Source organism: Callospermophilus lateralis, chromosome 7, assembly GCF_048772815.1.
Source record: "Callospermophilus lateralis isolate mCalLat2 chromosome 7, mCalLat2.hap1, whole genome shotgun sequence".
Taxonomy (NCBI): Eukaryota; Metazoa; Chordata; class Mammalia; order Rodentia; family Sciuridae; genus Callospermophilus; species Callospermophilus lateralis.
The window spans coordinates 12,613,738-12,676,901 of record NC_135311.1 but is presented as its reverse complement, the minus strand read 5'-3'; the positions used below and the strand labels follow the sequence as shown (position 1 = coordinate 12,676,901).

Genomic DNA, 63,164 nt, shown 5'->3' with positions numbered 1-63,164 from the left:
AGAGAGACTAAGGCTACTAGTTACCCTTACATGACTTGATTCCTGTACATTTCTCCTGTCTCATTTCTAGTTTGGCTCCTCCCTTTCCCAAATGCTGTAACTTTCCTGTATTTGCAATTCCCCCAGAACTCACCCAGTGCCTTTGTTCACATTTTGCACTTCCTGGAATCCCCTGCTCCTTCCTCATTGACCCAACAAACTCTTACTCACTTGTTAAGACTCAGAACAAACGTTGCTCTCCCAAAGCCCTAGAAACCCTTCTTAGGAGCAGGATACTCTCCTTTCCCCCTACATGTGATAAAAATGATACATAGATGGCCTAGAAACCAGCAGGAGGGAAAGTCCACAAATTTTGCATTTCCCTATATTTTCTTAAATCTTGACAGACCAAGAGAGGGAAGTGGCTTGCCCAAGGCCATTTGACTAGTCACCAGCACAGCTGAGCCTGGAGATCAAAGACAATTCCTTCCTTTGATGTGGTCTACCGGTTACGCCCCTGGGCCTTAGCCCACTGTGGATCTGATGTTTTTGAGAGCTCTCTTGGTGTCTCTCAAACTCCAGATTATTGAATTCTGCAGAAGTTCTAGGATGGCAATATTGGAGGGTTTTTGGCTTTTAGAGTACACTCGAATGAGCATTTTGGTCTCCAGGTATAAACCTATTACTTGGAACTGCATTGGAAACTTCTGGAAGGTTGCTTATCATAAGGGGAAAAGTATAACCTTTGGAGTCAGTCTTAAGTTTGAGTTCCAAACCTACCATTTATCAGTGTTAGATTCAAGGAAAAGTAAACTTTCTAATCTTTAGTTATGTAAAAAAACAATAGATAAAGGCTGGGGTTGTGACTCAAAGGTAAGAGTGCTCGCCTAGCATGCATGAGGCACTGGTTTCGATCCTCAGCACCACATTAAAATAAAGATATTGTGTCCACCTATAACTAAAAAATAAATATTAAAAAAACAGTAGATAATCCTTTTTATGGAGATTAAGCAAGGTAGGCGCCATGGCACATGTGTGTGAACCCAGTGACTTGGGAGGCTGAGGCAAGAGGATCACAAGTTTGAGGCCAGTCTCAGCAACTTAGCAAGACCCTGCCTCAAAATTTAAAAAGGGTTGGAGATAGAACAGCCCTGGGCTCAATCCCTAGTACTGGATTTTAATTTGACTGGCTCAACACAGGATCACTTAAAATTTCCTCCAATTGTAAAATAAGATGCAATTGATTACATGATTTCTGTGTCCCAGATCATACCCTCTTTTAATTTTCTCAGTCATATCTGTAGACTCAACATAAAGCCTGCCCTTGGGTTTGACTTAAATGACAGAAACTTTGCTTTCAGAGGAAGTGGAGAGGGCAGGCAGGTACCTGGGGAAATGCAAATTTGGTGGCTGAACAGGACTTCCCTGAGTCTGATGACTTCCAAGATGCGATGTAATTCCAGTGATGATGTAGAGAGAAAAGACCAGCCCAGGCTCAAAGAGTGGCTGCAATCTGTATATTCATTCCAAAAACACTTTAGAGTTTACTGTACATCAGGCATTGTTAGACTGGGGAAACATGAAGATAAATAGAACATAATGAAACTTAATCAGAAGATAGGTACACTGACTTAAGCCCAAGAGATCCGGTTTCTGGTTTTGGCTTTGCAAAAACTGGTCCTGTGGCAAGTCCCTCAGAGGTGTTAGCCTCTAAGCCCTACATGTTCTCAGGGTGAGATAAGAAAGTTGAAAACGTGTTGGAAAAATAAATCAGTGGACAATAAAAAAGAAAGAAAGTTGAAAAAGTGGAATTTTTTTTGCGGGGGGTGGGGTGGGGTTACTGGTCATGGAATCCTGGGGTGCTTTACCATAGAACTACATCCTCGGCCCTTTTTATTTTTTATTTTGAGACAGGTTCTCACTAAGTTGCTCAGGCTGGCCTTGCATTTGTGATCCTCCTGCGTCAGCTTCCAAAGTCACTGGGATCACAAGTGTGTGTGCCCCTGTGCCCAAATGTGTATCCCTAAATTTCTATCTCAAAGCCAATCAATGCCCGTGTGGAGGGAAGGAATTAAGACTGAGCAAAGGAGAAGTTAAACTTTGGATGTAGCTGCAGCAAAGGCCTCAGCTGACTTCATGAGGTGCTCTGGGACTGGGGTGACCCTTCAGAGCTGTTCCAAACAGAGACAAGGGGACTGGACTTCTCATAGCCTTACTACTTTATAGATAAAATAATTGAATTTCACCAACACTGTTGACTTACTTACCTGAGATCATGACAGTGGTACATGCAATCCCTGTGATACAAATTGATATGTTTTCATACTCGTTTGGCTATATTTACCTCTGCAACTAAAACTCCATTGGTATAAAAATTTCATAAGCATAAGGCCAAACTTGAACCCTCAGATGCTTCGAGAGGCAGTATGAGTTGCTACACACATTAATCATCCAAGAAAGAATTAGAGCCTGGCGCGGTGGCTCACACCTGTAATCCCAGCAGTTTAGGAGGTTGAGACAGGAGGATTATGAATTCAAAGCCAGCCCCAGCAATTTAGCGAGCCCTAGGTGATTCAGTGAAACTCTGTTTCTAAATAAAATACAAAGCAGCCGGGGTGGGGCGGGGAGGCGGCTTTGGGGATGTGGTTCAGTGATTAAGTGTCCCTGGGTTCAATCCCTTGTATTAAAAAAAGAAAAAAGAAAAGAAAAGGAAAGGAAAGGGAAGGAAGGAAGGAAGGAAAGAAGGAAGGAAGGAAGGAAGGAAGGAAGGAGGGAAGGAAGGAAGGAAGGAAGGAAAGAAGGAAGGAAGGAAGGAGAAAAGAATTAGAGCTGTATCTAAGTTCCCAATTACAGATTTATGAAAATAGACAGTGGAAGTATCAGTGACCTCCATGTATAACTCAGGATCAGAAGAGCAGGGGTATACTTAGGGCAAGCCCAGGATGAGTCTTTATAGAAGATTGGCAGCAAAGCAGCAATTACAGACCTGGGTCAGTGTCCAGTAATGACCGAAAGGGATCCAAGTGCTGACAGGGAAGAAAGAGAAGGAGGGAGGGAAAGAGGAAGCCTAAGGTCAAGACCAGGACAGTTCCTAAGAAGACAGGGAAGACCAAAAGAAGGCAGGAGTCAAAAGATGAGCTGGGGAGGTAGCAGGACACTTTCCTAGTGTGTGCAAAGCCCTGGGTTCAATCCCCAGTACCACACACACAGACTCACATACACAGAGTCCAAAAATCCCTAATAGATAAATAGATTAGGATATGAGGCAGAGATTCCAGGAGGGATGTGATAGAATAAATGCACAGAGCTATAGCTTTTCTCTTTCCTGTTCTTTTCTTATCTGGCCTTCCTGCTCCTAGACACTAAAGACTCTGATAAGAGCTTAATAAGTGGTGTGTATCATGGGCCAGAATGGCAGGAAGTGGCAGAGTGTTTAACCAAGTTCTACCTCTGTTATTTATTTTCCATATGACTTTAGGCAAATTATTTAACATTTTAAGCCTCAATTTTCCTCTGTGTAAATTGGGGGAAATAATAATATGGTTATAGCTGATGCAGAGTTCTGAGAAAGATAAGCTGTGTGACTGTAAAGTCATCGTATCCTTCTCCCATGACCTAGCACAGCTGTGTGAGCAGACTATAAACTATGGACCCCCTACTTTTACAGTGGATTCTTATATTTCCAGTTCATTAAACTATGTAGGAAGCATCACAATTGCTTCTCTTTTTCCTAGCCCTTGGTCTCATAGTACAGCTTTATTTTGGGAGTCTCCCTCAGGAACAAAAGTAGATTTTCTTGGATGTGGGAGGAATGACTCTACAGAAATCCCTACTGAAGGTTTTGGCTGGAGGAAAAGTCAAGAGTAATGGGTCTCAAGACACCATTTAAGTACGCATGTATGTAGGTGTGTATGTATGCGTGCACGTGTTTCAGCACTGGGGACGGAACCCAGGGCACTCTGCCACTGAACCACGTCCCCAACACTTTTTATTTTGAAACAAGGTCTCACTAAGTTGCTGAGGCTGGCCTTGAACTAGCAATACTCCTGTCTCAGCCTCCCTGTTTGTTGAGATTACAAGCATGCAGAGCATGCAGCAATTAATACCCCAGAGGTATTCATTATTAATATCCTGGGGCCCAAAGGAGACCAGGGCTTAACATTTTAGTGGCAAAGTCCACTAGGTTCCGGCATCATAACTGGTAGCAGCGAGTCATCCTTCTGAAAGACAATATAACAGAAATAGAGACCCATTTAGTTAGTTTGTTACTGGGGTACAGGGGTGCTTCACCTCTCAGTTAATCTCCAGCTCTTTTTATTTCTTCTCCTTCTCCTCCTCCTCCTCCTCCTCCTCCTCCTCCTCCTCCTCCTCCTCCTCCTCCTTCTCCTTCTTCTTTTTGAGACAGTGTCCCAATTTGCTAAGGCTGGCCTCCAACTTGTGATCCTCCTGCCTCACCCTCCCAAATCCCTGGAATTCCAGATGTGTGCCATCATGCCCCACTTTTTTATACGATGTTAAATTTTTTTTAAAAAAAAGCACAAAAGTGTGTGCATACCATTGATTTTAGTTACAAATGTGTTTCTAGACTGCCATAGCCCATTGAGTAAAAAATACTTCACTTAACCACAGCTTGGTAATGGGTACTGTTTCCACAGTCTTTAACCCCCTCTAACCATCCCCGGCACTAGCATCTTGACTATAATTATTATTGGGAATTAGCTATCAGATGTTTACTTATCATGATACCCAGAGACATTTTTTGATGATGAAATTTCATAATACAGCAAAAATATAAGTTGAAACAGTCACCCCCAACCCCAGAGAATGAGAATCCTGTAGGTGTTTTATACAGTTTAAATAAGCAATCTGTGCAATTGTTACACAGTGGTATTGACTTTAACTCTCTCCACTCGTGGATTTCTGTGAAAATGAATCAGGTGAGCTAAGGGCTCAATTCATATGTTCATTTTGCTTTACATTTTCAGTTATAATTCATAATTTATTTTGCTGTTCTGATTATATACTGATTTTTTTAAAGAAAGTGATAGTCAATGCTAAAGTTTTTTGATTTGTTTATAACAGGAATTTTAAATATTCTTGCATAAAATCCATCTCCCCATCTCCAATTCTTAACAACCCATAAGGTACTTCTGTCTTTAATTTATGTTGCAAAATTACTGTTGTGCCTCTTACAGAGAAGCCCAGGAATGATGTTCATTTGTGGGTGCCTGGAACATTCTATTCCATGTCTCAGAGGGTTGCTCCTGACCTTTCCTTTTTTTAAAAATATTTTTTTAGTTGTGTCTGGGCACAATGCCTTTACTTTATTTTTATGGGGTGCTGAGGATCGAACCCAGTGCCTCACAAGTGCTAGGCAAGTGCTCTACCACTGAGCTACAACTCCAGCCCCTGCTCTTGATCTTGACCTTGGGTAATGTTTCCTGTACATACCCAGCTGCACTTGCATGGGATTAATGAACTATTTAATCACTCATGCCCACTTCCAAGAAACAATGAGAATAATAGACAAGTGTAAAACAGCTACCAAGTACCAGGCACTGCATCAAACACCTTGATTTGATGTTATTTAGTTCTCCAACAGCCCTATGAGATATCTATAGATAGATAGATAGATAGATAGATAGATAGATAGATAGATAGATAGATAGATAGATATAGATATAGACAGATAAGATAGATATATGTATAGATAGATATACATGTCTATGTATCTATATATGGAGAGAGAGAGAGAGAGAGAGAGAGGGAGATTTATTATGAGAAACTGGCTCATGTGATTATGGCAACCAATCTAGGAAAGCCAGTGGTAGGATTCCAGTTTAGATCGGAAGGCCTGAGAACTACACTAGCTGGTGTTGGAAATCTATCTAAGTACAGGAGAAGGTGAGTTGAGATTTCCCAATTCCAACAAGCACCCAGGAAGGAAAGGCAATTTCCTTCCTCCTCTACCTTTTGTTCTTCTATTCAGGCCCTTGACAGATTGGATTACTCCCTACCCATCTTGGGAAAGGCCATCCACTCTTCTGAGTCCACTAATTCAAATGCTAATCTCATCTAGAAACACCGTCACAGCTACATTCAGAAATAATGTTTAATCTGGGCAGCCCCTGGTGCCATCAAGTTGATATAAAATTAAACATCAGTTGGTAATTAGATGTGATATTCCTGTGGAGTATAGCATTTTCCAGAAGAGTGCTCAGTGGACTTGTTAGACCCGTCTGGGGCTGCCAGGAAAAGGAGTGAACCTCGTGTGGAGGGAAGAACAAGATTGACAGTGGCTGTCCAGGTTTTTTCTATGGTACTTTGAAAGTTATTGTTGTATCTCCCACTTTAAGAAGGTGGATGGGGGCGGGGGCGGGGGGCGGATGGAGTGCAGTTTTGGGTTCATAGTAAAGGCCTGGGGCTGATGATTCAAAAGCCACTGTCCCTGGTTCCTAAAATCTGTTCCTTCCTAGAAGGAGTAAAATGATGTGGGAATTTCCCCTCTCTCTAGCAACTTATGCCAGTAAAAACAGGCCAGCGAATTTCATGGCTGAGGGATATGAGAAAGCACACTAATCCTAGCAAGAATACTCCTAAAAATGCCAGGGAGTCTGTGAAGCGGTGACTCTCTTTCAGTCATTTCCCCCTTAAGGGACCTGAAGTGTTCAGAGTTAAGTCCAGGCAGGACCTAGGAGCGGAGAATCCCCACATAGAGCCTCTGGGGTCTGGAAGGAGGGCAGAAGCATCAGTGAAAATGAAAGGAGCCTGGACAGGAAGTGTTCAGATGACCCATGTCCACGGATCCCTCAGTCCCCAGAATTCAATGCTCTGAACTGAATCTGAGCCCTGGAGGAGCTACTGCCGTGAGAAACCTGGTTGGGCCTTGCAGTGTGCAAACTCAGCCCCACAGATGGATAAGGGCTAGGATGTCCAGCCCTCCTCCTCCTTGGCCCTGGGCCATTCAGTACGTCCCTCTGCCCAGGGAAGTGTCTGGTGAGCATGATCACCAGGGTAAGAAAACTGGGTGAGAGCAACCTCCCCGCCTAGTTTCATCCCCCGCTTGCTTTCCCTTCCACTCCCACAGACCCAGCCCCACAACAGGGCTGTCTGGTCCACTGATCAGCTCAGCGCCCATGTCAGACATCTGCCCTCGTGGGCTTCCTCATCTCGCCCAGCAGGACAGACCCCAGGGTGTTTTTCCCAGTGCTTTCCCCAGGCCAGTTTTAGACTCTACAAGTAGATCACCTAGGAGATGTTTAGAGTTTGGGGAAATTTTGTATTTTCATTTTGTTTTTATGGGTTTTTTTTTCTTTACTTATCCAGATAAATGTGCTCATCATGAGACCCATGTGGCCAGGTGGTCCATCCTGCCCCTCAGTGACTACCCTGTAGGTCTGTCTGGCTTTTATCACAGGGATGCTTGGTCAGAGGCGATGACGAAGACAAGGCTTTGGCTGGGAAACCCATATATTTGGGATCAGTTCAGCCCCAAACATCATCAGGAAGGTCACTCTGCCACCCCTAGCCAAAAGTGCCGGGGGAGAGAGAGAGTGGCAGTAAGTCTTAGGGAGACGTTAAGCCCTTGCACTTAAGAGCAGGGTATGACCTCATTGCAAAGCCCAACTGAGGACATTCGGGAAAGGCAGTTTTCCACGGAAATGTGGCTGTCCTCAACCTTGGGTGGGCTCTGCGTCGCCAAAGCGAAGGAGGTGGCGCTGTGCCATGAATGATGGAGGCCAGGGAGGGAGGGCACATGGTACTCATCCAGGAGTCTCCTGCTGCCCGTGCCTTGGTCTGTGCCCAAAGAAATGTTCTAAGGATAATGGCCATTGACCAGTAAGAGTTTTAAGGTTGGCTGAAGTTTTTGCTCATATAATGGAAATGCTATAGTGAATAGATAGGGCACAGACTGGAGTCACACAATCCAGGGTTTGGACCCCTTCCTTCCTCCTCCTCCTCCTCCTCCTCCTCCTCTTCCTCTTCCTCTTCCTCCTTTTTTCTTTTTCTTTCTTTCTTTCTTTCTTTTTCGTCTCTGAGCATTGGACAACTTCTATAGCAGCCTCAATCTGTAAAAAGATGAAAATTATCACTACTCATTACTACTAGGAAGATTAACAAACTAATAGATGTGGAAACTCCAGATAACTAACGGGGGAGCTCAATTAGTGGGAAGTCCTTCCTCCTTACCCTCTTGAGTGTTCATGGTGGGGGGGGTGGATGAGTTCATTTTAATCAAAGAAAAGGAGTCCTTGACCTAGAGTCAGGATTCCCGACTTTGGTACCACACCTTACAACACCAGGAGCTCTGCTTGCTTCCTGAGGCTGCTGTGAGGACCAAGTAGGGCCCACAATGTGAGGGCTTCTGAAAAGTGCCTTTCTCATGATGCGAGGCATCTTCGCCGGTGACTCTTCTGTTGTCGATTTGTCTAGCTGAAGGAAACAAGTATTTGGTATAGTAAGTGCACTAACTGCCCACCTGGGGTCAGTCACCCTACCTTAGTCCCACATTAGCTTCCTGTAGCTGCCATGAAAATGAAATTACCGCAGTCTTGGTAACTTAACAGCAGCAGATCATGCTCTCACGGTTCTGTAGGCCAGAAGTACAAAGCTAGGCACTGGGAGGGCCAGGGTGCCTCCGAAGACTCTAGGGGAGTATCCTTCTCTGCTTCGTCCAGTCTCTGGTGTTGTGGGGTGTTCCTTGGAGGGTAGCTATAGAGCCAGCCTCTGCCTCTGCCTCCACATGTGGTCTTCTTGTGTCTCTGTCCCTTTTCTCTCTCTTCTAAAACCTCTCTCACTGAATTTTGGCCCCACCCTAACCAAGTGACAGGATCTCATCTCCATCCTTACCTTAATTACATCTGAAAGACCCTTATTCCAAATAATCTCCCAGTCAAAGGATTCCAGGTAGACAAGAATTTGAGAGGGGAGATTGTTTAACTCACTACAGGGCCTCAGTCCCTACAGTAGAAACTTCTCTGGCCTCCCTCAGTGTACCAACTTCTTTAGCTTTAGGTCACACTGAACAGTAAATCCCTCAGACCAAGGCCTAGAACTAGCCCGATATGGGTCTGCAAAGAGGATCCTGGGGAATGGGGTGGAGTGGCCACATCCTAAGGCTACAGAAGGGTTAATTCTAGAAATGAGAGGGAAGGGCAAAATAAACATGAGTGCAAGTGCCCGGTTTTGGAAAGAAAGGGGCTTGACCCTTTCTTACACTAGCGCCTGCATTCTAGTGGTTGTGTGATTCAAGGAGACAACATCAATCTTTGAGTTAGACCCTGATCGCTGTTTATACAATGGGAATTAATAATAAGAACTCCACCAAAGTGTTTCAAGGATTAGATGATTTGTGGGTGTGTATGTGTGCGTGTTGAGGGAGGCAAGGTTTCTGGGACTGAATCCAGAGGTGCTTTATCACTGAGCTCCATTCCCAGTCCTTTATATTTTTGATTTTGAGACAGGGTCTCACTAAGTTGCTGAAGCTGACCTCAAACTTGTGATCCTCCTGCCTCAGCCTCCTGAGCAGCTGGGATTACAGGTGTGCACCACCATGCCTAGCTAGATCATATTATCTTGAAAGACTACAGCATGGTCTTGTCTCATTGAATGGTCTTTTAAAAAGCCAAAATATATGTGTCTTTTTTTTGAGAGAGAGAGAGAGAGAGAGAGAGAGAGAGAGAATTTTTTAGTATTTATTTTTTAGTTTTCGGTGGATACAACATCTTTATTTTTGTTATTTTTATGTGGTGCTGAGGATCAAACCCAGCATCCTGTGCATGCCACACAAGCGCACTACCGCTTGGGCCACATCCCCAGCCCAAATATGTGTCTTTTAAAAAGCCAAAATATATGTGTATTAACATCATAGGTCACTCTGTCTCAATTGAGTGGTTGTATGTTTTTTATCAAAGTTTTATGAGATAATATGTAGGAGAATGAGATCCCATATTATTTAGTTGTATTCCAGCTGATATTTTATAAATATACGGAGAGTATGCCACTCATTCCATCACTTGTATTCTCAGTTGTGATAGTAGTGTGCAGGTAAAGAGTTCTCTGAAAAATAATATCTGCACATATATACACACACATTTACGTATATGAAGGATACATAACCCACAATTTACAAAATACAATTTGTTATATTTTATTAAAATGTACAACATCCTCTGTTGTAAATTCTATATAGCCAACTGACCCTCACAGAGCTCCTGTATTTTTATGGGCTTAACTAGTATCCATGACCAACCTGTGGTTACAACTGATGAATGCAGTTTCAACGTGAATGTTGGCCAATGTCCTATAAATTAAAGAAACGTGAAGCAACAAAGACATAGGTGGGGGCATCACTTCCTCATCTGTGATGCTAGTGACTTTTTGCTGCATCAGATGGAAGTTTTTGAACACTGGAAAAAATATTTCCTTCAGTTTTAAAATGCCGTTCACTTCACAATGTAATGGGCCACATTTATAAGGTTAATTGTCATCAATTATGTTTTCCCTTTTACTTTCGTATCTCGAGACAACCAACAAAACACTAAATTAAAGCCCCGATTTACAGTGCTTGTCAATTTCCATGATATTAATTTCCTTCATGGCTGATTATGATGTCATTTAATGCGGAGTTGGCAAGACAGGTGCAATAGCGACCACGATCTAGTGCTTTATTTCCATCATACAGATTTCAAGGGGCGTCAATGACATCAAGAGCATAGAGAACAATGACATAAAGCGATAATTAGAAAGCAATGAATTTTTGAGGTTTGATTCTTTGTTTTAAGTATATTTAAATAAATATAATTTAATTGTACATTTATGAAATATGTGTGTGTGTGTGTGTGTGTGTGTGTGTGTGTGCGCGCGCGTAAGATACTGGGTATCAAAACCTGTGCATGCTAGACAAGCCCTCTTACCACTGAGTCACATCCCTGGCCTGAAGTTTGTTTTCATAAATGTATATAATTTAATAATGACCATGTTTGTCAACCAGCTCACAAGATTCTTGAATATTTAACAACTGTCTCTCATGAGTTGGTTTGTACCAGGTCCAACACATTACAGTTGGGTACTGGGGAAGGAGGAGTGACAGAAATGAAAGAAAAGGAGCCAATTCACCTCCTTCCACAGCTCCGACTACCCTGCCACCCTGGGCAGGCCAATAGAAGTATGCCTGTGGCCTGTTAATATGGACTCTGCTTTCAGAGTCTCTTTGTGAACACCCACAACAGCATTTTTCAGTGTTCCATTCTGATGGCTGGTCTTTCTTCTGCCAATTCCACCCCTTTCTCCTCAAAAGGGAAAAAACCTCCTCAAAGCCCACCAGCATGAGGCTTGCTCAGTTCCACCACGCTGTGCCCACAGGGAAATCTGCTTTCTGCCAGTGATCCACCCTCGCTCTCTGTGACTGAGGTCCCAGGACCCCACTGCAAGTATAGGTATTCCCCCAGATCATGGAGGAAAAACATCACCTCGTCAGTCAAAGGTCAGTCACGTAAGCTCAGGTTTGAACTATCAAATCTGTGGGGTATTCTGGCAAAATTACTCAGGGCTAGGGTACTCTAAGAAGAGTTTACCAGAGAGAGCTGCTCAGAGAGGCTGTGACACTCATTTCCTGGAAACAGCGAAGGGAAAAAAAAAAAAAGAGGGGAGCACATTTCAACCCCAAACCAGGGTTTGGCCAAAGTGACTTCACAATCTCTTTCCCGGCTCCAGTAATCAAAGTGCCTGACTTGTACGTGCTTCTCAAGAAGGGCACAGTGATATAAAGCCTGCAGAGAGATGAGCAATCCTCGAGAAACAGGCAGAAAAAAGTCCCAGTGAGACAGGAAGTTGCCTGGTTCCTGATGCGTAAACTAGAGAGCAGAGCAGCCCTGTCGGACGCGGAGCCTGTTTCTGCCCTGGCATCTTGAGCAACTGCCGGGCTCCCGGCCGGGCCCCCTTCCTTTGTCCCCCCCTAGCTGATGGATACCAAGGGGCTCCTGTCCTCGAGCCTCCTGCTAATTCTGTCCCTGGCTTTTGAGCTGAGCTACGCAACAGGTGAGTGCTGGTCTGTTTGGGGGTTGGGGTCCTGTGTTATCTGCCGGGGACTAGCATAACCTTATGGATGGAGAGAAGGCGCAGGGGCTGAGTGAGGACTGTGGTTTAGCTGCCTTTTCCTTAGGGATTGGCTCTGGGTTTCAACTGCCTCTTTTTAAGAGGAAGGAACATTATGAGTTCCTCGGCTCTTGGGTTCCAAGGCTCAGTTGCCACCAATCCTCGCTGCCACCAATCCTCGTTTCCTCCGAAGCTCTAAGTCAAAGGCACCTGTTGGATTCCTAATCACCCTCTGGGGGTAAGAGGCTCAGGTCGAAGTTCTGGTGGAATGGTTGATTTTGTCTGGGTGTCTTTCTGGAAACAACCCAGGCTAGCAGGATTGAGTTAGACAGATGAAGTTCTGGAAGAAGATCTGTCCTACATCCCCATCCTGCAAAGGGACCCTCAGAGGCATGAGCAGACAAATCAAACTAGGGTCCCATGAAAAATAAGGTGTATAGCGGGAAAAGAGAGTAGAAGTGAAAATCCCAAGCCTTTGGCTGGGAACAGATAGTGACCACAGTGTGGTCATACTGGTGGCTACTTCTTGGAAGAGAAGGCTCCAAGGTGGCAAGAGGGGGAGAAGTCAGGATTTCTAGAGCTCAAAGCTGGTTACGGAATGTGGGAAATACAAACCAGGAACCTCAGGGTTAACGTCAAAGGAGTCTCTGCAGTAGGGTAGGGCTGGGCAGCAGAATTTTTGAAGCTGGGCTCTTCTCCAGCCTTTCTGGTTCTCTTACTGCCGAGGCAAGCTATTGTTTTCTGTTTAGTGGAACCAGGGCTATGCGAAAAGATATTTGAGAAAGAGAAAGGCCAGGAGTGGATGTCGATCTGCGTGAGTGGGGTGAGAGGCTCCCTCTGCCTACGTGCCTTGGGACTTTGGTTAGACTGTGGGAGGCAGCCTGGAGTGGAGTTGGCATTCGGGAAGCGGGGAAATCCTGAGGCCGAGGGTGTTTCAGCTTGGGGTTTTCAAGACCGCAAATCCATTATGGACTTTTCCAGGAAAAGCCCCAAGATATGCCAGGGATGTGGGGGAGCCATGCATGGGATCTATCACTTGTCAGGCTCTCAGATAAAAAAAAAAAAAAAGCCCTTTCTCAGCTGTTTTCCCACCATCCCTAAGAATCAGCAGGCTCACGGCTCTTCTTTCCTGATGATGAGGAAAGTGGTCCGCAAGAGACACAAGCCTTTCTTCTTGCACCCCATTTGGAACCCCACCAATTTTTGGCATACTTTTTGGTGACTGTAGGGAGTAATGGGGCTAAATTGTGGGATGGATTTTTATGTCTTTGTTCTTGATTCCTGATCAGTCTTGCTCAAGTCAGCTGCTCCCCTTAAGGCTTTGGAGGTCACGGGGGAGTCATTCCCCAAGGGGTGGCTGTTCCGTCCTTGCATTCCATTTTCAGAAATCTGCTCAAAAAATTTTGGGGTGTTTTTATTTTTAAATTCACACCCTTTGGTGAAACCCCAATAAAACCCAGAAGGAAATGGTGTGCAAATGGGACAGGTCAGTCATGACAGATTTACTCAACCAAGAAGCTTCATTCTTCTAAAATCAGTACCCACTCCCCTCCCCACTTCTATTCAGCTCCATTTCCAATTCCCAGTCAGAATCATAAAAATTGAAAAAGTCTGCATGTTCCCTTCCCTCAACAAAGTGAATTTTCCATTTCTCCCATAAGATTCTTTTAAAAATAATTTTTAAAAAAGTTGAAGTTCTGGTGAAATGGTTTATTTGGTTTTTTTTAGAGAAGTTTTAGTTCATAGCAAAATTTGAGTGGAAGTTATAGGGTTCTCATGTCCCCCTGCCCCCATATATGCAAAGCCAACATCCCTCACTAGGGGTGGTACATTTGTTATGATTGACGAACCTACCCCAATGAGATTTTTTTTATTTCTCCATGCAGGTCCTCCCTACTCTCTTCACATACATGAGGTGAGAGGTGAGGGACAAGAGCCTGTCTAGAACTTACCCCCACTTGAATGTTCACCGGCCCATTCTATCTCAGGATGTTGATAGAGGCACTTCTAGTTCTCAAAAACTTCAATACTGCATGATTTCCTCCCCCCTTCCCTGTCTCCAGAATTGGGCTAGAAATCAGAACATTGGGGCTATTTGGTTTTATCTGTAGATTGATTTTTGGATGATTCCATTCGGCAACAATCTATTAAGAACACAAGGTATGGTAGGCACAGTTCAAGGTGTAGAGAGGCAAAAGGAACAGCCACAGCCTTTTCTTAGCCCCAGCCACAGCATCTGGTATGTCAGAGCCTATCCGTAGACGTGTGTTGAATGAATCACAGTTTTATTGTATATTTGCTAAGTACTGGGCACGTTCTAAGTGCTTTGTGTATCAGCCATTTATTTCATTCGTACATCAACCTATGAGATTTCTATTATTATTGTCATCATTGCAACTTCATAAATGAGGAAAGAGAGTCACGGGGTAGTTGAACAATTTCTCTGTGTTAACATAGCCTAACTCAGAAAGCTAAACTTTGTATCCAGGTCCCATGATAAAATTAGGCGGCATAGAGAAAGTATTGGATCTGAAATTTGGACAGTGGATAGAAATCTTTTTTTATTGTGCAAATTTTCATTAAACTTTTTGGTGCCCCAATTTTTTGGAAGGGTGTTGCATATGCATCTATAAAATTTCAACAATACAAAAGGGCATAGAGTGGACTGGCCTCCCTTCCATTCCTCTTGCTGGGGACAATCATTGCTACCAGTTTCTTGAGTGTGGTTTTGTTGTTGTTGCTGTTTTTCAAATATCTGGGTCTGGTAGGTTGGATTTTTATGGAACTTGAAAAAGGTAATTCTAGATGGAGGTGCAAATGTGAAATTAAAGGGTTTGGTTGCTTGGGGAAATGGCAAGTCACCTGCTCTACCTGAAACCTAGGATTCACAGCTAAGACACATACCACCTCTTCACCTGGCAAGTGGGGACAAGAGTCTCCATCATTTCCCCTATACAATACCTGTTAAGGGTGTTACAGAGATAAAGCACTCTGATTGTGAAGAGAGGAGAACTTGGAGTCCGTCTTCCCATTTGTTCATTCATTCATTCTATTCCATTTTATTGATTTACCTGGGCAGTAAGGGTTCCCTGGGCTTCTGATGCGTCCCAGCTGGGAGTTAAACAGACACAGCCCCTACTCTTAGAAGCTTATAATTGATTAAGAATGACATCCCAACTCAGGAGCCTGAGGCAGGAGGATTCTAAATTCAAGCTCTACCTGGACAATTTAGTGAGAGCCTGTTTCAAAATAAAAAATCAAAAGGTCTGGGAATATAACTCAGTAGTAAAGTACCCCTGGGATCAATGCCCTGTACCAAAAACAAACAAACAAAAAACCTCTTTCATCAGAATTCTACTGATACTTGTTTAAAGAGCAACCTTAGATAATGTATCTTTTCTTTCTAGGCCTAAAGGTAACATAAGAAAGAACTGGGAGGCCAATGAGTTCTGTCTCTTCTCTGCCCAACCCCCACTACCACCAAATGCTATGGAAAGGTGTTAAAAGAACATGGGAGGTATCAGGGCCAGCCCCCCCCCCCCCCCCCGAGTTCTCATCAGGTAGAATCCCATCTTGTGAAAGGGTTGCTGAATCCTACAGATTCCATTCAGGCCAGTCTTCGTGGGTCCACGTGAACCACCGTACTTCTGCAGTAGAATCACCCGTGAAGGAAAGTGAGTTGGTGTAAACAACTGTAAATGTTTCCTCCCGACCCTTGCAGTAAACAGGGGCTGACTGAATCACAGACCCACTGGAAAACACTCACTCATCAGGCAAGAGGATGTTCCAGGAGCAGGGACGCCACTTGAAGGGCTTTAGGAACCACTTTAAAGCTCCACTCATTTTTCCACTTGTGCTTGGGTGGGGATGATCTCAAGCGCCCCCCACCCCGGACCTGGTGCAGGAGTTATGTCATCGCTCTTTACGTGGGTGGTGAGGTGTTGCGGTCTCTTCCTGGCCAAGTTTTGATTCCATTCCCCATGCATGTGAGCCACCCAGCTTGTCCTGTCATCTGCACCTGCCCTTTTCTCTCTCCCTTCCCTAGTCCAGAGTCCACAGGGTTAGAGGGAGGAAGGGGTGCACTGGAGACATTTGGGGGATGAAGGGTGATGGTTTTAGACTAACAATAACTCTTATTTCTCTTTGCTCCATATTGAAATTGATCTAAAGAGACAATCAGTATGAAATCGACCAAAACATATTATGTATGGACAAATATGTGACAATAAATTCCACCATATATTATACATTATTCCTTTAAACACTAGAATCATACATTATTCTACTATGTGTACTTATAAGGCACTCATAAAAGTTATTAAAAATCAACAGGGATTTTAATTTTTTAAAATCTCAGATGTCTTTGAAACACAGCATATATATAGACGTACTCCTAGAAAAGTGTACGTATATTTATCTATGCAACTTTTTGTATACAAATTCAGGGGGTCCGTGCTTGCATGGATTACTCTCAAGTATCAGAACTCAAGAGAGGACTCTCTCTCCCTGGTACTATTCTACAAGTGAGGTGTGTGACCACCAGAGAGGACACATTTTCTGGACAGTCCGGCATTCCTAAGTACAGCCACAAGCTTCCCAACGTATCCATAAAAACAAGAACCTAACAATAGCCTTCTTCATCTAATCCAGCAAAGGGGTGAGCACTGTTTCAAGGATTAATATATTAGCAATATGTCAAAGAGCAAATGTCTAATTGCCTCTCATTAACAATTTATGCATCTAAACCACGCTGATTCTGGTTTTACCCCAGGTGGCCCGCCATTTCTTTTTTTCACAATTACTGATCTCTAGTGATATTAGGTGGGCCCTTTGCTAGACAGTGTGACAATTTCAGAGCATTTTGGTACCAAGAATATTTTGATCAGTTTGCCCAATTTTCCAACAGCTCATCTTAACCACAGCCGATTGTGGAGGGGTCTCTTCTAGGTAGACACATTACTGGAGCAGACAGTTTAATTTTATCAACTACGGCAATCTATGCTCTCTCTGAGTCACGGGCTTCTTTTATGAACACTAGCCTATAGTTAAATTCAGTTACATACATGTTAGGTGAAGCTAATTAAGAGATGAGTCAGGCAGTGTGGTTTTTAAACATTCATAAATCGAACAGATATTTATTAAAAACCTACTGTGTGCCTGGCACTGCTGTAGATCATAGGGCCAAAATAGTGGCCCTACGTTCTTCCTCTGGAGGGAACTGCATTTAAGTGGGGGAGACAAAATAAACATATGTAACATCAAGTAGTGATAAGAGCAATGGGAGGGCTGTTTTTTGATACATGGTCACAGGAGATAATTTTTTCAGTAAGGACTTAAGAGAGCCAGGTATGGTGGTGTATTCCTATCATCCCATTAATTCAGGAGGCTGAGACAGGAAGATTCCAAGCTTGAGGTCAACCTGAGAAACTTAATGACCCTATCTCAAAAAATAAAACAAATTGGGCTGGGGATATAGCTCAGTGGTGAAATGACCCTGAGTACCGAAACAAATAAACATTCTGAAATAAAGTGAGGAAACGAACCATCCAGGCACACAGGGAAGAGATTTTCAGAGAGAAACGACAAAAGACATATTCTTGGCAAGTTTAAGGAACATATGAGCCATAGTGTCGTGAGAATGAGACAGGGGGCAGGAAATGGAAATAGAGCAGTACCAGGGGACCAGGTATGCAGAGTCTTTGAAGCTGCGTCAATCAAGGACTGTGAACTTCATTCTATGAGTGCTAGAAAAGCTCTGGAAGTTTGAAAGAAGGAGAAAGAGATGTTGTCCATTATGGAGATGAGTTGGAAGATAATAGCAGTACCTAGTCTGTGATGATGGTGGTAGGGATGGAGAAGGTATGAAGTCCTCAGATGTCAGACTTCTTCTAAAGTTAGAGCCAATAGGATTTTCTATTCAACTGAATGTGGAGTGGGAGAGGGAAAAAATAGGAATCAAGGATCATTCCATTGTTTTGTCTGAGAAATTGGATGAATAACAGTGTATGCAGAAGGAACTATGGGATCAGGAGGATGTGAGCTGTGTTTTAGTTGCCTTCCGACTCCACGTGCTGATCTGTGTAGGTAGTGAGGAGCACAGAGAGGATCTGGGCTGGAAAGGGCAACTCTGCAAGCCTTGCAGAAATATGCCAGACTCGGGAGCTGAATGAGAAACTGGATGAGTGTCGATAGAGAAGTCTGAGGTCTGAGCCCTGGGACACTTCAATACTTAGAAGTCTGGATGAGCAGAAGATTCCCACCAAGGAAATTGAGAATGGTAAACCCATGAAATAGAAGAGAAGTCATAGAAAGTGGCTGTCCAGGGACCAAACGAAGAGAGTATTTTCAAGGAAGGAGCCATGAACTCTTTCAAGGGCTCCTGAGAACCAAGGGAAGATAAAGGAGAACTGACTTGGCTTCCTGCCGTTGACAGTGACCTTGACAAAGGTGGTTCCAGTGAGTAGTAGGTTCCAGTGGGTCAGGGAAATGGGAAGGGAAGGACCTTCTATAAAGGAAAAGAGAGAAATGAGGAAATAGTTGGGTCTGGACCTGGGATTAGAGAAGGAAGTTTTAAGATGAGGGAAATTACATGTTTGCCTGTGGTCCACGGGAGGAAATAACTCAGGAGACAACTGATAGTGCAGTCCGTGCAGCAATTCCAGGAGAGAAAGCCTTCACGTAAGTGAGAGCTCTGGGGGTAAGTTCTCATCAGGAACGCAGATCATCCATCCAGGTGGGAAGGTTGATTTGGGATGCTAATAAATGGAAGTTCTTCTTTTTTTTTTTTTTTTTTTTTTGTAATCTTTTTACCCAGTGAAATAGAAAACAAGGTCATCAGGTGAGAGAGGAGGGAGAAAGACAGTTTGTGGGTTTGAGCAGAGAGGAGGTGTTAAATAATCAGCAGTAGGATCCCTTACCGTGGTTTGAAAGGTTTTTGGTTTTGTGTGAGTGTGTGTGTGTTCTTTTGTTGTTGGCTCAGCTTTTTTGAAAAAGAGAATAAAATAATATCTCCCTCCTCAGCTTTATTAATTATCTCAGGGATTTTGGGGGAGCTAGGATTCCAGTTTGGACTCTGGACTCACCATCTCCCTAATTCTGAGTCTCTCCGATTTTTCGGTCTTCCTTGTCACTTGTCCTGATGCCTCTGTACTCTGGTTTCTTGGGCTCATGAGCTCAGAACCACTTTCAGTGCTGCCACTTTTCATCCTCCCTACCCAATGGCATTGAGAATTCTGGTAGAGAAACGAGCAGACCTGGATTCTAGTTCCTTACTAATGTGACTTCAGGGAAGTCATTTGCCTTATTTCTGGCTTAAGTACCTTAACTGTAAAATCTAAATGGATCCTGTTAGTTAATACAATTCTATTGTAGGTCATTTTAAGATTTCCATTGAGCCAGGCACAGTGGTGCACACCTGTAATCCCAGCAACGGGGGAGGCTGAGGCAGGAGGATCACCCAGCTGAGGCCATTCTCCGCAACTTACTGAGACCCTCTCTCAAAATAAAAATTTTAAAAAAAATTAAAAGGGATGAGGATGTAGGTCAGTGGTGGAGTGCCCCAGGGTTCAATTCTCATAACACACACAAAAAATTTCCACTGAGATTTTTGAAATATTAATAGGATAGTGGGGTTCCTCATGGCAGTCCTTGTAGACCACTAAAGACCTTGCAACCCCAGGGGTAGCTCGAGAGGAGTAGGGAGAACCTCAGCCTGTCATTCCTGATCCACAACATGATGCAATTCTCAAAGGCCCTCACTCATCTTAAGGGACTCTCTTCTCCCTTCCACAGGTGGGGGCGTGATGAACTGCCCAAAGATTCTCTGGCGGCTGGGAAGTGACGTGGTGCTGCCCCTGACAAGTGAACGGATAAATAAAAGCATGAACAAAAGCATTCATATCCTTGTCACCATGGCCGAGTCACCAGAAAGCAGCATCAAGAAGAAAATAGTATCTCTGGATCCATCTGAGAAGGGCTCTCCAAGTTACCTGGAGGATGGCTATCAGTTCCACCTGGAAAACCTGAGCCTGGTGATCTTGGGCAGCAAGAACGACAGCGAGGGATGGTACTTTATGAGCCTGGAGGAAAACATCTCGGTCCGGCAATTTTGTGTGCAGCTGGAGCTTTATGGTAATGATGGGAAGATGGTCCCCGGCCCAAGAATTTGGGGAAGGGTATTCAGAATTGGGAGCAACTGCAAAGATCATCCAGTCCGAGGGGTATTGAAACTGTGCTTCATGGAAGTGCTTTTAGAAGTGACAACTTTTTTTTTTTTTTCCAAATTGTATGTTGGTGGTTGCTGGTTGGCATTAGCCACCTTGACCCATTTCCAATGAAAAGGGGCTCCACTGCCTGTGGACTGGAGGGGTTGCACCCCAAGGCTCTGGGTTTGCAAATAAGATTTTATTTAAAGAAAGAATTTTTCCTGATTTTTCAAAAGTCTGAATGCCACTGGTCCAACCTGACTTCTCATTCATTAATGGGGACACTGAAATCCAGAGAAGTGGTTTGCACATGCTTACACACGTCTGTGTAGGTGGCTCACTGCAGCGTGGGTTCTTGATAGAGCTGAAATTCCGCCCACAATCTGCTCTCTCAGCCCTGTGCCCTGGATCACACCTACATAATGGAAGAAGCACTTTTTTTTTTTTTTTTTTTTTCGTTTTTAAAACGAAAGCTCTGGTTCTAATGTCACTTAGTTGCAGAATTTAAACTAGAACTCAGGTTCACCTAAAGCCAAGGTCGGGGGATATTTTAGCCTCTTTAGCTACCAACCCTCTTGAATGCACCCAAAGTTTGTATTGCTTCGAACCAGAGACTCACCTGAATTCCCAAAAATCCCAACAGTCATCTGGGGCCTTCCTGCTTCTTCGAAGTAAGTTCCTTCTCTCTGAAGATGGAACAGGGAGCTCCACTTACCCAGCATTCAAAGAAATGCCGGGTGTCTAGAGGAGAGGCAGCAGTACCCTCTCCACCACTGACCCCAACCAAACCCGGACCTCCTCCTTCCCTTTTCTGAAAACAGGGCATACAGAATTCCCAGAGCCCTCTACCAGGTACCCAGGAGTCCTGGCCACTCCAAGAGTGACTCTGGAGCAAGGTTCCTGTGAGCATGGAGGCCACGCATAATGCGTGAAAACAACATACATATCATGTATACTGTCCTTTTGTTCCTCTATGTTTACTGCTTTGGCCCATTTTGTGATCAAATTCTTACGTAGGAAAATGTGGTCTCTGCACCCCTGGTCTTCTTCTCAAGTCAAAGAAAGAGGCTGGACTTTGGAGACAAGACCAGGTTCCAATCTTAGCTTAGCTTGGCCTCCCGGAAGCTGTGCAATATTATGTAAGACATCTCATTTCTCTGGGACTCAGTCTTCTCATCTATAAAATTGAAATAATTGTAACTCAGGTTATATATGTGTATATATGCACATACACATATTTATATATATTTTTTTTCTTTCACCATCCTGGAGATTAAACCTTGGGGTTGTTCCACTGAGCTACAGCCCCAGTCTTTTTTATTTTATTTTTTTTATTTTGAGACAAGGTTTTGTTAAGTTGCTAAGGCTGGCCTCAAACTTTCAATCCATCTGCCTCAGCCTCCCAAGTTACTGGAATTAAGGGTATGTGCCACCATGCCTGGCCCTTGAGTTAGAATTGTTGAGAAGATTAAAGAGGATGATGGATGTGAAACCATAGAACTATCCTTGTCTTATAGTAGTTATAAATAAATAAGACTTTCCCTTTTGCCTTGCCTATTTCTTCATGGATATAGTGTAGGATAGATTGATGGAGCCTACAGCTGTGATTGAGAACCTATCCCTACCTTAAGACATACAGAAACACTTGTCCTCCCACCTCTGGCCACCTCAGAAGATGAAATCCTACCACTGAAAACCTGTGCTTTTATAACTAGGAGGTCATACTTAAATTAAAACCCATGAGTGATTAGTTGATGGCAAACTCCCTGATACAGGAGAACATTCTAGACCAAGAACATCGGGAAGAGCTGATGTTCGGCTCAGGAGGCTGAGGCAGGAGGATTGCAATTTCGAGGCCAGCATCAGCAACTAAGCAAGACTCTGTCTCAAAAAAATAAATAAATAAAAAGGACTGGGGATGTAGCTCAGTGGTAAACCTCTGGGTTCAATCCCCAAGAAAAGAGAGAGAGAACACACCAGGAAGGGCAAGTGTAGTCCTAACAGTATTGCCCACACAAATTCTTTTCCACTCTATCTCAAGAGAGATAATACAAAATAATCATTGCCACGAGAGATAAATCATACTGAAGTCCCATCAGAGAGGGAGAGAAACGTGTCATTAGGCTATACTTTGTTTTAACAAAAATGTCAAGAGAGAATTCCAAGGATTTCATTTCAGTGATGGCTCCCGTCTTCCTCCTCCACCTGACAGAGCAGGTCTCCACTCCAGAAATTAAAGTGTTAAACACAACTCAAGAGAAAGACAATGGGACCTGCAGCTTGATACTCTCCTGCACAGCGGAGAAGGGAGACCATGTGACTTACACCTGGAGTGAGAAGGGCACCCACCTGCTGAGCTCAGCCAACAGCTCCCACCTCCTGTACCTTACCCTTGGTCCGCAGCAGGCTGACAATGTCTACTTCTGCACTGCAAGCAACCCCGTCAGCAACAGCTCCCAGGCCTTCAGTCCAGGGCACAGATGCGGCTTCAAGTCCTCAGGTGAGTATGCTGGTGGCAGCCAGGGTGCTACATTAATGAGTGTGGGCTCAGTCCCTAACTGGGCCAATTGCTCTGCCTCCACAGCCAAGGTCTTCCCCTTGGCAACAGGGCTTTATATTTTCTTTATAGCTCGCAGATTCTCCACTGTGCATTCAGTGAACAAGCTGACATGTTAACCAGGGTGACATTATTACCACAGTTGAGGAAACCAATGAGAAAAGATGAAGCCAGACGCAGAACCCCGGTCTCCCATGTGAGATCCTTTCTCTCTGCCTCCTGTCCCGGGTTCAACCTGCAAGGATGGTTTAGGAAGAGTAAGGGGGCAGGTCCAATTCCCAAGCCCATGTCCTACTAAGTGGGACAGTTCTACACCATCAATAATGTTTATTGATCACCTATGCTATAGGAAAGTGGGAATAGATACATGGTCTCTACTCTTTAGCAATGCATTGTCAAGATCAGATATGAAACATTTGCTCAAATAAGGAAACACAGTATATAATAGAAGGCCTCATTTTATGGAAAAAATGATGACTCTCACAGCAGGTCAGAAGGCCATGGGGAATCAGAAAAAGTGGGTCTGGACTATTGATAAATTGCAATATATTATTGGCAAAACACTTTCATCTGCTTAATCTCTTTAGGCCCTTACAAAAACCTGGGCAGATGGGTGCTTGAAGATCATAGCATTTAAATACCCACCTCAAGTTTCTTCAACCTGTAGATAGTGGAGTTAGCACCTAAACCTAGATCTTTTGATGGATCTTTTTGTTGGAAAAAAAAAATTTACCATCGTTCTGTTGGAAGAAAGAGCTGATTAAGTGCACCTAACCCCTTAGGAGTAGGATAGAACTCTGTCACTTTCCACCAAAGGTCCTGCATCCCTGCCTCAGGCAGGTTCAGGCACAGAAGGAACAAAGCACTGCTCTGTGAGGCATTGCTAATTCCCTGACATTCTCTCCTCTGCATTCACTGGGGGGAAACAAGAGTCATTCTAAGGAGACACCTGCCCACAACAGACTTGCTGTCTATGCAGAGGTCTTTCCCAGATGACCAGTGATGGGGAAAAGGGAAATCTAGTTATTTATGCCCTCAACATAGCACTTGCTACAACAGAGACTCCCTGGGAGCATTCTTAGATGAATTACTAGGGAAAGAATTGCTGCTGTCTGGTATGCAACTGAGAGTTCTTTGATGAACCCAGTACAGTGAACGTTGCCTCTCCCAGCCACTTCATGACAGGTGTCAATCATCTGTCCACCTGTTAGATGTGTCTGACTGCTTGCACACAAATCATATTCAGAGGCTATTCTCCCAGCCCAGATCTCTCTCCCTTATTACGGTCATTCAGAACACCCTTGCAGGACTAAGCACAGTGTTGCATAGTGGGAACTTTGTAAGGCATGTTTCCAGAGAGCCCCCATCTGATGCTGTCCTTCCTGCTTACAAGGGTAAATCATTCAACCTCCCTTAGACTTCTTCATCTAGAAATAATAACTACTAACAGGTCTTAACTGCTTACTATTTTTACAGCAATCAGATAATATAGGTAGTATAACTATGTTCACTTCCCAGACCAAAACTAAAAAGGTTAAGTGAGATCACACACAAAAGTGAAGGACCCGGGTGGTCTGATCCTGGAGTCCTCACAGTTATTAGTGGAAGAGAGAATGCACTTAAAATGCCATATATGCCATAATTAAAAGGTATTTTTGGTTGTGAGGGAGAAGTAGCCATTACCCTAGCATAGGCCTCTCTGGTTATAATAGTCTAATGAAAGACGAAATACCCCACCCTCCCCCAAATGGGAGAGAACTCTTTTCATGCTTCTCACTGTGGTTTAACAATGATCTAACCAAGTTGGCCAGACATAGTAGCACCACCTGTAATCCCAGCTATTGGGGGTCCCAAGTTAAAGTCCAGCCTGGACAACTTTGCAAGACCCTGTCTCAGAATAAAAAAAAAAAAAAAAAAAAAAAGGCTAAGGATGTAGCTCAGTGGTAGAGAGCCCCTGGGTTCAATCCCAAATACTGAAAAAGCAAACAAACAAACAAAATGGTGAACTAGTGAGATTCCATCCAGAGGTGATAGTCTATGATTCAGTGTGTCCACAAGAACTATTAATAAAGGGTTGCCAAAGTGTCTTGGTTTGCTGGGGCTGCCAAAGCAAAGGGCCACAAATTGGATGGTTGAAAATATTGAAATTTATTGTCTCATGGTTCTGGAGACTAGAAGTTCAAGACCATGGTGTAGGCAGGTGTGATTCTTCTGAGGCCTCCGGTCTCGGCTTGCAGAAGGTCACCTTCTCACCCTGTTCACACATGGTCTTTCCTTTGTGCCTGTGCATCCTAGTGTCTCTACGTATTCAGATTTCCTCTCCAAAGGACTCTAGTCAAATTAGACCAGAGCCCACGCTAAAGACCTCATTGAAACTTAATCACCTCTGTAAAAACTGTATCCCTAAATACAGTCACATTCTGAATTACTGTTCAGAAATACTGCTTCCACATATGAGATGGGTGGGGTGAGAAGCACAATGGAACCCACAACATCACCCTAATGGACTTATCTTTTTAACTTGATTATCTCTGTGAAGACCTCGTCTCCAAAGAAAGTCACATTCTAAGGACTACAACATATGAATGTGAGGGTAACACAATTCAGCCCATAAAACAAGTAGAGATCCTCCCCACCCCCTACCCCCAGAGACAGGGCATCACAGCACACCACATCCAAACCAGGTCACACAGCTGGTTTGCCATACGCTCTTCCCATCACACTAGGTTGCCTACATCACTGAAAACGGTTTTATTGGTACACTAAATTGCGTCTGCAAAGAAATAGTACTAATTTTTAAAACACTGTGTTTAGTTTAACAAAACTTTTCTTGAGGTTTTACTATGTCCCAACATTGTGCAAGGTGCTGAGCACACAAAGATTAAAAGACACGATCCTTATCTTTAAGGAAGGAGGTAGTTCTCTAAACAAATAATTATTCTAGGTTATATGATATGATAATTGCAAAACAGAAACATGTACAAGGCAAAAAGGAGGGAAGGGAAAACACCATCTCAAGGGATCAGAGAACATAAAAGAGACAAAAATGGATATTGAAGAATAAAAAAATTAACCAAACTGTCAAAAGAGACTCCAGGCAGGGGAGAAGCAGATACATCAGGGACTTGCTGTATATTACCCTGTAGGTGATAGGTTCTAATAGCATTTTAGATGGAGGAGCCGCCATCAGTTTTGAATTTCAAAGATAAAATTCAGTGGAATAGACTGGGGTAAAAAAAGAGGCAGAAGAAAAAGGAACTAGTTATGGGTGGGGGAGGGAGACATTATCGCAGTCATCCATCACAAGAGAATCAGGCCCTGGCCAAAACAGTGACTGTCGGTTTAACAAAGACTTTTTCATAGTGTGTTCAAGGGGAAAATCTAGCTTTGGGATTAAATGGTGGTGGGGTTTGTGGGTTTATTAGAGGTTGCCATCTAATAATTAAGATCCTGATTCTAAGACATTTTCTACTTTCGTTAATGAAAAACTCAAAAGTTGTTCATTGTGCTATGAGACCAAATGGGACTTGATGTCAGCACTATCTTTTTACAGGACTCAGTTAAACTAAACCATGCAAGAACATGTTTGTATCTTGAAAAAATATTCAAGTGACATTTATCCATGATCTTAGTTATACATCCGACCACCCTGTTCCAATTCACTGCTTTAGTGATTTATAGTAAGAAACACTTTCATGTCTCTTATAATGAGGCATCTTTATTGAAATCCTTGGGTGCTACAAGATCCTTTGTCAGGGTCACCTGAAGCACATTGAGGCGGCTCAACAGTAGACAGTGTGTGACTTGCTGCTGACCTTAATTGCCATATTTTGAAATAGTTCTATCTGTGCTAGGATGGATGCTATAAAACCCTAAGCAAATCAACTAAAAGGGAATGTCCCCAGATGTTCATCTTGAAAGGGAGAACTTTTTTAGGAGATTAGCAAAATTGCTGGCTTAGCAAATCTGATTAACTCAGTGGAAGAAAAGAGAGACACTTGCCAGTGAGCTTTACAGGTTCCCTCTTTAAGCCATTTCTTCAAATATGGAGCTCTTTTTTTATACATATATACTGAGGATTGAACCCAGGGGTGCTTAACCACTGAGCCATATCCCCAGCCCTTTTTAAAATATTTTATTAGAGATAGTGTCTGGCTGAGTTGCCAAGTGCCTTCTCCCTAAATTGCTGACATTGACTTTGGGAGAAATGTCCCTGTGGGCACCACTACCCTGTACACAATCTGGTAGGATAGGCAGGTGTGAAGGGTTTTTCCAGAAGGCGTGGATTCTGCAAAAATGTTTTCTTGGATGGTCCTGGACCTTAAATTTGCTTCTAGTTCATGAGGACCCTTTCTTCACCCCCGATTCTAAGTGGAAACAGGCACCAACAAGAAGGCACCTCTTGAAGGTAGTTGACTTCTTCAAGGAGATGGGTTCCATGGTGGCAGCCCTGTTGACAGAACCACATGAAAGGCAGGAAAGAGATCCGGTACTCTCAGACCGTTACGTGAGCATCTCAGCATCTCTGAGGTGAACTAGATTTGTTTCTCAGATTCTTTTTTTTAATTTTCTTATCTTCCTTTAAAAATACGGTTTGGGGACTTGAGAAGAAAGAATAGCTTTTGTGTTTCTGTGGCAACAGACTTTGAGAGATTTTTTTTTTTTTTTAAAAAAAAGGGGGGCCTCTGGCCTTCTCCTTGGAGGTGTGGCTGTTGACCAGCTCATCTCATGGAAACCACAGCCCAGGAAGAAAGGATCACAGGGTGGAGACTCACGCAAAGTACTCTTCGTAAATAGCACAGGAGTTCTCAGCCAGCCTGCTCAGCTGCTTCTAAAAGGTTCCAGAGGAAAAGCCCCAAACCTCTGGTTCAAGAATATTCATGTACTCAGATGAGGTGGTGCACACCTGGGATCCCAGCTACTTGGAGGTTGAAGCAAGAGGATTGCAAGTTCAAGGTCAGTCTAGGCAACTCAGCAAGCCCCTACACAACTTAGCAAGACACTGTCTCAAAAAAAAAGTGTAGCTCAGTGGTAGAGCATGCTGGGGTTCAACCCCCATTACCAAAAAAAAAAAAAAAAAGAATGTCCATGTAGTATTTCCTTCTGACAGATGGTAGGATTGTGGACCCAAAGACAACTTTTATCTGATTTCTGAGAATCACCATTCTGAGTGTCCTTATTATATTACTGAACACAAAGAGAGAAAGCCGGGGCTTTGGGGACCATGAGCGGCATATTGAGAACACAGTAATACACTTTCCTCCTGGCTCCATAATTTTTAAATTATAAAGCATATGCCACAGTAGGCCCTGGCTCCTTCCCTTTCAACTCTAGCCTTGGGAAATTTAGAAGGTGACTTCTGCATTCCTTCTAATACCTTCTTACTTACTCATTAATTGGAACGGGGGATTGAACCCAGGGGCACTTTACCACTGAGCTACATCCCTAGCCCCAATCCCTTTTTAATTTTGAGACAAGTTTGCCCTAAATTGCTAACGTTGACCTTGAACTTGGAATCTGCGTCAGCCATCCTTGTCACTGGAATTGCAGGTGTGGGCCGCTGTACCTGGCAACCTTCTTATATTTAGCACTCTGATAATTCTTAACAAAAGGTTACATTAGTCTTTTTCCAGATTCATTCATATGACCTTTAATATAAATTAAGTCCATCTAATGCACATAGAATGGTCCCTGTCCTATATTGTATCAGATGGAGTTAGAAATGCAAATAAAGAACAAAGTACTGAGTCCACCTTTATGAAATTTCAATCTCAGTGGGATTTCTATACTTCTTCTGATTGATTTTTTTTTTGGGGGGGGGGTACTTGGGATTGGACCCAGGGTGTTGTTTCCCCCACACACACTGAGCTACATCCCCAGGCCTGTTTATGTTTTTATTTTTAAAACAGGGTCTCACTAAGTTTCTTAGGGCCTCATTAAGTTACTGAGGCAGACCTCGAACTTTTGATCCTCCTGCCTTAGCCTCCTGAATTGCTGGGATTACAGGCAGGTACCACTGTTCAGGCCCAGACTGAAAAATCTTATCCTATTAAAGAAACCACTATTAGAGCTGCTCTTTGGAAGGTAACATTATTCGTTTAGGATAGTACTCTAATAAATACTAGGAAGTAGAATATGAGAACACCAAGAAATCCAGGTGAATGTTGGAGGCTCTGTAGGAAAAAAAGGGGAGGATATTGCTCATTCAGAAATAGGAACAGAAAGCAAAGCTCTGAGCCCATCAGATGGTAAAAGCATTCTGGTTCACATTAGAATCAGCTCCCTGTGATACTTCACATCTTCAGTAGAGAATTTAAACCCACAAAATTTCTGAGGTAGGGTTTTTGGTTTTGCTTTTGTTTGGTGTGGAAACTGATGTAGGGACTGAACATTGCACCCAAGCCTGCACAGAGCAGAACAAGTAGAGCTATAGGAGCAAAGACTTAGAGGATCATGAAGAAATGGCTCTCAGAAACTATGGGCAGCTGATCTCAACAAGCTAGAAAAGCAGAATTTTGCCACACTTGTTGGTTTTGCTAGGAGCACAGAGTCCCTGACATTTAGCTTCCATATCAATATCATAATTAGAGAATAGCACCAAGCGGATGGGCACCAAGTGCAGAAACACTTTGGCCTGTTATTTAGGCAGGGAAACTAAATCATAAGCAATGGATGAAATGGAACTGAGGTATTTGTACATCAGTGAGGAGACTCCTTTGGACCCGAGATCAAACCTATCTCTCCACCCTTCCAATCAACCAACAGGAATTTACTGAGGACTTGTTATGGTTGGTTTTGTTTGTGTATGTGTATATTGGTTTTGTTGGCAGAACCCAGGGGTACTGTACCACTGACATACATCTCCCAGCCCTTTTAATTGTTTGTTTTGAGACAGGGTCTCACTAAATTGCCCAGGCCTGTCTCATACTCCCAAGTATCTCTATCCATCTATCCCTCCCCCACCCTCTCTTTCTCTCTTTGGTCCTAGGGATTGAACCCAGGGGCACTTAGCCACTGGGCCACAACCCCAGCCCTTTTTGTATTTTATTTTGAGACAATCACACTAAATTGCTGAGACTAGCTTTGAACTTGGGATCCTCTTGCCTCAGCCTCTTGAGCTGCTGGGATTACAGGTGTGAGTCACTGCACCTTGCCTGAGTCTCTTGATTACAGATACATACATACCACTGTGCCTGGTTTTGAGGACCTATTTTGTACCAGTACTGAGAAAATTGCAAAAGACGTACTGTATAAGAGATGGTCTCTAGCCTCTAAGAACCGAACAGCTAGTTAGGGAATTGATGATTATGGAAGTAGTTGATATTTAATTAACCAGGTGATGGATTCCAGGTATAAATTGGCATATTCCATGCATCGCTGTCCTGATTCATCAGAACAATTCTGCAAACTGAATATCATTATTATCAGTTTACACATGAGAAAACTAAGGCCCCAGAGGCTAGAACGGCTTACGTGAGGCACAGAGCTATGAAGTGGTACACAAAGAATTTTGAGTCCATCTGACCAGCTCCAAATGCCATCACGGAAAGGGGTCTCCATGGCAAAGATAGTGTCGTCAAAACACAGATGCTGAAGGAGCCCAGTGCAAAGGGAAGAATGAAGAAGGCAGGGTGGCCAGGGAAGGAGATACAGAGGACGTAAGCGTGATCTGAGCTTTGAGGCTGGGCAGGCATGGTGGACAGGCAAGGTGCTTCAGGAAGGAGAACTACGGAGTACAGTATGGGATCAGGAGTGGGCGCCTGTTAGATGGAGGATGGTGAAGGGATAGATTGACTTTAGGCTCAAGAGGTCTCCCAAGCATCAGAGCCTACCACCGCTTTTCTAGTGAGGATCCCATCCCCAGAGGCTAACTCAAAATCTACAAAATATGCAGCTCTCATCTCACCCCGTTTGGCCACCAACTTTTTCTGGGGCTCCAGATACAATAGTCTGAATCTGTTTCCCCAACATAAAATTGGTGAAACGAACACAGTATGTACTTCTTTCAGTTTTGTTTTTAAAAACCTATGGTTCTGTAACTTAAATCCCCAAATATATTCATATTTATATCCAAAGACTGGAGGAAAAACTAGTTGATGAACTATCTTTCAAGAACATGGTCAGATCATCTTACAGACATGGCTTTGCTGCCAGAGGCTGATCAATTTTTTTTTTTTTTTTTTTTTTTGGTCATAGGACAAAAGTAGCAGATTGATTTTTGTCCTCATGAGATCCTGGAAAAGACAGAGAGGGCTGGAGGGCTGGTATTTTCATGTCTTCAGAGCCTGGGCAATGTGTCTATTACCGTCGGTCTATGTGTGGAGGAGGGTGGGGGACAGAACTGAGAGCAGGAGACCCCAGGGGAGAGCAGAAAGGCTGACCTGGCAGGCAATCCTTAGAAGCATCCCCTTGTAGGTTGTTCTTGGGTTTTGATCTCAAGTGAAATTTAGGAGAAATATTAACTTTTAAAACACTGTAAGTGGTTCAGGGGTTGGTTTTCAAATTAACTACTGTTTTGGAAGTTCCCAAAATACATACAATAGAAAAAGAAAGAGGAAATAGTCTCAGAATAGTAAGTGCTACTATAACAATTTTGCTAGGTCAGTTCTATGGGCTGATGAAAGAAGCTTGGGCTGCTGGCTCTGCTTCTTATCTTGGTCCTGGAGAGGTTTCTCCGTGGGTCCCTGGTGTGGACAGCGTAAGCCCTGAACCAAGGGTACCCTCTCTCTGACACATACACACCTCCCAGCACTGAGGGTTCTCAGTCAGAGTGGAACAGCTCACAGGAGGCCTACGGCCTCAGCAGAGATTCCAAATTTCATGCTTTAGACAAAAATCAGAAGACATCTTAGAATTTTCTGTTTACCCCTAAACTTTTTGATCAAATCATATGACTGTTGAAGTTGGTATTTGGCAGGGTTCGAACATGTTTAATTTGGGGAAGAGAATCTGTAACAGAGTTTTTCACCAGTCAGATCAATGAGATAGCCTGAGATGACTTGATGTATAAAAAGCCCAGGAAGAAAAGAATCTTTTCAAACCCAGAAGGGAAAGTTCTTGGTAGCTATTGGCTGGAGGCCCTATTCGATCTTGGTGTGATACCTTTTATCAATTCAATGAGATCTCAGTCTATATTTGGCCAGTCCTGTAAACATCTGAATTGTGTCTGTAATGACTCAGTTCCTTTGTAACCTACCTCTTCCTTCCTTTCTGTGTCTTCCCAACAAATCCCTCACAGGTTCAACAAAAAGCAGGCTTGTCCCACAATCATCCTTAAAAGCCACCCTTATCCATTCATATTAACACCTCGTGTTTGTGCTATTCAGAACTTTAGTGCTATTACATGGAAGCATATTGCTTTAGGTCGACCCCCACTGTTCATTACCCTGGTGTAACTCTCTGTCTTTAGCATGCAGCTGTACTTCTACTCCTTGACCAAGTTCTAGTTCTCGAGGTTCTTCATGCCTGCTTCCCTATCCATAAAATGGGAATAATGAGAGTATCCACCTCGTAATATTATTGTGATACTTAAATCAGTACACAAATGCACACCAGCACAAACATCTGACCAACTGTATGCACTTAATAATTGCCTAATATTACTGAACTGTATGTCTTATCTACTGGGGCAGGAGGTCTCATCTACTACTTTCCAAAGTGTTGCTCCTGTTTCAAAAGGATTCGGTAAAGTGGCTAATGGAGAGGAAGTTATAAAGCTGACTCTCTGATTTGGGGCCTGGCTGAGCCTGGCTAATTTTAAACATGACAGTAAGTGAGAGGAAAAACGACATGCTTTTCTTCTAGTTCAGGTCTGGTGAGTTCAACATAGTTATTTGCATTAAAGGACAATAATAGTACTATTGTGTTTATTTTTTAAAAAGAAGAGCAGATTATTTTCCTTCTCCCAGTGTCTCATGAGAATGGTGTGAGGGCATGCGGATAGCATGCGGAACCAGCAAAAGTTCTTTTTGACCCAAAATGGATATGGGACTCATTAGAAATTTAAAAATAGAAATGGGGCAGAGAAAAAGATACGTTTCATTTTAGACATGTGGTAGTTGAAGAGGAAATAAAGCATTTTAATAGAAAAATAATCTATGGAGATTAGGAATATGAAAGTCAAGTATAGTGAATGAAGTTAGGGTAAGAAAACAAGGAAATCTTCAGTGGTCTAAAGCTGATCTTTAAAATCTAGTAAACAAAGCAGGGCATGCAGCAACCCCTGTAATCCCAGTGAGGCAGCAGGATCACACATTTGAGGCCAGTCTCAGCAACCTAGCAAGGCCAAAAGAGCAACTTAGTGAGACTTTGTCTCAAAATAATAAATAGTAGTTCATGAGTTCAATAGCAGGAAAAACAAACCATCACCACCACCACCACCACCACCACCACTACCAACAACAACAACAACCCATAAATGAATAACTCCTTTGGAACAGAACAGAAAGCCCAGTCTTCCCACTTGGTCGTAGGATGTTTTTAAACTTGCAACGCTTTTGAGATTGCCCTTTTGAATTTTTTTTTCAGAATCAAGACAATGGGGACTGTTTGCTGGACTGTTGCTAGGGGGCATCCTGGGTGTCATCATGACTGTTGAAGTGGCAATCCTACTGTGGAGAAGAAGAGGTAGGTGTCTGGACAATAGAGAGATTCTTACCAGACTCTTAGGTAAGCAGAGGACCTCTCCCCACAAGCGTAGACTTGCTCTCACCACTGCAGCCTTCTATGTAGAGCCACTTTTGAAAAGTACTAAACAAACATCTCCTGGGACCTTGCTCAATTCAATCAAATTCAACATGTCTTGATTCTCCACACCAACCTCTGGGAATAATAGAGAAAAGAGCCAGAGGTGTGTAATGTGGGAAACATTATGCAATTTCCACTCAGTGGATATCCCAGCATGCTGAAGGGGTCCAGAAGACAGGCTTAACAGAATTCATTAGGGAGGAGAATTCAGAGAATTCTTGGATCTCCTACAAAATTTTTCCCAGGATAAACCAGGTGCAGTGGCTCAAACCTGTAATTCCAGTGACTTGGGAGGCTGAAGCAGGAAGATTGCCAGTCTGGGGAAATTATCCAAAAAATAAAATAAATAAAATAAAATTTTAAAAAATTAAATTAAATTAAAAATAAAATTTAAAAAAACTATAAAAGACTGGAGATGTAGCTCAGTGGTAGAGTGTCTTTGAGTTCAATCCCTAGTACCAAAAAAATAAATAAATAAATAATTCCCAGGATAGACTGAAACCAGTAAGGCTCCATTATTTTTCTGCAGTTTAACTGTTAACAGGTATTCTCTCCTGGCCACTCCTGCAAATTATCTTATGACTCAATATCTCAGAGCAGTGTGCTTCCCTAGGCCACACTGTCACCGACCCGCACTGGAACCAGAATATCCTGCCCTGAGACCAGGACAAATGTCCTGGCTGGCCCTCCCGTGCTCATATCACCAATGCAGCCGGTGATGGATCCCATCCTCAAGCAGATCAATGTTATCCACATCACAATCTTCTTAGAAAAGCCCTTACCTCAGCAATCTGATGTTGGTTTTGCTTATATAAAAAAAAAAAAAAAAAAAATCTAGATCACAGCACATCTGCCTACTTTTTCTCATTTCCTCCATCTAAGACTGGGCTGGGGAGGCAATGGGGGAGGAGGAGTGGGTGATTCAGATAGAAATTCTGTTGAGAAGCTAAGGTATGGGGGTGGGGCAACCACATGTGGCTTCTATTATAAGGAAACAGTGAGATACTAGGGATGAGACAACCGAGATGAACTCACCCACATTAACCTAGTTAGCAAAGGTGCTGGGATTCAGACCTCTGCTTTCCTCAACTACATTCTACTCATCACATGCTTGAGCTCCGAAGAAAAGAGTGCTTCCCAGCCCACCACATCTCTGCCAACCAACACTCCCATCCTCATCTCCAGTCACTATTTATTCCTTATAAATACAAAAGTCAGCTTCAAACTGGTATCCAAACCTACATTTAGTTGCTATACCCCCCACAAAACTGCAGCTTCTAATAGTATCATCTAATGGCAGCTTCTAATGGTATCGTCTCCAGAATGCAGCCTAATTCTGAAGAGGGTCAGATGGACTCTCTGATAATTTCAGCTCCAGGAAAATACACTGGCTACCAGAATAGGCTTTGGCTTTAGACAAACTTACATTCAAATGTGGACTTTGCTACCGATGAGCCGTGTAAACCAAGCAAATGACTCATTGCTTATCTGCAAAATGGGGTTAATGTTATGTACTTCATGGTATTGTGGTGTTGATTGTTAAGTCAATATGCAGGAAATACCAAACACCGTGGCCTCCAAGAGTGATACATACATATATACATGCACACACACACACACACACACACACACACATAAATCTCTTGATGTACACGAGTTAAAACATTAGTGTTTAAGTTCCATTGCCATCTGAGGGCTGCATCGGAAGAATCTAAAAGTAGTACTTAGAGGGCTGGGGATGTAGCTCAGTGGTAGAGCACTTGCCTAGCATATATGAGGTCCTGGGTTCTATCCCCAGCAACACACACACACACACACACACACACACACACACACAAATAGTACTTATAGCAAGTTTAAAATACTTGAAGTCAAGGTAACATAGGACACTTTTCTGCTTCAGGTAGAGCTGAAAAGGACATTTCACTGTTTGGGTAAGGGAAGCCACCCATTGAGATGACATCGGTTTGTGCAATGTGTCACATAGCTAATGACTAGAATAAGATGCCCTAATTCTGAGATCAAGACCTCTTTCATTAGACCCTAAGACCTTGCTGGCTTTGAGCCCAAGTTGAACTGGCTCCTGAAAACCTGCTCTTGCAGTGGGATTGGGGGGGGGGGGGGGGATCAGAGACTAAATTATACTGAGCCCATGTGGTTTTTTTGTTTTTTTGTTGGTTTTTTTTTTTTTTTTTTTTTTGAGTAGGCTGCTCTTTTTTTTCACCTGTTTGACCATTTAGGACTGAATTCTCCAATTCAAAATTTCATCCTGAGCCAACCTAAAAGATTGAAAGTCCGTGAGGACTGGAATCTTCTCTACTTGTATCCCCTAGGATACAGCACTTAGGACAGCGCTAGGCAGTTGTACCTAATTTTGCAAACACTCATGTATTTGAACCAAAAGGATATATTTCACAGATCTGCCTTGCATCCATCCCTCCACTACCTCCAACTGCTTCTGGTCACCCCCAAGCATTACCGTCTATTTCACTCTCTTGTTCTCTGACAATAGTGAAGTTGTAGCCATGCCATGCCCATACACACACAGGAAAATCATGCACTGACTTCTTTTGAATTCCTTGAAATTTCTCTGGGGCTGCCCACCATTTCCTTCCCCAAATTCACACCATCGTGCAGCACATTCCAACACATTCACAACATACACACTGGGACTTCCCCTCTCAGATAAAAGTGGACCTCTCCTCTGAGCCAATCTCTCAGAAACATGCATAAGAGGATAAATTTATCAGTGTTAAAAATATGTTTACCCGAAAAAGTATGATTTCCTCTGGGCCAAGCCCCTTTATTACCTCTGCCTGGATTTTATAATACTACCCTAAAAGTCCTCTGTGCTTCAGTCTGTTAGTTTCCCTCCATTCTCAGTTCTTCCTGGTATATGCAAACGATAAACAACGTTCAAACGAATAAGTACAGGCACAGTGGCACACGCCTACGATCCCAGTAACTCAGGAGGCTGAGGCCGGAGGATCTCAGATTCAAAGCCAGCCTGGGAAACTTAGCAAGACTCAGTTTCAAAAGAAAATAATTAAAAGGTCTGAGATGTAGTTCAGTAGCACAACACTCCAGGATACTGAAAACACTTTTAACTAAAGAGGATAAGTTATAGAGAAAATATGTATGACACCATTTGTGTAAAACGAACAAACCAAAACCTATATAAATATAGCAAATGTCCAGAACTACACTGTTCAATAGTCACATGTAGCTAGTAATATTTATTTATTATTTCTTTTTGAGAGAGGGGCTCCCTGTGTTGCCCAGACTGGTCTGGACCAAACTCAGGCTCAAGCAATCAGCCTGCCACCTCACGAGTTAATTTAATTTGACTTAAATAAGATATAAAATAGAGTTTTCCAGTTGCATTAGTCAAATTTCAAGTGCTCAGTTGCCATTTAGGGCTACTGCCTGTATTAGACTGTGCAATTCGGGAACATTTCCATCATCACAGAAAGTACTATATTGCACAGAGCTGGTCTAGAAGGGCATACATCAAACTTTTAAAAGTGGTTACTTCTGGGAATGAAACTGGGTTGATTAGGGAGAGGGACTTTACTTTTTACATTATACAATTTCTATGTAATTTAATGTTTTGTAATGAGAGTGGATTACTCATAATTTTAAAAGAAAACTTCCTAAATTGGTTAAAAAGTAACATTTAAAAGTGATTAATTTACAGAGAATCTAGGTCCTGAGCAAACTTTCCAGATGGAGAGAGTAGAATGACTGTACAATTATATTTTCCAAATAGTCCCAGGTAGACCATGCTTCTATAGTATCACCCTTCACATCCACGCATCCACCCTCCACATACACACATCCTCCAGAAATACGTCAGCAAGCTGTGAGTGAAGCAGCATCTACCAGCTGGAGGAAACAAAAGAGGTATAAATAAACCTGCCCTGACATCAAGGAACTTAGAATCCTATTAGAAGAGCAGATAGGCCCATAAATGATAGACAATATAATAATTGAATGGCACACCAATGAGAACTCTACCGAACACTTATTGGGCATTTACTGTGTGCTGGACCCTGTTCTAAGAACTTTACAAGAATATTTCATAATTACCACAATAGGCCCCAAGAGGCAGGCATTTCAAATTTCATTTTTCAGGTAGGGAAAAAGGCCTAGAGAGATCAAGAAATGAACCCAGCATCCTATGACACACGTTCAGGGGCTTGGGACTCGGTACCTTGTTCTTATGGTAGCCTGGGGAAAGGTGAGTTTCATTGGGAAGTAAAGACCAGACAGTTCTGAGCAGGGCCGGGGACCGGGGAAATAACCACTCTGGTTTCTTTTCCCCCAGGTAACAAAAACCAATACCAACCAGCCGCGGAAGAAAAAAGCCTTACTATCTACGCCCAAGTCCAGAAAGCAGGTGTAAGTTCTCTACTTTCCTTGGGAGGGACCTGCCATGTTTCCTACAGGATTCCTGGCCAGTCCACCTTGCATGTCTGACATTCATGGCTCTGTGTGGGTTAAACAGCAGATGAGAGTAGGGAACGATAAGTCAAGAGCCAGAGCCCTCCTGGAGGTCACTAAACCAGTGTCACATGGGGCTGTTTATTATTTGAAATAGTAGGAAACACTGGGTGATCTTCTGGTCATCTACTTCTTCCTAAGAGAAAAATGAGCAAGCTGTGAACATATGACATATGACTCCTTCCAACTCGGGCCTTTTAGGAGTGCAGAGTTCTCTGTTACCAAACTCTCCTTCTCTGGGGAAATGGGTGCAGGTTTGAGAGGAGGAGAGGGGATGGTGTGGAAAGGCTATGGCGTGACATGTTGAACTGACCCAAGTTTAGGAAGACAGCAAAAGGGATAGGGAAGGGAGGATCTTGAGGATTCTGGCTAAGAGGGTGGTTGAAGTGGAAGATGCTGTGAAGATTGGAGATGGAAGAAAGCAAAACTGGCATTGTAATCACAGGACTAAGAAGAAAATGATGGGAACATTGAGACATGATGGAATTTGGGGAGCAGATACCACTGGATATAAGAGGGAGGGAGGCTGCAAGGACTGTGGTCAAATGTGGAGCCATTGTCGTTTTTCAGACATGAAATCAATTCTAGGTGATTTATAAGCCAAAAGCAGGACATTTGGGGGTGTGGGGGGTGGACAAATTCTGGAGTAAAGTATGTGAAGATAAAGACAATTTTGATTAGTACTTTGGAAAACTGCATCAGATGACAATAAATTCCTTTCTGAGGACCAGGAGACAGGTTCTTGGACAGAGCTCTTACTTCTGCTATGTCCTAGTGATCTGGAGGCTTTATTACACTTGCTGAAAACAAATCTCCGTTCAAACATAAGCAAGTCCCAAGAGTAACCACCTTATCTCTTGCATTTGCACGTGTGGGTCACCAGGTCCATCTTCACCGTGGTGCTTTCCTAGCTACTACCTCCTGTGCGATAGCTAGCATCCTTTTTGACTGTGAAGCATGCCATGCATACCAAAAAAAAAAAGGGTACAACACGTAAATGTCAGCTTTAGTGAGTGCCCTTAAATGTCTTCTTGACAGCTTGGAAAATAGGCCACCCCCATCTTGGTTTTCTTCATGAGGTTTTGGTTATTCTTTTCCTTTTATACTTTTATGTGTATTTTAGAATCAGAGACAGTTTCTTTTTTTTTTCCTCCAAATTTTACTTTATATAATCAGATGGATATAAATTAATGAACAAAAATTTAAGCAAGATACATTAACAATTTAACAGAACCCGATAATCTAATTTCTTCCAATTTTTCTCAAATTCATTTGAGTGTTTCCATCATGGTGCTCATAAGGAAATCAAACAACATATGGCTACTACAGTTGAATGTCAAATTAAGTATTTATGACATACTAAATTCTTCTATAATACAATTATGAAGAATCTTTAAGGAACTTATGTTTTGTATGTAGAAAAGTGTTAGAGTCGAACATTCAACTCAACAAAAATAAGAAACATTTCTGATTCATCTGTTAGGTGTAGACTGCTTCTCCTTTTGCTAATGAATGTTTTTTAGCTGTAATATCACTGAGCTGAACAAATAAATCACCTTGAGTACATAAGGAAAAATAAACACATGCTAAATGGGTAAACTACATCTTTACTAGACCATCTCTACCTCTAACACTTCAGAAGCCTAGAGATTTAGAGTATTCTTACATTAACTGCAAGAAAAATTAAAGGAGAAATTCCTTTTTTGAGATCACAACTATGAAGTCATGTGGTTATAAAATTCTGCATTTGTGTGCAAAACATGAATCACATTTACCTTTATTCTCCCTACTTAGTCTTGTCAATCACCTAGCAGGACTTAACAGATACCTTTCAAAGAAACAGAGACTGAGATGTGTTTATATAACTTCAATAACCTCATCACTATAGTAATCAGAGACAGTTTCTTAAGTACTACCAAAAAAAAAAAACTTCCTACTAGGATTGCATCGAATCCACCCACCTATTTGACCAGAAATGGCATTTTTCTGCTTTGGTCTGTTGTAAAACCACAACCCACATACCCAAAACAAGAAATAGAAAGAACATTGCCAATACCTCTAGAAGACCTCCCTTTCTCTTGCCCCAAGATAACCACCATCCTGACTTCTAGAGATATGGCTCATTTTTTTTTCTTTTTTAACTTTTACAAATAATCCTCGATTCTTTTTTCTTTCTTTCATTTTTTTTTGTTGTTGTTTGTGTTTGTTTGCTGGATATTCCCTTTAAACTGAGATATAATGCATTCATTTTCTTTGCTGTATAGACTATCAATGTCTAAATGTAGTGAAGTTTTTTATCCAGTTGATTATTGATGAACAGCATTTGGCTTTTCTGGAGCTGGAGGTCATTATGAAAATTGCAACTATGGACATTCATACGCTTGTGTTCTGGTGGATACGTGCTCATATTTTTGTCAAGCATACACCTAAAAGAAGAATTTCTGAATGATGGGCTATGCATTCCTCAAAATGACTGGAAAGACCCAATTAATCTTCAAAGTAGGCGTATCAATTTACTTATCTATAAATGGATTTCAGTTGCTGCACATGCTAAGAAAAATTAGAATCAGTTTCAAATTTTTAGACATACTGTTGGATGTGTCTTCTTTGGTCTCATTTTGCATTTCTTTGATTAGTAAAGAAGTTAAACAACTTTTTATTGGCCATATGAAAACCTTTTTTTCTTAAAGTGGCTATTAAATCTCTTGCCCATTTACCTTTGTCTTAGGCTTTTTAAATGAATTAATATAGCTTGATTTTAATATTTTGGATATGAGCTCTTTGGCAGCTATACTAGTAGCATCTGTGACTTGCTTTTAAAAATTTCTCAGAGCTATCTATTGATAAAGAGAAGTTCTTAATTTCAGCATAGAACAATTTAGGAATCTCTTCCTTAAGAGTTAACACTTTCTGTGTCCAGAGAAATCTCTCTTGATTCCCAGGTAATGAAAAGATTCTTCTATCATCTTCCAAAATCTGTATGGTTTCTCTTTCACATTTATATTTTTTATGAACCTGAAAATGACTTTTGGAGTTTGGTATAAAAGGGGTCAAGTTTTATTCTTTTTCCATGTGAATATCTTACTAACTGTTTACTGAAAAGATTGCCTTGCCCCTCTGCTGGGTCATCTTTATCATAACTCAGGGTGATTCTACTTTATTTTTGGTACTGAGGATTGAACTCAGGGACATTTGTCCACTGAGCCACATTCCCAGCCCTATTTGGTATTTTATTTAGAGACAGGGTCTCACTGAGTTGCTTAGTGCCTTGCTTTTGTTGAGGCTGGCTTTGAACTCTCAATCCTTCTGCCTCAGCCTCCCGCTGGGATTAGAGGCATGAGCTGCTGCGTCCAGCTATGTGTAATTCTATTTTAAAGTGCTATATCCCATCCTATTGATGTATTTGTATGTACTTCTACCAGTGCTCTACCATCTTCATTGTAGATGTATTATAAATTTTGACATCTGGTCAAAAGAATCTTCCCACTTGTTCTTTTTCTTGACCACTATTATATTTATTTCAAAAGCAGTTGTTAAACTCACCCTCTCCAGACCTTACTAGAATTTTAATTAGAATTGCATGGCGGGGAGGGGGGTTGTGGCTCAGCAGTGGAGCGCTCATCCAACACAGGTGAGGCCCTGGGTTCGATCCTCGGCACCACATAAAAATAAATAAATAAAATAAAGATATTGTGTCCAACTACAACTAAAAAATAAATATTTTTAAAAAGAATTGCATAGACCCATTTGAGGATGAACTACATCTTTATTGTAGTGAGTCTTTTAATTCACAAAAATTGACAGTTCCTTCCTTTCTTTAATTTCCCTAAATGATGTTTTATAGTTTTCTGAGTAAAGGAACTTTACGTCCTTAACAATTTATTACTTGGCATTTGATATTTTGGGATACTTTTATTGATGCTCTCTTTTTTAAAAGGCTTAGTTTCTAGTAATTTATTATCGACATATAAAAATGCAATCGTTTTTTTTACATTTACCTTATATCTAACGTTGCTAAACCCATTTGTAAGTTCTAGTCATTTGTCTATAGATGTTTCGGTTTTCTCTGTAAAATACTGCATCATCTGTAAAGTTAGTCTGATTTGTTCATTTACAAATCAGAGAACTTCTATTCCTTTTTCTTGCCTTATTTTACTTGCTGAGATGTGCCACATGGTGGTGAATGGAAGTGGTAAGAGTGACATCCTTGTGTGGTTCCAGATTCAAAAAGAAAGTTTTGTTGGGTGCAGTGGTGCACACCTATAATCCTAGTGGCTTGGGAGGCTGAGGCAGGAGGATTGCAAGTTCAAAGCCAACTTCAGGGAACTTAGCTTCTTAGTCCCTAAGCAATTTAGCAAGACCCTGTCTCAAAACAAAAAATAAAAAGGACAGGGCATGTGGCTTAGTGGTTAAGCATCCCTGGGTTCAATCCCTAGTACGGGGGCTGGGGGGGGATAGGGGGAGCACTTTCAATATCTCACAATTATGATTTTTGTTGAGGTTTTCAGTAGTGGTCCTTTTACGACATTAGGAAGAGTGTGAGGGGCTGGGGCTATAGCTCAGTGGTAGAGTGCCTGCCTTGCAAGTGTCAGGCGCTGGGTTCAATCCTCAGCACCACATAAAAATAAATAAATATTTTAAAAAAAAAAAAAGAAGAGTGTGAGCTGGGGGTAAAGGTCCTGTGATACAGAGCAAGTGGGAAGCCCTGGGCTCAGACCATCACTGAAAAACAAAATACAATAACAAACAAAAAAGGACTATTCTATTCCTGTGTCACTAAGACACTTGATCACAAATTGATGTTGAATTTTATCAACATTCTCTGTGTCTGTTGAGATTATTGTTGTTGATTTTCACTTATCTGATGTGACAGCGTACTAATCTGCAAAAGTCAAACCCACTTTGAATTCCTGGAATAGAAGCAATTTAGTCTGGTTCTTTTAAAATATTGCTGGATATTATAGGTTAGTACTCTGTTAACTTTTTTTTTTTTCTGCTTATGTTTCTGAGTGAAATGGGCCTGTAAGTCTCCTTTCTTGTAATGCATTTATGAAGTGTCTGATATCAAGATAGTGCTAACCACGCAAAATGAGTTGGGGTGTATGATAGTTTCCTGGGGGTGCCATACAAATCACCACAAACCTGATGGCTTAAAACAACAGAATATTCCCCCAACAGCTCTGTAAGCCAGAAGTCTAAAATCAAGAGGACAAACTGGCGGGACCATATGTGTGTGCGCTGAATGCTCTCTGGGAGAAACCTCTTTACCTCTTTTGGCACCTGGCAGCCCCAGGCAGTGTCTAGAGTCTGTTGGGATGGGGCTTCATTGCTACAATTTCTACCTGCTTCTTCACATGACTCTTCCCTCTCTGTGCCTCTGGGCTTTCTCCTTTACCACCTTCAAAAGACACACATCAGTAGATTTAGGACACATTCCAATCCAGTGTGACCTCATTTTGAAGTTCTTACCTTAATTACATTTGCTAGGACTTCTATTCCAAACAGAGTCACATTCCAAGACTCTGGGTGAACATGACTTTTTTTATTTCAATTTTTTTTTGTAATTGTAGATGGACAGGATGGCTTTATTATATTTGTTTATTTTTATGTGGTGCTAGGGATTGAATTCAATGCCTCACACAGGCTAGGCAAGCTCTCCACTCCTGAGCTACAGCCCCAGCCTTGAACATATCTTTTCAAGGTCACAGTTCAACTCACTACAGGGTATTTTTTCATTTTAGTGATTCTCTGGAAATGTTTGGGTAAGACTGATCTTTTTCTCCTTAACTATTTAGTCGGATTTACTGGCATTTCTTTGGTGGAGGACTTTAAAAGTAATACTTTTATTATTCCATTCTCTCCTCTATTACATTAGCAATTAAATAATATTTTTTCTGTTATTTTAGTGGCTACATTAGAAATTATAAATGCATCCCTACTATTACTGAAGTTTAATTTTTACTCCCTTTATATTATTTTAATTTCATATATTTAAACATACAAGACATTATTTTGAGACATAACTATTGTTATTTTATATGTTAATATGTACTTAGACTTACCCACATCCTTATGTTTCCTGTGTTTATATTTGCAGTGTTTATTTTATCATTATAAAGGATATAACATAGACAATCACTCAACATTAACATTTATTTTGTTCTTATTTGTAATTGCTTTATAATATCCTTACAAAAATATAATTGCATGGAAAATTATTTAGTCAGTGTTTATTATCTGCTGGGAACTCTCCTGGGACTTATCAGGGTGACTGTCTTAAGTAATTAATTTCAGGGGACACCTAAGAATATGTAGAAATAATGCTCCTGAGGTGGCTTGATTTGATGCCCCCAGGAGATGTGCAAATCAGTGACCCTAATGTAAGACATTGAGTTACAAAAATGTTCTAGTATGTTTAAAATAACTTCCTGTGCCTAGATAAAATTACCAAAGGGAAATCTAACAATCGTTCCAATAGGGCTGTGGGTGATTTTTCAAATGCATCTTCCTTCTTTCTAAAACTTCCTAATTAAATGTTAAACGCATTTACCTCCTCCTTTCTGCTGTTAATTATTACTAACTTCACAGACAGGAAGACAGGCAGGGGTTACTTCTATGGATAAAGGTCACTAAATAAAGTGGTTTTCATTTTCTCTTCATCCACCTCAAAGCTTCCAGAAATTCTTCCTTAAATTCAAATTTTCTCTTAAATGTACTATCTAAGAATTATATAGAAATTTGAAAGCCATCTATATGACCATCTACTTTCTGCTTGAATCATATTCCACAACATTACTTCCAAAGTGTTAGCCAGCTCCATTGGAATTAAAGAGAGTCTGAATAAGCAGAGTCAGAGTTTCTGGAAACTTACCAGAAACGCAGAGTCTCAGGCCCCTAAGCCAGATCCTCTGAAATAGAACCAACCTTCTAACAGGATCCCAAGGTAATTCATATGCACAGAGCAAGTGGGGGAAGCCCTGATCGAGCCCCTGCCCAAGCACTTGCAGCAACAAAGATGCACTGCCTTCCAAGGCTCACCATCCCACATCTGAGCATCTTTTACTATTAGAAAATATTCTTTATATTGGACCAAAATATTTCCTCCAAACCTGAGGGACTCTACTGACAAACCTAATTCCTCCACATGATGATCCATCAAATATGTGTAGGGAAAGATCATGTCCCCTTGAGTCTTCTTTCCTCCAGTTTCTTTACTCTCCCCCTAGATGGCAAGATTCCAAGTTCTCTCCCATTCAACACATGCTATGGCTTCAAGTCTTGCTCTATATTCAAAGAAAGTTGGAGCAGCATTGGACCATCACCAGGGTCCCCAAAATGTGCTGAGTAATGACTTCCCTACCATAAGTTATGCCATTCCCATCTCACAGGGGTAGGATCTCAGTTTATCCCTACACTGACTTGTCCTGGCATTGTGGATTTTATTTTGTTGATTGATTTATGTTGCTACATTATAGCCACACACAGTAATGGGATTCATTGTCACATATTTGCATAGGCCCATAACATAATTTGGTTAATTTCATTCTACTCTGGTATTATGGATTTTAATTCATTCAATATAATATCAATGCAGTATAGTGGTGCATGCATCCTAGCAACTGGGGAGAGGCTGAAGGAAGAGGCTTGCAAGTTTGAGGCCAGTCTCAGGAACTTAGCAAGACCTGTCTCAATATAAAAACCAAAAGGGGTGGGGATGTAGCTCTGTGGCAAAGTACCCCTGGGTTCAATCTTGACTACTGAAAAAAAAAATTAATACCAACAAAGGCCAACTGAAGTTTTTGTTATTAGTTTGTTGTTGTTGTTGTTGTTTTGGTGTGTGTGTGTGTGTGTGTGTGTGTGTGTGTGTGAGATGTTCCCAGCACTGTTTGTGGAGAATGCAAATAAACATTAGGCTACTTCTCAAAGAACTTAAAATCTGTTTGGGGAAATGACATATAAGGACATCAGTATCTTAAATATAACATTCAGTTGCCAGAATGTGTGAATGAAACTTTTGAATTCCTGAGGAATTTAAGTAAAGGATAGGTCGTTATAAGTTGAGGAAACCAAAGGAGAGTAGTGATAGAAAGAGAATGCTCTTTACGTTAAAGACCTTGGTAGGTCTGGTGTGATGGCCTCAGCCTGTTAATCTCAGTGACTTGGGAGGCTGAGGCAGGAGGTTTGCAAGTTAGAAGCCAGCTTCAGCAACTTAGTGAGACTCGTTTTCAAAATAAAAAATGAAATGGACTGAGGGTATAACTCAGCACCCCTGGGTTCAATTCCTAGTACCAAAAAAAAAAAAAAAAGACCTTGGTAGGACTCCTGGTTTTGCTGCTTCATGCATGTATTTATTAGGAAAGTACTTGATCTTTTTGCACTTTAGCTTCTTTATCAATATTTGGCATAGAAAGTGGTTGTGAGGCAAATGAGAAGACATTACGTTAGGCTGAGGAATAGGGGGGACAGCAGCGTGGGGTAGAACAAACTCTGCATGTGTTGGCCTAATTCCTATTAAGAACTCATCCTCTTTGGCTGCCCCATAAGAGCCACGCCAATTTCAGTTCACTGTGGGAAGGACTTTAAAAGACCACGGGTAGTGCTAAGGGAATGAGGATACCTTGGGAGGTTGTGAGCTCCACTATGTCACTTGGGGAGTTTAAGCAAAGCCTAGAGAACTGGGTTCCAGGGAAGTTGGGGAGAGAATTCCCACCTAGAAAGGAGATTGGAGCAAGTGACTCTAAGTTTTTAATTTGAACAATTTGAATGTGGGCTTCTCTGTTGGGGGAGTGGTAACTGACTCTGTACCCAGCTAATCTGCTTTCTTGGCTTCTTTTGCAGACTCTTCAGAAGAAACCTGACCCCCTGCCAGCTGAGGACCCCTGTACCACCATTTATGTGGCTGCCACAGAGCCAGTCCAGGTAAGAGAAGGCATCTCTCGGTGCCTTTCCACTGCAGAGAGGGAACAGGTAGAGAGGGGAAGGGGCAGGGAGCTGGTCTGGGTTTTGTTTTTCTGTGGTGATGAAATGGAACAGATCGGTGAGTCCTGAACTTGGAAGGTAGCCCATGGCAAGCAGTCAGCCAAGGGAGAGCTGTGACCTTGGTTCTAGGGCTTCCATGAAACTCCTTGCTCCTCCTTGTGACACGAACAGTGACTTAACTCCTTACACTAGCGTTTCTCCGAGAGTCGTGTAAAGACCCCATCAGAGCTAGCATACTTGTTAAAAATAAAGATTCCTGGGGCCTCCCACCTAGAACTCTGTTAAATCAGAACATCGGTGGAGATTACCCAGGGACTTACACATTGTGTATATATACACATATATATACACCCCCTAGGTGATTGTTGTGCATAAAGCCTAGAACAGAACAGGACACGAAACTAACAACGAGACTCACCTCCTCCACCCCCTTGGGAGGTGGGCGTGGATTGCGTTTAACTTCTGACAGGATTCTCTCCTTCACTACATGAACAGAAAGAAATTCGGAGCAGAAATCTTGACTCCAGTTGGGCTCTACTAAAGTATTACGGGAGACAGAACGACAGAGGCACAAAGACACAAATATTTCTACATTTCTCTCTCTTCTTCAAAGCTCTTCCTGCACATGCACCCAAACGTGCCCAGAGAGGTGCCCTGTTCCAAATAGATATTCCTCTTAAGATCTATTCTGAGTACACTGTCAAATCCAAGAGGGAAGTAAAAATACAAATTTGATTTAAAAGGCTTTGAAAAAAAGAACGTAGTTTTTTTAACGAAAAATAAAGTATGTTATATTTTATAGCAAAACCACCTAAATTGCCCCTTCCTTTTCTCTTTCTTTCTGTGACTCTCCTTACCCTCTTGGGGGTTCTTTGCCCATAATCCTCTTCTCCCCTCCACCCTTCTCTCTTGCTGATACCACTTCTCCTATCACACTTTAGGTCTTGCTAGCCTTTAAAAAAAAAAAAAAAAAAAAACTATATTTTTTAGTTGTTTCTGGATATTTATTTATTTATGCTGAGAATTGAACCCAGTGCCTCACACATGCTAGGCAGGAGCTCTATCGCTGAGCCACAATTGCTAGCCCTTTTTAAAGCTCACTAATTTAGAACTCTCTGGGCTTCTCCAAACTGTGCCCCATGCCTGCAAATGGTGTTCCTAATAAAGGAAGAGAAGAGAGCAGATGGAAAGGCAGGGCACTGAGCGCCTGTCCTACGTGGACTGGGGAAAGGTCCCCCGGCTCTCTGATGACACGCTTATGCTTGGAAAGTGGGGCAGTGGTTCGGGGACCCAAGTGCTGCTTCAGCAATGCCCTGTGGTAGAGCAAATTGCTGTGCTCTGTGATCTCCTCCTGCCTTTTATTTTTTCTAAGCGATGTTTCCAATCACCCCACCCCTCCACTCACAGCCTCCTACTTTACCCACAGGAACCAAATCCCATCACAGTCTATGCCAGTGTGACCCTTCCAGAGAGCTGACACCACAGACCCAGAGAAGAGACTTTCCGAAGGAAAACAGAAAGTACCCAACACAAAAACACTGAACTCGGCCCCCGGCCCTGAGACACTGTGCACATCTGTACCGTGTTCGCATCGACGACGGTCTGATGGTGTCTCTTCACCCATGCCTGTGAGTCGGAGGTGGAAGTGGGACTTCCCAGGTGTTCAGCCTGCTCTGCAGCCAACGCGGACACAGAACTGAGAGCCACTGGATACAGTTTTCCAGCTTTAGTGGAGAACGTGAGTCCAGACTTCCAGACTTCTCACTCTTCCCTGGGATGGACACTAAAATCCAAAAACAAAAAGCCAGGACATCTAGTGCCTGTCTCAGATGGCCGACCAACAGCCCCAAAGTCTGGAAAAGTTTACATTTTGCTTGTTTGTCCTTTGTCCTGGGAACCGATCCAGATCACCTTCCAACCGGATCAAGGCTCTGCACCTCAGTTTCTCTCTGAAGAGTGAATTATCTTATACATAAAACACTCTAAGACTGCCCTATAAAAGAAGCTAAGAGATTTGATATTTTAAATGCAAAACCCAGGAGTTTAAAAAAAAAAAGTCAATAAACTGAAAGAAAGACTTTAAGGTCTTAGAGCTTTGAACGGTAGAATGGAAACCTTCTAAGATTTTTAAAAGTATAGTTTTGCACAAACAACATTCCGTTGTTGCTGTTGTTGTTGTCATTGTTTTTAAGTGTTGAATGTTTAGTGATTCTAATATAAAGTAACTTGAGATACTCAGAGGAAATCTTGTTTGTCCCAAGGAGATTTTTCACTTCCTAAAATGATTTTTTTGTTTGTTTATTGCTACTAAGGATGGAATCCAGGAGCAATTTAACTGAGCTAACTGAGCTACATTCCCATTCCTTATTTATGTTTTACTTTGAGATAGGATCTTCCTACATTGCTTAGGACCTCACTAAGTTGCTGAGGCTAGCCTCAACCTTGCAGTCCTCTTGCCTCAGCCTCTCAAGCTGCTGGCATCACCAGCATGCACCACCCTACCTGGCTCTACAATGTTTTTTTTTTAATTGCTTTTATTTTGTAAATACATGCATGACAGCAGAATGCATCACAATTCTCATTACACATATAGAACACAATTTTTCGTATCTCTGTATATAAAGCATGTTCACACCAATTCATGTCTTCATACATGTACTTTGAATAAGGATGTCCATCACATTCCACCACCATTGTCTAAAATGATTTTTAAATACATGGATTCCTTAGTTTCCGTTTACTCCCTTGAGTGACAAATTGAGAGCCTCAGCTAAGACTCTCTGCTGGTTCTGAACCCATTTACATCCCAGGCCTCATATGAAATTGGAGGCCAGAGTTACAACAAGGCACTTCCTACTTCCTGAATACCTCTTTTCTTACTAAATTTACCTTCAAGTGGAGAATTAAATTATTTTGACCCAACAGTTTCAAATAACTGGATGCTCAATCACTTTGTTTCCTGGCTGCAAACACAAAGGGCCTCTTTCAGTAAACTCCTGGTTTCTTCCTGTTCTCTCCTTTAAGACAGGCCATCTTTCAAATTAAGGGCTTCTTTTTCTTATGGGTTCTTGTATGACCTTGGTGAATAATTTAATAAATAAATAAATAAATAAATAACCAATAATTGTTTCATTGTCTAACAAGGAGCACCAACTCCCCAGTGCAAAATTCTGTATGAAGTCTTTGTCTCTTACCTTCTCTGTTCAGCCAATTTACATTTGAGGATCCGGTGCTCAGGGCCTCCCCTTTCCTGGTACCAACTTCTGTGATAGTTTCTTAGTTGTGATCAACACAAACTGTCTCTTTTATGCAGAAAAGGAACCTATTGAAAAGATATCAGTTAGTTCCAATAACTGCTGGGAGACTCTGCAGAACTATGCTTTGAAAGGGAGGAGGAAAAAGGGTCAGGACCATAGTCAGAATTATGAAGCCCCAGGCAGCTGTGGTGATGCACGTCTGAAATCCCAACAGTTCAGGAGGCTGAGGCAGGAGAGTCTCAAGTTCAAAGCCAGCCTCAGCAACCTAGAGACCCTGTCTCAATGGGAAAAGGCTGGTATGTAGTTCAGTGGTAAAGCACCCCTGGGTTCAATCCCCCGAAACAAACCAAGCCAAACCAAATTAGTTCAGGGATGACCATCCTGAGCACCACAGTTTCATGGCCCCGAGTCCCCAGCACTAGACATTGGACTCTCAGGACTTAGAAACTCAGTTTTGTTGTTACTGGTCACCAAAATGAATGCTCCATAGTCCCTTCTTCATCTTTTCATTTCTAGCTTCTAATTCAAAGTTTGAGAATTGAGAGTGGCCAGTCCTAGACTTACACAGATTGCTGTCTCCAGGGGAGGCCAAGAATCGGATAGTTGGCACTTTCTACTTTTGTAGTGATTGATGGGGTCTGCCTTTTACGAGTTAGGGAATTCCCAAGTAGAAGAAGTAACAATCAGGTGCTGAGCAGGCAAAAAAAAAAAAAAAAAAAATTCACTACATTATCCTTACACAACTTTAGGCTCAGCCGGGCACAGTGGTGCACACCTGTAACCCCACCTACTCAGGAGGCTGAGGCAGGAAGATTGCAAGTTGGAGGCCAGCAGCAACAATTTAGCAAGGGCCTCAAAAATTTAGGGAAACCCTCAACAACTTGGTGGAACCCTGTATCAAAATTTTAAAAGAAGGGCTGGGAATATAGCTCACCAGCACCCAATACAGCCAAAATAAAACGAACTCTAAAAACTTCTAAACTTCTAAAACTTAGAAGCTCCGTTCCCAACAACTGGGTTTCTCCTGGGGCTGACTTCTACTTGGTGGGAGGGCAGGAAAAAAAAAGTGGGAGGAGAGGCAATTTCCCACTTTTCTGAATCCCTAGGCTCCAGACTTCATGGAGGAGGGAGGTTGTGCTGGAGGGACTCTTTGGGGCCATCTCTTATGCCTTGCAGCACCAGGCCTGGGTTGTGGGAGGAAAAGCAGATATCTCTTCCTGGCTTCCCCACACATACTGTGAGTGAGCTGGAACTAACCTTTTTCTCAGACTTAAAAGAACAAAGCAGAGACTCCCGAGTCAGGTTTCCCCGTGTTCCTCCGCTAAGGTGGTTTTCTTTTGACCAAGCTGATCTGAATTCTGGAGAAGTCAGGGGGAACAGACTGACTCTCGGTTTGAAGGGACTGATGTTCTGCAATACAACTGGGTGGAGCCCCAGGCTTCCTCCCGAGTGACAGGGCAAAGATGTGATGACTACAGGATGCCTGCATGTGCTGGCCGGGAAGCCACCACGCGTTTATTCTCCTCCTGATGTTTACGTGTCTACTTTTTGGAAATGAATGAAATACAGCAAATCGACCAAGGAGTCTTCACTTTTGTCTTGGGTTTCCTGAAGGATGGACCTATGGCTGCACAGGTTGCACAATCCAGGTCTCCACAGCTTTGGTTATGAAACCCTGAAGATGATATCTTTGCCTCAGTTGAATGAGCTGTGAGCTATTCCCTTTCCTAATGGGAATGAGGGCCATTCACCGGAGCTCAGGAACCACCCTTCCCACACAGTAGAGAACTGCGTTCAAGGAGTGATTAATTTTTGTCCCTGCAAGAGTAATCCCCTTTCTCTGGAACTGCCTCAAATTCCCCTTGAGTAGAAATCTAGAGCAGATTTCTCAATTATAGCAACGGTTGACATTTTGTCATGAGGGTTACTCTGTGGATTTCGGAATGTTAAGCCGCATCCTTGACCTCTACCCACTCGATGCCAGTAATACGTTCCCTGTCCTTGATCATGACCATCAGAATTGCCTCCGTGGGCCAAGATTGTAGCTCAGGGGTAGGAATCTTGTCTAGATTGTGTGACATCCTGGGTTCAATCCCCAGCACTGAAAAATAATTGTCTCTAGACATTTCCAAATGTTCCCTTGGCGGGCAAAATCATTTCAATCTGAGAACTACTAACATAGAGATATGCTGGTCCCTTTGTAAGCTCTGAGTGGCCTGAGTACACTTGTATATACGAAGAAGTAGATCTGCCAACAACCATACTTTTAAAGTGAACACCTGGCCACTGAAACATGGCCTAAATCTGCCAATTTTTTCAAGGTTACCTAAATACCAGAATTACACAGGCAGCTTTTTTAAAATATGGACATAACTGGAGAACAACAGGCTACGTGAAATAACCTGCACTCGGAAAAGCAAGGCTCATTTTCTTTCAAACATGGAAGCTAGAGATGGGGGAATAATAATAATAATAATAATAATAATAATAAATCTCACAAAAATAAAAGGGAGACCAATAGGTAGAGGAAGGGGACCAAGAAGGAAGGAGGAGGGGTGGGTATGAGGAAGTACTAGAGAAAGATATCTACCAAATTATGCAGTGTCCATGTATGAATATACCACAATGAATCCCATGTGTATATGGGAATATATAGGTAATTATAATTCATTAATTAAAATAATAATAATTACAGTGTAGAAGAGAGATCAGTAGAGAAAGTGGATCAGGGATCAGGGCAAGGGAGGAAGGAAGTTTCTGGGAAATGCGATCGATCAAATTATGTTGTGTGCAGGTATCAATGTGGCATCATGAATCATACCGTTGTGTATAATTACAATGCACCAATTAAAAAAAAAAAAAAAAAACCACATACTCCTACTATGAAATCAATCTGTCATCTCAATGCCCAGACCAGTTCCACCCAACAGCCACAAGAGGGTAGTGTGGTGATACACTCTGCCCTACCCAGAGTCCCCACCAGCTCCTCCTTTGCATGCGACTGGCTGAAACTGTGACTAGATTCTCAACAGCTCATGACACTCAGGTTGGAGAGAGAGTGGTCCCCTCCTCTCAGAGATAAGGTGGCCCAACGTGAACTGATGACAGGTTTTGACCACAGTCAACTGCAATATTTCAAAAATAGTTAAGTTCCTACTAAGCGTCAGAGTTTAACACCCCGTGGGAGCTAAGAACATACACAATTCAAACAAACCCATATGTCAAGGAGGATGCTTTCCAAGAAATGTGCAATTAAGCAATTTCATTATTGTGCAACCATCATAGAGTGGCCTTGCGCAAACCTAGATGGTGTAGTTTACTACATGTTGAGGCTATATATATGATATATATTATGAATATATGCAAATGTCATATATCTATGACTTAAATATATATATATATTATTACTCCTAGGCTCATGACAAACAAAAAAACAGACTAAATCAAGCACAAGAGCTGTAGTAAACATGAGCTGTATGAGGCCGCTGCTGGTGTAACATGCATACTGCTTTATGCTAAACTTTTTTTTCAATAAACAGAAGGTGTACACTCTAAAACAATAATAAAACGCATAGTATAGTAAATACATAGGCCAGCAACATAGTTGTTCATTATTATCATTGAGTATTATGTGCTGAACCTGGTACATGTCTGTAGGCCCAGCGACTCAAGAGGCTGAGGCAGGTGGATCACATATTAGAGGCCAGCCTCAGCAACTCAGTGAGACCTTGTCTCAAAACAAAAAGATAAAAAGGGTTGAGGATGTAGATCAGTGATAAAGCAGGCTTGAGTTACATCCCCAATATAAAAATAATAATAATAAACATATATATACATAAATAAATAAAAGTTAAAGCTTGGCACTGGTGATATAACCTGTAATCTCACCTTCTCAGGAAGCTGAGGCGGAAGGATCACAGTCGGCCTGGGTATTTCAGATCCTGTCTCAAAATTAAAATCAAAAGGGGTGGGGATGTAGCTTAGTGGTAAATCACCCCTGGATTCAATCTCAGTACCACACACATATACAAGTATAATGTACAGCCCATAATTCTATGTGCTGTACTTTCACGTGAGTGGTGGCATGGCAAGTTTGTACCAGCATCTCCACAAACACATGAATAATGAGCTGAACTACTACAGTCTCAACAGGTGATAAGGTTTCTTCAGCTCCATTAGAATCCCATAGGACCACAGTCATGTATGTTATCCATTGTTGACTGAAACTTCCTTATGTAACGCAAACTGTACTATAAGTTTATCACTATGTGATCTCCTGGAACCCATTTGAAAATAAAGGGAGATGCTATTATTAATTACACTGGTCCAGACACCTGTAATCACAGCAACTCTGGAGGCTGAAATGGGAGGATTGAAAGTTTGAGGCCAGCCTCAGCAACTTAGTGAGAGCCTGTCCCAAAAATTTTTAAAAGGGGCTGGGACTATAGCTCAGCAGTAAGGCACCTCTGGGTTCAATCCCCAGTACCACCCACACACACAAATAACAATAATTACAGTGGGACAATGGCTAGGATGTGTAATCACCCCAATGACAGAGGAAGTGAAGGGTCTTCGGTAAGCATGTAGGAGGTGTGTGCAACTCCGCCTTGGAAATAGGGTGGGTAAGCTTATTTTAGGTAAAAAGTTTGAAGTGACAATGGAAATGAAGTCGAAATTTTCCATGAAGCAGCCAAAGATGAGACATTGTGGTTCAGAACAAAAAATAAATAAATAGAACAGAACCAAGATATGATCCTTACCTATGGTAGCCATACTTGGAAGTTGAGACTAGGAAGGATGAAAAAAGCCATTGATAATGTAGCACCCACATTTAAAAGGCAGAAGAATTCAAAACTCTGCCAAGGATGCAAATAAGATCTCCTAGTATCACAGAAGACAAGAGATTCCAAGGAGGACAAGACAGTCACTTGATGCCAACCCTGGTGGCACAGTCTTCTAATTCCATTGACTCCGGAGGCTGAGGCAGGAGGACTTGCAAGTTTGAGACCAGCCTGAACAATTTATGATCCACTGTCACAATTTTTTTTTTTTTTTTTTTTTGTACTAGGAATTGAACCCAGAGGTGCGCTTCCAGTGATCTATATCCCCAGCCTTTTTAAATTTGAGACCGGTCTCACAAAATTGCTTAAAGGCCTCACTAAGTTGCTGAGGCTGGCCTCGAACTTGCAATACTGCCTCAGCCTCCAGAACATCTGGGATTACACCATGCCAGGTCAACTAGGTATTTCGAAATCAATCCAACTGTTACACTGTCTACCTGGAGATCCACAGACTGAGGGATCAGCACCCTGCCCCCATGCTCCATGTAGATAGATGCCAATCAAAAGCCTTGGGTTGTTTTGCCTGGGCTTAGGACCAGCTGGTTATCAACCATAATTCCCACAACCCCTTCTTGGGGTTCACTTAATTTGCTTGAGCAGCTCACTCAAGAAAACTCATTTATCGGTTTGTTATAAAGAATTTTCTATATACCAGTCATGGCGGCATAAGCCTGTGACTTAAGAGGCTGAGGCTGGAGGATCGTAAGTCCAAGGCCAGCCTGGTTGATTTAGCAAGATCCCATCTTAAAATTAAAAAATAAAAATAACTGGGAATGATGTGGGGGAAAAAAATGACTGGGGAGGTAGCTCAGTGGTAGAGTGCCCTGGGTCCAATCCACAGTACTGCAAAGTAATAACAATGGTATGGTGAAGGAAACAAAGGAAGCAATGCATAGGTGGAGGTATGGGGGAGGGGGTGTGGAACTTCCATGTCCTCTCGGGGTGCACTGCTCTCCAGGAACTGTCACATGTTCAGCTATCTGGACGCTCTCCAAATCCTGACCTTTGGGGTTTTTATGGGGACCTCACTGAGTGTGTGTGCTTGAAGCATGAACAACCATGTTGAAATGTGATTGGACACAATGAGTAGCATCTACGGCAGGTAGACTGCGCGGGGCATCCCAGCAGGACCTGTCTGTTCAAATTCTTCTGGGTCCGTCTGTACCGTATCCCTCCTCCTAGCATGGGGCAGGACGCTTCTGAAACGGAAGTCCTATGACCCACTACCAGACAAGACGAGTCAGACAGTTTCTTTATGGCCAACGGCTCCAAGGTAGAGGAAGATTAGAGTGTATTTTCAGTTTCTCTGGGCTGCCTTTGGAAGAAAAATGAGCAGGGTAAAGAAGAGCAGGATAAGGTCAGAGAGAGAGAAAGAGACATTGCTTTCTGGGGCTTGCATTTGAGGACTTTAATCACCCCCACGTTATTCTTGTCCCTTAGGAAATACCAAGGCAACGGGAGTAATGAGTCAGGACCCGTGGATACAGACCCCCAAAATGTACACATCACAACCTCTCACCTGCACTGGTTGCGTTTTGGAGCTGCATAAAATAGAATCGCATGCTTCCTCAATGTTAAAATTCTTCAAACATTTAAAAAACATTGGTTCCGAGCTGGGTGCCGTGGTGCACGCCTGCAATCCCAGTGACTCAGGAAGCTGAGGCAAGAGGGTCGCAAGTTCAAGGCCAGACTCAGTAACTTAGCAAGACCCTGTCTTAAAATTGAAAAATAAAAAAAAATAGAAAGAAATCTTTTAAAATGAAAGAAAGCAAGCCGGGAGGGAGGGAGGGAGGGAGGGAGGGAGGGAGGGAGGAAGAGCGGGCTGGGGTTGCAGATCAGTGGTAAAGTGCTCAGTCTGGGTTCCATCCCCAGTACTCCCTCAGCCCACAAAGGGGAGATGGAGACCAGTGGTAAGCTGAAACTGAGATTATATTTTAAGAGATAGAGCCCTGAACACATAAACAGACAGGAGGAATTTTAGAGCTCTGTATACTCTAACCCGTGACTCCTGTGGACATCCTGTCAGTGTGAACGTGGCCTTTATGTCCTCTCCCCAGCCCACCTCTCACTCCACCTCGGGGGAGGAGGAGGAGGGCGTAAACTATTTTGTGAGCTTGGGAAGACCAATGAGCAGGTCCAAGTGTGTAAGGTGCACATATTCGATCACATTTGCCGAACAGATTTGGGGTTTTGTTGTTGTTGTTTTGTTTTGTTGGTCCTGGGGACTTAACCCAGGGGCATTTAACCCCTGAGTCACATCCCCACCCTTTTTATTTTTTTATTTGGAGACCGGGTCTGGCTAAGTCGCTGAGGCTGGCTTTGAAGCTGCAATCCTCCTGCCTCAGCCTCCCCAGCCACTGGGCCACCACGCCCCACTAGAGTTCAACTTTTTCCTCCACCGATGTGACTCTTCTACCTCAAAACTGATTCCAAACTCTGAAGGAGTAGAGGAGGCATCATTAGTGCCCAAAGCTGCCTGATGGGTTGACTTGTTCTTTGCAAATCAGCTTCTTGTTTTCATCCTCTTGGCCCAGCATCCTAAATTCTAGAGAACAGTCCCAGCACCTGAATGATTAAGAGGTCAACTGCTAGAGTCAGATATTCCAGGAAAGAGGAACAAAAATACCCCTCCTCAGTAGTGATTTTTCTTTAGATTTACAGAACCCAAAACATCTGGTGACCTTCAGAGAACATCAGACAATTGGCCAAAGACATGAACCCCTGCAGAATTAAGGATTGCTTTGGCACCCACCTGTCTATGACCAAAAATAAATTTTCTTTTCTAAATAAGCTCTCTCCTTGCAATTGTTAGCTAAGGTCTTGAGGACAATAGCCATTTTCTGATCAATTAGATTATCTAATAAAGTTTTTTCTCTACAACCACCTTGCCTTTCAACCAACTGGCTTCCTTGCAGTGAGAAGTCTGCACCTTTGCATGATAATAAAACCGCTATGCCTTTTCAAATCTCCTGGCCGAGCATCCTCCACACTCCCCGGAACTCCCTCTCACAGCGGTTCCCCATGTTCCATTGTTCCAGGGGAGTTGTTCATATATTAAACACTTCTTCCTAAAACCTGTCTACTTTCATCTTAGTTACTCTTTCCAAATAATCTACTTCCTCTTCCACCTGACAATTAAAAAAAAAAAATGGGAGATTACCAAGAGTCTTTTACCACTGAGCTACACCCCCAGCTCTTTTTCTTTTTTTTATTTTGAGATAGGTGCTCACTAAATTTCTTAAGGCCTTGCTAAATTGCTGAGGCTAGCCTCAAACTTTTGACTGGCTTATTTTGCTTACCATGATATTCTCCAACTCCATCCACTTACCTGCAAAAATGACATAATTTCATTCTTCTTTAAGGTTGAGAAATATTCCATTGTGTATATATACATACCACATTTTCTTTATCCATTCATCTGCTGAAGGGCATCTAGGTTGGTTCCATAGTTTAGCTATTGTGAATTGAGCTGCTGTAAACATTGATGTGGCTGTGTCACTGATGTATGCTGATTTTAAGTCCTTTGAGTAGAGACGGAGGAGTGGGATAACTGGATCAAATGGTGGTTCCATTTCAAGTTTTCTGAGGAATCTCCATACTGCTTTCCAGAGTGGTTGCACCAATTTGCAGTCCCACCAGCAATGTACTAGTGTGACTTTTCCCCACATTCTCACTATCACTTATTGTTCCTTGTATTCTTGATAATTGCCATTCCGACTGGAATAAGATGAAATCTTAGAGTAGTTTTGATTTGCATTTCTCTAATTGCTAGAGATGTTGAACATTTTGTGTTTATCTAATGTGTGCCTTCAAGTTCATTGCCTGCATATTTATTTACTTGTGTATTTATCTTTCTATGGTCTCCACGACCCTGCCTTATAAGGAAAGTAATTTTGAAATCAAAGCAAAAGCTCAATCTGCTCTTTGATGTTGTTGTTGTTGTTGTTACTGATTTCTGTACCCCTTCTCTGTAAACTCTTCTGCCCAGCTCTTTGGAACACTTAGGCTATTTTTCGGAATGAAGTGTTGTTGGAATTTAGCATAATAAATAAGGCCGATTAAGGCCTTTAGACTAAATCTGTTACAATTTTGTCTTTCGACGGTTTACGTCAGTCTTGCTCTTCTCCCGACATGCGGAGCCAGAGTCCTGGGGCAGAAGCCTGACTCTGGGGGGTATCAGGTCTGGTCACCTGCTGCCTTCAGAGTCCGGTTAACCCAGAGAAATAATAGTGAAGCAAGAAAGGAATTTATCTTCAGTATGGAGACAGTTAGGGGCCATCACAGGCCTGTCATTACTTAAGTTTGGCATGCATTTTCCCCTTCTTCCTTCCCACCCGTGTTTTTGCACAATCTTACTGCAAGGACCAGGACAACCACCGGACCAGGTGCACCATAAAAGCCAGAATGTTGGAGCCAAGATGTCTCCAAGAACAAACTACATGATTACTGATCCATATCTTTCATAATGAAAAAATTCCTTGGAAAAAAATACCCCCTTCATGCCCAGTGGGAAATAGTAGATCCTGGTCCAACCCAAAGGATCTCGAAAAAGCCGGCTCTTTCCTTGATTCAAGGACCAGCTTGGTCCCTCCTCAGTGAAGCTGAAGCCCCAGGGAAAGCCCCCCGTGTATGCACACAATACCCAGGACCATCTCACTTCTGGCCTTCCATGCCAGAAGATTCAGTCCAGAAAGTCATCTTCCCTGTACTGATGATGGCTTTAGGATCACACCGAGGAAGAACAAAACTGGGATCCGAGGGACATACGTTCCCATAGCAGTTTTGGCCAGACTGATGTCCTACCAAGACGTATGTGAGTGCTTGTTAGTAGCCTGGCTCTGAGTCCTGCTGGTGCCAGGGGTTGGGTGGCTAAGTGGTCAGTTTCTGCTCCTAGCACAAGATAAAGCTGGGAAGGGAAAGAAGACAACTTACAGAGAATAGGTAAGACACACGGAGTCAGTCAGGACAATGATCGGTGCTTCTTTAGTTTCCCCAGTTTTAAAGGTGCCCTTGTTAAACAAGCACTCCTAGACCCTAGCAAATATCCTATGGAGAAAATCAGTTTGTGTTCAAGACCACTTCAGGCTTTTAATGTTCTCTCTAGTCTTGCACAGTCCAAAAAAAAAAAAAAAAAAAAGTCTTTCTTATCCTTCCCTTCCCAGCCTGAACAAAGCTTGATATTCAATTTGAGTCTGGAATCAACCAACCTCCTCCTTCCCACCCCCAACAAAGGGAAAAAAGTGGTGATTGTCAGCTCAAAAAGGTTCTGCTTCTCTGAAAAAAAAAATCATTTTTTTCAGTACTGGGAATTGAACCAAGGGGTACTCTACCACTAACGGGGTCTCGATAAGTTGCTGAGGCTGGCCTCAAACTTGTGATCCTCCTGACTGAGCCTCCCAGTTAGTTGTAGGCATCAGTGCACCACCATGCCCAGCCTCTCTGGAATTTCAGATCTTTGTGTCCTCTTGTTTCCACAGCTCTTTCATGGCTCTAAAAATAATTCTCACGAATTGGTGTCAACGTACTTTATATACAACCAGAGATATGAAAAATTGTGCTGTATATGTGTAATAAGAATTGTAATACATTCCACTGTCATTTATTTTTTTTTTAAAAAAATCAATAAAAAAATAATTCTCCTGTAATTTATCTGGCTTTTTAAAAGTTTGTTGTAGCAGGACCATTGATCAACTTGCCTGAAACTGCTAACATTTCTCTTGAAGTAAAAGGCTATGCTTTGCGAAAATTTGACTTAGGCAAAGAACCCCCAAATCAAATTCTTATATTTCATTGAATATATTTTTGTTCTGTACCAGACTTCAATACAAATGAATAAGACTTGCAATTTCGTGGCATTTAGGTTTGACAAAATAACCAAGAGAATAATAATTTGATATGATATTTGAGAAACGTTATGTCATGAAAATAGTTACGTCAGAAAGATCTTTAGAAAGGATATATAAAATCTGAAATATTGGGGCTAAATATTTACATATTTTTAAAAATGCTTACATGATTTTATATGAATATTTAGAACTCAGAATGCCATGGTCTGAATGGTGTGCTCTACCAGTTCCATATGTTGAATTCCTAATCCTCAAAGTGACCATATTAGGAGGTAGGACCTTAGGGAGATGGTAAAATCATGAGGGAAGAGCCCTCATGATTGGGATTTGTGCCCTTACAAAAGAGACCCCGGAGCGCTGGCTTTTCTCTTCCCAATATATAGATGCAGTGAGAAGAGACCTCTTGTGAAGTCGGTCCTCACTGACTGGCCCTGAATCTACCAGGAACTTGACCTTGGACTTCCTGGCCTCCGAAATCATGAGATAAATGTTTGTCGTTCACAATCCACTCAGCTGGTGGTATTTTGCTCTAACAGATCACCCCAGGGAAATCTGAAGTAGGATACAGAGCATCTTCCACGTAGCAGAATGTTCTCTGAGCTTAGTGGTACCCCAGCACTGAGAGATTAGTACGGCAATTAAAAATATTAAGTCTGTAGAGGAGAGTCATTTAAAGATATCAACAATGTTAAATACCATAAAGTGCAAATTCCAAGAAAAGTTACAGACAATTTATAAAGAATTAACTTAAAATAATAAGATGAAGTTTAGAAAAAATACCTTTTCTTTAGCTGTGGGAAGCCACCCGTGAGCTACTTGAGGGGTCTTTACTTGGTACCGAGCCATGAGGACTTAGGTTTGGGGAACTATCCCGGCTTTCCTGGGCGTATCAGACCCCCAAGGCATGAGGTCTTTGTCTTTACCCTAATAGTGACACAAGTCTCTCAGTAGCTACGGAGTTGGGTGTAACCAGTCGGGAATTGGACAGCCCAACTCCTACCTTCTTTGACAAGGAACATTCCATGGAAAACTTTTGATGTCCCCCCATATAAATAAAGCAAGTGTAGGCTCCATCGCTCTCTCTTTCCAGTGTGGGATCTCCATCCCTAAGATTGAAGAGCTGCCTCACCCCCACTTTTCAAAATTACTTCCTATGTACTGTGGGTTTTTTGCCATTTTCTCTTTATTAGCTTTTACTCCACAGTCAGCCCACTCCACAAAGAGGGACCCCAATTCCGTCACCTGCGTGAGATTCAGGAAAAAAAATTCCAGTGACCTAGTATTGGGGATAACTACAACTTAAAAACTGGTAAAAACTCTGTGACTGTGTACCAGAAATGATTATTCTGCTATTTTTGATGATGAGGTGACCAATTATCTAAATATACTAATATATTTATATCCTAAAATAATGCTTAAGGAGTAATAGGTAAAATTTTATTTTACCTCAACAAAAGATGTTTATTTTTAGAAAAAAAAATCTTGTAAAAAGTCTTTTTTTTAAAAAATAAATATTTATTTTTTAGTTTTAGGTGGACACAATATCTTTATTTTATTTTTAGGTGGTGCTGAGAATTGAACCCAGTGTCTCACGCATGCTAGGCAAGCTCGCTACCACTTGAGCCACATCCCCAGCCCTTAAAAAATCTTAATAAAACTATTTTACCAGCTTATGATTATAATAAAAAAATCAAATTTTTACAACAGATTGATATTTTAAAATATTAAGTCATTCCATTCGTTTAATGCCCTTTTTAATCTCAAAAATCTTCTGGTGGGCACAATAAACTATGTGTTTACTCTAAAAAGAGGAGAACAGAGAATTGGCCAGTGGAGTTCCAATGCGGCCATGGCTGCTGATGAGCTCAAAAGAGTCTTCATGGACTCAGGAGCTGTCCTGGAAAGAACTGGAGTAAGAGTATAAAGGGGAGGGACCCAGGGAGTGTGGGCTTGACAATATATTCATTTTTCAATTTTGTCTGCTTTTTTCTTTTTTTGGTAGTGCTGTGGATGGAACCCAGAGCCTCACACATGCTAGGGGCGTGCTCTACCACCGAGCGACATCTCCAGCTCCAGGGTTCTTTTTACCGAGAGCAAAGAAGATGAGACAATGCAGAGTGGAGGGCGTAAGGTCAGGAGACAATATTCTGTGAATT

The 63,164-nt window shown here is 42.2% G+C and overlaps 1 protein-coding gene across 1 annotated transcript; it reads left to right on the top strand.

The window, feature by feature from the left end:
- Window positions 1–11,942: 11,942 nt before the first annotated feature.
- On the top strand, window positions 11,943–48,566 carry Slamf1 (signaling lymphocytic activation molecule family member 1). Its single transcript, XM_076861908.1, has 7 exons — window positions 11,943–12,018; window positions 19,867–20,205; window positions 22,492–22,779; window positions 33,364–33,462; window positions 37,910–37,983; window positions 46,924–47,004; window positions 48,491–48,566. Exons 1-7 carry the CDS (start codon window positions 11,943–11,945, stop codon window positions 48,539–48,541), a joined length of 1,008 nt encoding a protein of 335 aa, XP_076718023.1. The 3' UTR covers window positions 48,542–48,566.
- The last annotated feature ends 14,598 nt before the right edge of the window (window positions 48,567–63,164 follow it).

What these genes read in the sequence shown, in the direction of transcription:
- Slamf1 (XM_076861908.1), top strand. Translation starts at nt 11,943, where the DNA reads ATGGATACCAAGGGGCTCCTGTCCTCGAGCCTCCTGCTAATTCTGTCC. An exon ending in ATGCGGCTTCAAGTCCTCAG is followed by an intron (nt 22,780 to 33,363) that starts GTGAGTATGCTG and finishes TTTTTTTTTCAG; the next exon opens with AATCAAGACAATGGGGACTG. An exon ending in CCTACTGTGGAGAAGAAGAG is followed by an intron (nt 33,463 to 37,909) that starts GTAGGTGTCTGG and finishes CTTTTCCCCCAG; the next exon opens with GTAACAAAAACCAATACCAA.